Genomic DNA, 72,089 nt, shown 5'->3' on the forward strand with positions numbered 1-72,089 from the left:
CCTTCTATTCTGAGTGTGAGTCTTGCTGGATAAAGTATTCTTGGCTGCATGTTCTTCTCATATAGGACCCTGAATATATCCTGCCAGCCCTTTCTGGCTTGCCCGGTCTCTGTGGAAAGGTCTTCTGTTAACCTAATACTTCTCCCCATAAAGTTTAGGGATTTCTTATTTCTTGCTGCTTTAAGGATTTTTCCTTTATCTTTGGAATTTGCAAGTTTCCCTATTGAATGTCGAGGTGTTGAATTTTTATTTTATTTTTTTGATTTTAGGGGGAATCTTTCTATCTCCTGGATCTGAATGCCTGTTTCCCTCCCAATGTTAGGGAAGTTCTCATCTACGTTTTGTTCAAAGACACCTTCTGCTCCTCTATCCTTTTCTGGAACCCCAATTAAACGTAGATTTTTCCTTTTGAGGCTGTCATTTATTTCCCTTAACCTTTCCTCATGATCTTTTTATTGGTTTTCTCTTTTTTCCTCAACTTCCTTCCTTGGCATCAGCTTGTCTTCTATGTCATTCACTTGTTCTTCTACGTCATTAACCCTTGTTGTTAGGACCTCCAGTTTGGATTGCATCTCATTTAATTGATTTTTAATTTCGCCCTGATTAAATCTAAATTCTGCAGTCATGTAGTCTCTTGAATACTTTATGCTTTTATTTCCAGAGCCACTACTAGCTTTATAATTGTGGTTCTGAATTGGCTTTCTGATGTCGAATTGTAATACAAATTCTGTAATTTGGCGAGAAAATGAGTGAAAATATCAGTGAGGGTGACAAAACATGAGAGATACCTAACTCTGGGAAATGAACAAGGGGTTGTGGAAGGGATTTGGGCAGGGGTTTGAGTTGACTTGGTGATTGGCACTGAGGGGGGTATTTCAGATGAGCACTGGGTGTTATGCTATATGGTGGCAAATTGAACTCCAATAAAAAAATTTAAAAAAAATACAAATTCTGTAACTCTGTGGGAGAGAGTACTGTTTCTGATTCTTTTGTGGTGAGTTCTTCCTTCTAGTCATTTTGCTCAGTGCAGAGTGGCTAAAATCAAGTTATACTGGAAAATGGAATGGAAAAAAAATAAGGTATAACAAATAAAGAACAAAAAACCATACCAAAACAAACCAAACCAAACAGAAACAAACAAACAAAAAAACAAAAAACAAAACAAAACAAGGAGGGGTATCCCCTGTTCTGTATACTGGAAGTCCCCTGATTTCCCCTGTTGTTTCCAGCACTGCTTGGTCAAGAACTTGCTCTTCTGCTTTTGGCTTTAGGCTCAGAGGAGGCAAAGGTGCAACTGTCTTTGGTCCTCCTGAATCCAGGGTCATCCAACACCAGCTGCCTCCACCATGCCGCCTAAGTTCGATTCCAATGAGATCAACGTCATGTTCTTGAGGTGCACCGGTGGCGAGGTCGGTGCCATGTCTGCCCTGGCCCTGAAGATCGACTGCCGGGTCTGTCTCCAAAAAAGGTTGGTTATGACATCGTCAAGACAGCCAGTTATTGGAAGGGTCTAAGGATTACAGTGAAACTGATCATTCAGAACAGACAGGCCCAGATTGAAGTGATACCTTCTGCCTCTGTCCTGATTATCAAAGCCCTCAAGGAACCACCAAGAGACAGAAAGCAGCAGAAAAACATTAACCACAGTGGAAATATCACTTTTGATGAGTTTGTCAATATTGCCTGACAGACGTGACATCGATCTCTAGCCAGAGAACTCTCTGGAACCATTAAAGAGATCCTGGGCACTGCCCGGTCTGTGGGCTGCAATGTTGGTTGCCGTAACCCTCATGACATCATAGATGACATCAATAGTTATGCAGTGGAATGCCCAGCGAGGTGACTACAAAGAAAAATATTTTAACAAAGGATCATTTGACAAAAAATAAAAAATAAAAAACTTGCTCTTCCCCTGTCCTTCTAGCTGGTTCTAGGGGAGGGGCCTGTTGTGCTGACTCTCAGGTTTGTGCACTTGGGGAGCTGTCCTGCCCCCTGCCAGGTCATCTCAGTGGGAGCTGTTTATCCTGTGAGGTCCCTCTTCCCCGGCAGCCCTGCTCTGTCCGTGGCACAAGGTGACAGAAGGAACAATAGCAGTGGTGGTGGTCAGCTCCCCAGCCCTAGAGTCAGCTCCCGCAGTAACTACTGCAGCTCTCAGTCTGCAGGGGACTGGATGCTCTGGGGCGGGGCCCCTGACCTGCTCAGCTTGGGGCCCCCAGCGGCAGGTGTCCTCGCTGTCCTGCCTGGGCCTTCCCACCTCCGCCTGTCCCGGGTGGAGGCCGGATCCTGGGCTGTGTCCCCGGCGCCCTGGGCTCCCAGGCCTGCACTGCTGGAATCGGGCTCACGGCCGTGCAGCCCCGTATCTGCGGAGCCTCCGCCCGAGCCCCTCCGAGCTGCTCCCAGGCGACGGGCCATGCTGCAGCCCTTTAGAGAGCTCAGCCACAGGGTGCGGGGCTCTCCCCTGGGCAGGGGCTTTTTCGTACCCCCGGGAGCCTGAGGGCATCCCCGCCCTCCTGGGGTCATGCTCTGAATCCTTGTGGGCGCCTGTCCATCCGGGAAGTTTGGTGCAGCTCCTGCTCCTCCGACAGGGCTCTCCTGACCTGGGGGTGCTCGCTGCGGCCTCAGCCCAGCTCCTCAGGGCCCCTCCCCTTGGATGCTTTTAGTTTCTTTATTTCTTTTTTTCCGTTTTCCTACCTTTATAGAAGTGTGAACTCTCCTCACCGTAGCATTCCAGCTGTTGTCTATTTATTTATTTATTTATTTATTTATTTATTTATTTATTTTTTAATTTTTTTTATTTATTATGATAGTCACAGAGAGAGAGAGAGAGAGAGGCAGAGACACAGGCAGAGGGAGAAGCAGGCTCCATGCACCGGGAGCCCGATGTGGGATTCGATCCCGGGACTCCAGGATCGCGCCCTGGGCCAAAGGCAGGCGCTAAACCGCTGCGCCAACCAGGGATCCCCTGTTGTCTCTTTAAATCTCAGGCCGAATTCATAGATTTTCAGGATGATTTGAACGTTATCTAGGTAAGTTGGTGGGAACAGGTGACTTGGGGACACTACTCTTCCGCCATCTTTGGTAGTATATATAATTTCCATATTTCAACACAATCCTACTGAGTGGATTCCACAGCAAAATATGTGAAAAAAATGAGGTTTGTCCATAAAAGAAAAGAATCTGTATAGGGAGACATGAATGATGGAGACAATGAATGATGGTTTGAATATGTCCCTATAGTGTAGACTGTATTCTAATACAATATGGCCTGATGGGAGCCACACTAGTGCTCATCTGTGAACACACTTTGCTTCTCGGATTTGTCACTGATACACCAAATATGTTGGTACAAAACGAACAAGGAGTAATGGAAGAGGAGGTGGGTGGGGTAACGGGGTGACTGGGTGATGGCCAATGAGGGGGGCACTTGACAGAGGAGCACTGGGTGTCATACTATATGTTGGCAAATAGAAGTCCAAAAAAATACACAAAAATGACAAAAACAGGAGTTTAAACACAAATACATTTCTGTGAGAACATGTGGAACTCATGTCTCTAATGCCCAAGAGATGGAACCCATTCTGAGAGTCAGACCTGGCCATGCCAATGGGGAGGGAACTGGTGAGCCCTGGAAACCAGCTGGGCTCTCAGGGCTTTGGGCCTTGCTGAGGTGAGTGCCCTGTGACCAGGAGGGGGCGCTGAGGGACTGCCCTGTGGTCCGTACAGGGCTGCTCTGTGAGGATCCTTCACTCAGGGTGCCTGGGCCTGTGTGCTGGTCCCTTGCTCCCTGATGAGAGCTCAGCAGCTGTGTCCTCTCAGGCCTGGACCCTGAGCAGGGACTTGTGTGTGGTGCCAGCATATGCTTCCCCCCAGGGCTCTCCCAGGACTGAAGCCAACCCCATTCTCCTCAGTGTGTGGTGTGAGCAAAGCTCCAGGATCAGGGCCCAGGGAGGGGCTGGGCAGTGAGTGGGTGGAGCCTATGTGCATGGACAGCCCTTCTGGCAGAGGGGGGAGTAGAAGAGGAGGCGTGGGGCAGCCCAGCCCATGGAGGGGACCAGGGACTTTGTCACCCTGACTTGTGATCTTTAATGTTCATTCAACTCTGTCAGTGCACAGGTCAGGAGTGACCTCAGGGACACGGAGCCACTGTCAGCCTACGTCTGCTGGTCTAGCTTAGAGATTTGAGGAAATTCAGTCTGGCCTCTGATCCATCACCCGTGAATGTGTCTGCAGGTTCCCCATCCCTGCCTGTGCTGACCCAGCCGCCCTCCCTCTCTGCATCCCTGGGATCAACAGCCAGACTCACCTGCACACTGAGCAGTGGCTGCAGCGGTAGCCATATGCTGGTTCCAGCAGCCAGGAGGCCTCCTGAGTACCTGCTGATGGTCTACTGAGACTCACCAGGGCCCCAGTGTCCCCAGCCACTACTCTGGCTTCAAAGACACCTCGGCCAATGCAAGTCACTCAGATAGCTGCGAAATTCATACAACAAGGGTCCTCATGGGGACTCATGGGCACCCCTTCAGATTTTCCTGCCTGCATGAACAGACCCATGATATAATCATAAGGTTAAAAAAAGATACAAATGATTCTATAAAATGTTTCTAAATGTCTATTTAAATGAAAGACGAAGTCATTCTTTTTTTAAAAAAAGTTTTATTTATTTATTCATTAGACACATAGAGAGAGGCAGAGACAGAGTCAGAGGGTGAAGCAGGGCCCTTGCAGGGGGCCTGATGCAGGTCTTTGTCCCAGTACCCTGGAATAATGACCTGAGCCAAAGGTAGATGCTCAATCACTGAGCCACCAAGTGCAACTGCACTGAGATTTTCAATGCCACTTCCATCATTATTTTCCATGCAGTCCGCACAGATCTGTGAACAATATACTCGTAATTCCACCTGTGTCTTCACAGTGACATCATCATTGAGTCTTAGTCAATGCACATTGAGAAGATTTTCTTAAAAAGAACATTCAGGACTGTGGGCTGATGAGATCGGTGAAGGATCTCAAGATGGCTGGGCGAAAACTTGCTCTAAAAACCATTGGGTAGCTTTTGTGGAGATCATACCCTGAAACCAGAAGGCCATTGCCAACTCCCTGAAATCCTGGAATGAGATGCTTACCTCCAGGTTGGCTACTCTTCCTGAGAAACCACCTGCTACCGACTGGGTTTACTACAAGGCCAATGTGGCAAAGGCTGGCTTGGTAGGTGACTTTGAGAAGAAGTTTAATGCCCTGAAGTTTCCTGTACCAGAGGATAAATACACTGTCCAGGTGGATGCTGAGGATAAAGAAGATGTGAAAAGCTGTGCTGAGTTTTTATCCCTCTCAAAGGCCAGGATTGAAGAATATGAAAAAGAGCTGGAGATGATAAAGAACATCATTCCATTTGATCAGATGACCATTGAGGATCTGAATGAAGTCTTCCCAGAAACCAAATTAGACAAGAAGTATCCCTATTGATTTCACAAGCCAGTTGAAAATTTATAAACTTGAGTTGAGGAGAAAGCCCTGGTCCTCATATTATAAATGTTGGATATTAAAAATAATGATACGGAAAAAAAGAACATTCATCCAATTTATGTGTACAGTTGGTCTAGGGAGTGACCAATACGCAATCTCTTCCTCTGGATTCTTGCCAGAAATTCTCCAGCTGTCACATCTTCCTGCTAAAACACCCTGCAGGTCTGCCTCTTGTGCTCTGAGGTCAGTGGCACACAGACAACCTCAAATGGCAGGGCTCCTGCAGACCTGTGTCCATATGCGGGGAGGACAGACTCTAGGAAGGAGTTCTTGCCCAAGGGGTGGGGAGAACTAATGTTTAAAACAGGTGAAGGGATCCCTGGGTGGCGCAGCGGTTTAGCGCCTGCCTTTGGCCCAGGGCGCGATCTTGGAGACCCGGGATCAAATCCCACGTCAGGCTCCCAGTGCATGGAGTCTGCTTCTCCCTCTGCCTATGTCTCTGCCTCTCTCTCTCTCTCTCTCTCTGACAATCATAAATAAATTTAAAAAAATTAAAAAAAAAGGTGAAAACAGTGAAAGATGACAACGATGTTCAGTGTGTAACCTTTCCAGGAAAGCACACGAGGCCTTCCACACACAACCTGGAAAATCTAGCTCCCTGGGTCTTCAGTATTTCAGGAAATTGAGAGAAGGAGAGGGCTGCAACCAGGGTCATCATATAGGAGGAAGTTCTAAGCATCCTGTGCAGAGGAGGCCACTTGTACACGGCGACCCTTCATTCCACTGGATGTGACAGTGATGTCAGACAAATTGGTGTAGACACCACCTCAGTCCTGAGTGGCCCATGAAAATCCAAGGGATTTGTGGTAGAAACACAGAGATGGAGAGAGAGGCAGTGACATAGGCAGAGGGAGAAGCAGGCTCCCTGCACAGAGCCTGATGGGGGGCTTGATCCCAGGACTCCAGGATCATACCCTGAGCCAAAGACAGACACTTAACCCCTGAGTGACCCAGGAGTCCCTCACACCAAGAAATGAGAGTGTAGCCTAAAATCTATGCCACATTCAGGGGAGACCACATGTGGGGAGACTCGTCCAGATCATAGGAGGAGAGTGGTCAGAGCTCTCGAGACAGGACCTGTGTCCCATGGCCAACTGATCCCCATGTCATGCAGGGTGAGGTGGTGTCAGGATGCCAGAACACAGTTGAGACTTATTTCTGAGGGCTCAGGCTGGATCAGAGCTGGGAACACCACCTGGCACTGACTGTGACCTCTGCTCAGGGCTCACAGCTGGGACCTCCTGAATCGCACACTAGCCCCAAGCCCCTCCTCTGCCCACCCCCCCTGACATGCTCAGGCAGAGGGAACTGACCCAGAACCAGGGAGGGGTCAGAGAGCCGGGGTCTCATTTGCATGGAAGAGCCCCTCCCTCTCTCAGAGGATGAAGAGGAGAAGGGAGAGATGAGGGGAGGCTCTGCTCAGCTGAGGGGCCACTGAAGACAGGATCCGTGATGACCTCCACCATGGGCTGGTCCCCTCTCATCCTCACCCTCTTCGCTCACTGCGCAGGTGACTGGATGTGGGACAGGGCGAGGGGCCCTGGGAGGACATATGCAATCCAGACTCCAGCATCACCCTGTCTATTCTCTCCTTCTTGCAGGGTCCTGGGCCCAGTCTGTGCTGACTCAGCCGGCCTCAGTGTCTGGGTCCCTGGGCCAGAGGGTCACCATCTCCTGCACTGGAAGCAGCTCCAATGTTGTTTATGGCTATTATGTGGGCTGGTACCAGCAGCTCCCAGGAACAGGCCCCAGAACCCTCATCTATCGTAGTAGTAGCCGACCCTCGGGGGTCCCTGATCGATTCTCTGGCTCCAGGTCAGGCAGCACAGCAACCCTGACCATCTCTGGGCTCCAGGCTGAGGATGAAGCCGATTATTACTGCTCATCCTATGACAGCAGTCTCAGTGGTGGCACAGTACTCCAGGCGTGTGGGGAAGTGAGACAAAAACCCACTTACCCATCTGCAAAGTGAGTGAGCGCCCCAGCAGCTGCCTGCTTAGGATTCCCCTGGGTTTCTGCTCATTCTTCAGTTGATGCCCTGAACACAGGTGCATCTTGGGGACCTCCTGGAAATGGCACCTGCTTCATCATCTCTGACCTCAGAGTATCTCAGAGTAGCCCATTGTGCACAGAGGGTGTCAAAGGAATGAGAAAGTTTTGCCTTTGGGATCAGGGACTGGTTCTTTTAGGCTAGAGTACATTCACTTGTCATCTTCTGATTTCTCAGTAAAAGAAACACTCTTAGGCCACGAAGCTATCATGGTCCTTCATCCCCATCCCTGTTCTGCTGATGCACATGTCAGCTTTTTTTACAGCTGGCAACATTATTGCCTTATCTTCAACCAGGTGATGATTTCTTCTTATTATTTGATGATTGCAAGGAACACATAAATCAATGCCACACTCAGAAATATAAAAGGTAAAAAAAAAGCTTTCTAGAGAAAAATTCCCACGTGAATGTTTATGGAAACTTTATTCATAATTAGCACCCCTGAAAGCAATAAAAAATATACACACTGATTTTTTTACCAGCTTTTTATGAAATATCCAGACTTGAAGTAACGAAGATTTACTCCAACCTGATGTATAGTCGTAGAGTGTGATAGTAGTCAACATTTAAAGAAATAAGTTCTTAAGTTCAAAAACATGCATGAATATTAACTGCATATTTCTTCAGGATGAGATACCACCTCACACCAGTAAGAATGGGGAAAATTAACAAGGCAGGAAACAACAAATGTTGGAGAGGATGCGGAGAAAAGGGAACCCTCATACACTGTTGGTGGGAATGTGAACTGGTGCAGCCACTCTGGAAAACTGTGTGGAGGTTCCTCAAACAGTTAAAAATATACCTGCCCTACGACCCAGTAATTGCACTGTTGGGGATTTACCCCAAAGATACAAATGCAATGAAACGCCGGGACACCTGCACCCCAATGTTTATAGCAGCAATGGCCACGATAGCCAAACTGTGGAAGGAGCCTCGGTGTCCAACGAAAGATGAATGGATAAAGAAGATGTGGTTTATGTATACAATGGAATATTACTCAGCTATTAGAAGTGACAAATACCCACCATTTGCTTCAACGTGGATGGAACTGGAGGGTATTATGCTGAGTGAAGTAAGTCAGTCGGAGAAGGACAAACATTATATGTTCTCATTCATTTGGGGGAATATAAATAATAGTGAAAGGGAATATAAGGGAAGGGAGAAGATATGTGTGGGAAATATCAGAAAGGGAGACAGAACGTAAAGACTGCTAACTCTGGGAAATGAACTAGGGGTGGTAGAAGGGGAGGAGGGCGGGGGGTGGGAGTGAATGGGTGACGGGCACTGGGGGTTATTCTCTATGTTAGTAAATTGAACACCAATAAAAAATAAATTTAAAAAAATAAAGAAATAAGTTCTTAAGTTCAAAAACATGCATGAATATTAACTGCATATTTCTTCAGGATGAATAACACATAAAAGGCTAAATTCCACATCATGGGAATTTCATTGTAATTTGGAAGATGTGGGTATCTAGAGGTGGCAAGGAGGCCAGTGATTGACAGCAGGTTGAGGAAGGAGGAGGGGGAGTGTGTTAGGCGACTCCATTCGAGGTGATGTCACTCTCCTACATGGCACTGTGAAGGCAGCGGCACCCCAGTGCTGTGTTGTCACAGCTCAGTAAACTGTACCCCAGAGTGACAGCTCCTTCATGCAGGCAGAGAATGTCTTCTAGAAGTCTGGGGTCCATGACAGCTCACAGGGAATATCATCTCATCCACTTCTCCAAGGAGGTGTGACCCTTGTCCCCAAAGGGGGAGGACAGGAAGGTGGAGACCTCAGGGAGTGTGAACAGGAAATTTGAAAAGGGAGCAAGGAAACTGCACGTGAGCCCCTTAGGATGACAGAGTGTGTCCCCTGGGCTGAGGGCTCAGTCCTTGTCATGTGTCAGGGACGGGCCTGGAATTGAACCGTAACGTCCAAGGTCATAGGTGATGGTAGACATCGTTGTCCCTTCAGGAGCAGAAGGTCCTGTGTTGTGAGAGTCTCAACCTCTCCATAGCAAGTGTGGAGATCGGACCCGCCCTTATGGTTCTGGAGACGATTGCCCTAGGACACTGGATACAGCTATAACACTGGATAGTTTGAAAACTAATGGTTGATTATTTATAAACCTGCAAATTACAGCACACACCTGGGGCCACAGACAGAGGTCATCGTAGAGACAGAGCGAGCTTGTATCCTCCCCCCCCCCAGGAGAGTGGACAGAGGCTCAGCTGACAGAGGAGCTGGGGTGAGAGACAGAGACAGAGAGAGACAGAGACCAGGCCTCGAGGACCCACCTTGGAGTCCATGGGGGCAGCATCCCTGATGTCTTTGTCCATGTGCTCCCTGCCCTGGGGATGGTCCTGACCCCAAGCCTCACTCTAATCCTGGAGAAGCAGTGGAGCAGTGGGGACAGTAGGAGACAGTCTCCCAGAAGGAGCCACAGCAGGGGGTTCTGAGCCATTTGGAGTCATTAGGTGCAGCCTCAGGAGGGTGGGTGGGACCTGGGTGTGGCCTGTCCTCCATGCACAAGGTTTGGGGACCCACAGCACTGGAGGCAGAGGGCTCTGCTCTGCAATCCTCTTCCCTCATCTCAGCCAGTGTGGACCAGGACTGGGGCAGCAGGAGCCTGGAAGCCTGTCCCTCAGCTCCATGGGATGCTGTGCATCCCTTGCCTGAGTCTGGGCCCAGGTCCCACCTGCTGTCAGCCTCAGAAACCCTGAGCTCAGAGGGGTTACATTACAGGCACCAGGAGAGGACCTGGGAGTGGGGAGCAGTGACCAAGATGATACTTTCCTCCCTCTGGGGGCTGAAAGGTTGAGAAAGATCCCCAAGCTCTGCTGCCCTGTGTCTGGGATCCTGGGGCTGTGCATTTCAAGGCAGAGGTTGGGGTTCTCCACCCCATTTCTTCATGACCCCCATATCCCGGGCACTGCAGCCTGACCTTGGACATTCAGGTCATGTTCCTCCGTGACTCCTCATTCTGCTGGGCTGTAAAGATCTGCAAACCCCCAACACATGGTCACTGGCCTCAACCCTCCTGGAACATTTTTATGTGGGAGACGAGGAGGGGCATATGTCTTATCATTGACACCTGGCTCACCTCTGGGGACCTGGAGCAGAGGGGAAGACTAACATCACCACACACTGCAGGGATGATGCAGGGAAGGCCCCCTGAGCCAGCCTGGACTGAGGGACGCTGCCTCCTGGACATCTGTCCCCTGTCCCGTACCCAGGGAAGGGGTCCAGGGTACCAATCTAGGCTCCTGTCCCCCTACACGACACATACACCACAGGGCCTGCTCACCAGGGCTGCATACCTGCCTCAGGCTATGGGCACTGATCCTGACGCTCAAGGTCAGGGTCTCCCATTTCTGAGCTAGGAATTCAGTGTTTGTGCTCCTTCCCTAGATCTTCTACTCCTACATGCTCAGAGAAGCCTCTCCCTACCTGAGGCTCCCCTGCAGTGACAGCAGCACTCTGAAGGGCCTGGCATAGCAGAGACCCCAGTTCACACAGTCCTCTTTCCCGCTTCCCTCCCCGCCTTCTCCTGGGACCACAGCCACCAGCATCCCCTCCGGCTGTGCTCCTGCTTCAGGTGCTCTGCCCTGACACCTGGTTATCTTCAGTCCTGCCCTGTTCTGTCCCCCCTCCTATCGCCCGGGGCCACAGGTTCACCAGGTGGTGATGCTTTTGTTAAATCACCACCTCCCATCATGGTTTGAAGATCTTTATGCATTGTTTTAATATTTTAATATTTTCTTCGATGACTCTTTGTGCAGAACACCGCCACTCCTCTCTTGAGATTAATATGAAAGGCCGTCCCAAGAGGAGCTCCCTAAATGTTCCATGGGTTAGGATAGGCTCAGTCTTTTGCAGGATTTATGTTTTGTAGACATTCCCCCTCTCACAGGAGTGCTTATTTTGTGAGGACTCTTCCCTCCATGTGGGAAGCTCTCAAATCACAGACGCTGTATCCATGTTCTTTACAGCAGACCATGCAGGGTGCTCCACCCAGTCCTTCAGGTCACTGGTGAGTGCTGGGATCACAGCTCTGGATGTTACCTTCAGGACACTGAGGACCCTGAAAGGGACATGTAATCAGCAAAGGGCAATGTGCATCCCCTGGGCCCTGCAAGGGGACCCTCCCACCTGGGGGAGCCCCCCTGACCTCACAGCTGGGCAGAGGCCGAGCTGCACTCTGGGCCCCTGGTGAGACCCAACAGCCTGGTTCCCTAAGGGCCTGGCAGAGTCTCCTGGGCAGGGTCTTGAGCGTTTCCCACAGATGCTCCCTCCATCTTTCCTATGTCCACTCTGAGCAGTCCCTGCCTTCAGCATCCTCTGTCCCCTGTTTTCCTGAATTACTGACCAGATGGAGTCAGAGAGAGACTGGAAGGGGTGACAATTTGCATAAAGTGCACTGTCATTTGCCAGGAGACTGTAGGGAGAATTAGACAAGCTTAACAGAGTGCAGCTCCATTCTTGGGACAGGGGATTTGTCAACATTGCCTGGACTCCTCTCCTCCTCCATTTCTTGTCTTTCTTCCCAGGAAGGGACATCATCTGTCTTCTGGGGGACCTTCTTCGATATTAACATCCCCTGGAAACTACCACCAAAAATTCCCCACCTCCTGGGAGTTTGTGTATCTACAGTTTCCCTGTCCCAGCCAGGGATGGCCCAGCTGTTCCCCCACCTCCCTCTGCATCTCCAGGAACAACAGCCAGACTCACATGAACCATGAGCAGTGGCTTCATTGTTGGCGGCTGCTACATATACTGGTTCCAACAGAAGCCAGGGAGTCCCCTTCCCCCCATATCTCCTGAGTTTCTACTCAGACTCAGATAAGCACTAGGGCTCAAAATCGCCAGCCCTGTTCTGGATCTGAAGACACCTCAGCCAAAGCAGCGCCTCTGCTCATCTCTGGGCTGCAGGGTGAGGATAAGAATGACTCTTACTCTACAATCTGGCTCAGTGGTCCTGGTCACAAGGGCACACACAGAAGAGGATGAGGGGCAACACCTCAGCCTGCCTATGGCCTTGGACTTTGTCTCCCAATTTAAGATAACTTGAATACACACTAATTTTCCTGGAAGTAGATTTTGGGTCACAATATCCTTCCTCCTAGTTTTCTATTTACACATTTCTGAAGACACAGAAGAAATAAAAACTGAGAAGAAATAGATACAGAAATATTGTTAGTGATCCAAATTGAAAAATTAGCCTCAGTGTCCATTGAAAGATGAATGGCTAAAGAAGCTGTGGTCTATGTATACAATGGAATATTCCTCAGCCATTAGAAATGGCAAATACCCACCATTTGCTTCGATGTGGATGGAACTGAAGGGTATTATGGTGAGTGAAGGAAGTCAACTAGAGAAGGAGAAACATGATATGATCTCATTCATTTGGGAATGTAAAATAGTAAATGGGGTTATAGGGGACAGGAGAGAAAATGAGTGGGAAATACCAGACAGGGAGACAGAACATGAGAGACTCCTAACTCTGGGAAACGAAAAAGTGGTGTTGAAAAGGGAGGTGGGTGGGGGGTTGGGGGTGACTGGAGGACGGGCACTGAGGGGGGCAGTTCACAGGATGAGCACTGGGTGTTATTGTGGTATATGTTGGCAAATCGAACTCCAATAAAAAATACACAAATAAAAGAAAAATTAGATCCTGTTGTCATGGTGGTCCTTTTCTCTTCCCATAGAACGTCTACTTTTATTAATTTAATATTCAGAACAAATGACAATCCCAGCAGTTTGAAAGTCCTACTCAGGGTGGACTCTTCCCTTCCAGCTGTCAGAGCAGAAACCTCCTCTTCTCTACCAGGCCTCTGCTCTCAGAACAGGCCAAGGCTCATTGAATCCCAGGTATGAGACACTAGGCTGTGGGGATGCTGGGTGAGAGCCAGGCCCAAGAGGAATTCATGGCCCATAGCTGTGGACTTGACCCTCAGTTGTGACATCAGAGTTGTGGTTAGGAATGGGGGTTTTGGGGTCCTGAAATGTTGTAAAAACGCTGACTCTGCTCCAGGGACACTGGTTGAAGTAGTCCTGTGGATGTGACTTCCTACAGCTGACACCACTCAGGACCATGGTCATCCTCTGGGGTCCTGTTCCTGATCCCCCAGTGCCTGCTTGTGGCCTCCTCTCCTCTGGTACACAGTGGAGCTTTGCAATAGTCCTGGGTGGAGGAGTATGGCTTGGATGTCTAGGGAGGAGGAATCTGATCATTTGATGCAAAACCCTTTGCCTATGAGGCTGTTGTGAATGTAGAATTTACCTTTTGTGGAGTGAAGAGAAGCAAAATGGGAGTTAATATAGGACAAGCTCTCTGGCAGAAACCCTGAGTTGTGAGCTAGCACAGCCTTGACTGAGCTTCCAGGCTACAGCCTGACTTTCTTCCACAGACTTTGTCAGCTTGTCCTCCTTGACAAGATACTCACAGGGTCTCAGATAAGGGGGGAGTGAGACAAATCTCTGGACCCAAGGATCTTGTCTCTGAACCCCCATTCAGGAAGAAACTTATCTGGAGAGACTGAGCAGGGTGGGCTCTGCTGCACGATGATCTATGCTTCCACAGGAAACAGAAACATTCTAGTAAAGCGCATAGACCAAGAGAAATTGGAACATTCCAGGAGACACAGACATATAATGTAAAAGAGCCCAAGGCACCTCCCCTCTCAATATGGAGAAGATGAACAGGATGAAACACCGTGCTCCACCTGAACGTGCAGACTCCAAACATTCTTCCACACTCAGTTCTATCATCTCATTCTGTAGAGTGTGACCTTGTGTCACTACTGTTATATCCACAGGGGATACACTGACCATAACGCTGGTCACAGACACAGTCTCCTCTCTCAGAACCATCTCCATGGGAACTTGGACCAGATCCTGCTGGCTATGCCCGACAACACCCCCTCTCTTCTCTTCTCCCCTCTGTTCCTCTGTCCTTTGGCTTTGGTCTCTCCCTCTGGCTCCTCAGGTCTGAGCTATGTCTCCACCTCAGGATTTCAGAGAAAACCAGAAATGATCTTGCTGTAGTTTCTAGTCTGAGGGGTCCAACTCTTGGAGGAGAATGATAAGAAAATAGAGTTGCAAGAATCTCCTGACATTCTCGTTCCTGCTCTAAGATCTAGGCTCCATTTTTTTAACCCAGCACTCCTAGTCAGTATTAATATTTTTAGAGGTTTCTTTATTTTTATATATAGAGAAGGCATGCATTGGGGGGTTGTGGGCAGGCAGAGGAGGGAAGGAGGCTCAAGCAGACTCTGGGCTCAGTGCAGAGCTCTGTGCAGGGCTCGAGCTCACTATCCTGGGATTAGGACATCAGCAAAAACAAAAGTTGATGCTCAATGACCTGCACCTCCTAGATGCACTCCCTACTCCATTGTATTTAATATGAAAGTAAAATTATTACATTTCTTGAAAAGGATGTGTTTATCTACTTTTAGGTATTTGCACATGGATGTAATGATTTTTACCTACTTCAGAATTATCCGATGCCCTCACTCATGGGGAATCCTGGAGGAATCCATAGACAAAGGTTTGCTGCATATTTTAAGATAAGTCATTTTTTTTCTTGGGCTCCAGACTTTCATTCTGAAGAATTCTGTGGAAAGTAGATCCACCACAGAAACATTTTCTACCATAGAAACAGTCCCAGGCTGTATCGTTTCTTCACACACACAGACACAAAACTCACAGCAGTATGTTTTCTCACTCCTGGTGAACACCAGAGAAACTCAGGGGACTTTGGGTGTGGCTGAGTTGTGGGGTAAGAAGGAAGAGGCTGGGTCTCACCCCTGTCCTGCGCTCCATGACACCTGGAAACCCTAGAGAGGTAGGTGTAGTGTCTGCGGAGATAAGGAATGGACAGATTTCTTGTCACTCAACAGGTCCTAGACTCCTGATTCAGTGGATTGTTAAGCGTTTGCTCTCACAGCAGTCCTCTTGGCTAACAAACTTTTCAAGTCATCCCCTGTGGTTCAGGGTTTTAGCCCCTCCTTCAACCCAGGGTGGGACCCTGGAGTCCTGGGATCCAGTCAGGCTCCCTGTATGGAGCCTGCTTCTCCCTCTGCCTGTCTGTCTCTCTATCTTTCTCTCTCTCTCTCTCTTTCATACACACACACAGACACACACACACACACACAAACACACAGTTCTTTCATCTGCCTGAGTGAATAGCATCCTGGATGCTGCAGTTTCCAGGCTTCTGAATCCCTCCAGAGCCATCCTGTCCTCAGTCAGCCATTCTCAGAGCCTCAATCTCTGGGAGACAGAAGCTTCTTCAACAAGAAACACTGGTGACATCTAGTGTGACTGGGGTCCTGTCACCAGGACAGCCTGGATGTGCACTGAGCCTGTTCCTCTGGGGTGAGCCTGATGCTCAGTATACCCAGGGGGAGTGTCCGTCCCCATGAGCAGCTCAGTCTCTGAGCATCTCTTGGCACCATTCAGTGTCTGAGCCTGATCATTCCATTCATCCTGGGACCTCAGCCTCAGGGCTGCCCCCACGGAGCTCAAGGCCACTGGGATGTGGGATACCCCTCCCTGTGCTGTCTGCCTGGGCTGTCACTCCCTCAGTCACCCAACTGCCACATCCAACCAGGCCGCACTCTGATGCAAAGTCTTGTGACCCATCCCAGGGCCACAGGACCTGTGAGCTCAGGGGCATCATTCCCCTCAGCACCAACTCTCCTCCAATCACATGTGGGAAGTTTGACAAAAATCTGGGTCGAGGGGACCTTGGGGAGGAAAAACCCATGCCTGTAGTCATGGGGGGTTCACGAATAATGTTCTATCCTGAACATGCTGGACACAAGTTGCAGAGGCTCAAGCTGTGCCCAACCCAAAGGGTGGTCTGTCTCCAAATCCCTTTGTCCAAGAAGCTCTGTTTGTAATTTTGTCCCCATGTCCTCAGTGCTGTGCAGAACTCAGGGGAAGATAACTCTGGAAATCCGAGAAGCCTCATTAGAGGAAAGTTCCAGCATCCTGCATAGCAGGGGCTGTGTGCCCATGCAGATGTATCACTGCTCTGGACTGGATTCTGAACTCTAAGAGGATTTTGTGTAAGAGATAACACCTTCACCCTGACCAGGAATGGTCAAGGGAGTTGTGGACAAACTCTCTCTGAAGATTCCCAGTGGAGCAAATAGTGAGCCCTGAAGTAATGTGAGCTGGCATACGGGGACTGGCCTGGCCCTAATGCAGCCCTAATGCAAGGAACAGTAGGCAAAGATTTGGGGAAGCAGGAGATGTGGGCCCTGGTCACCTTGTCACAGAGTGGTGCCTCTGCGTCTGGACACCAGGGTGCATTCTGGTTCCATTTCTGAAGAGTCAGGGTGATCAGAGTTGGGACCTGCCACCTGGCACTGCTTGTGCCCTCTGCTCAGAGATCACAGCTGGGGCCTCCCCATCCCCTGGCCTTACACAGCCCCTCCCTTGCCCATGCCCCTGTCATCTCAGGCAGAGGGACCTGACCCAAGGTCAGGTGGGTGTCAAATGCCAAGGTCTCATCTTCATGGATGGGCCATCCCTCCCAGAGAAGATGAAGAGGGGAAGAGAGAGATGAGAAGAGGCTCTGCTCATCTGTGGGAACACTGAAGGCAGGATCAGTAATGACCTCCACGATGGCCTGGTCCCCTCTCCTCCTCACACTCCTCGCTCACTGCACAGGTGACTGGATGTGGGGACATTGGAAGGGCCCTGGGAGGACATGTGGGGACATGCTTCCTCCTCTTGTCTCCAGGCCCCAGCATCACCCTCTCTGTGTCTCTCCCTGTTGCAGCGTCCTGGGCCCAGGCTGTGCTGACTCCGCTGCCCTCAGTGTCTGCGGCCCTGGGACAGACGGTCACCATCTCTTGTACTGGAAATAGCACCCAAATCGGCAGTGGTTATGCTGTACAATGGTACCAGCAGCTCCCAGGAAAGTCCCCTGAAACTATCATCTATGGTGATAGCAATCGACCCTCGGGGGTCCCAGATCGATTCTCTGGCTTCAGCTCTGGCAATTCAGCCACACTGGCCATCACTGGGCTCCAGGATGAGGACGAGGCTGATTATTACTGCCAGTCCTTAGATGACAACCTCGATGGTCACACAGTGCTCTGGGCCAGGGAGGAAGTGAGACACAAACCTGCTCTCCCCCCAGAAATGAATTTTGCTTTGCAACACCCACTGTTTGGCCAATTCAGCTTCCCCTTTTGTTTGGTGTAAACTGCAGTCTGTGGTCAACGTGAGGGAACTTTGGCTCCAAAATGATCCTGATTCTCTTCACTTCAGCCCCTGCACCCTGTCCTTGGCTCAAACATATTCTATGGTTTTCTCATATTGAGGAAAAATTCCTTGTTGTCAGGAGCATGATGCTCTGTTCACAGTCTGTTGATGAAGAAAGAAAGACAAGAAAATGTAGATTAAATTAAATGTCCTTACAGCCTGCAGCCCACTGTTAGAGACCTGACATATATGCAGAGAGTGAGTTGCTCAAGGAACTCATGGCTGCCTTCGTGCCTTAATGTTTATCTTTAGTAAATATTGAGAATAACCTCACCTTAACAGCATCTAGATCATGAAGGTCCTGAAAGCCTTGCTTCCAAATTCCTTAGAGTTTTACACTATCCCCGACCTCCACTTATTAAAAAGCATATCATCAGTCCCTCCTCACAATCCCAGTGCAGCTTTCTGCCCACAGGTCCTGTTCCCGCTATAATAAAATCACTTGTTACCATCATTATATATCTTGAGAATTTGTTCTTGGCCATTGGGATCGGCAATCCTGTATCACTGTGACAAGTCAGGACAGAACAGGAGACACAGAGTCCACCTGCGTCTGACTGAGGATGGAGCACTGTCCTTACAGTGTGCATTCACACCACGTCCTGAACACCTTGTATGTGCCCCATGTGAGCCTAGGGATGTGGGACACTAGTGAACATGGCAGAGTCCCCATGATCAAGGAGCTGACAGTGTCTGGGGGAAGAGAGAGGACACAGAATACGTATAATAAGGAAAGCTTGTCCCTGGATACTGAGGTTGGGTGAGCTTGGTGGGGTGGAGTTGGAGCATTGGAGGAGTTCCCAGGGAACCCCAGAATGTGATGTCCCACAATGACACCCCAGTCCTGTCCGGATAGTGATGGAGCAGGGCGTGAGCATGTAGGGGGGACGTGGCAGGCGTATGGACTCTGTCCCAGTCAGACTAGGAGTTCTGAACAAGGGGATGATGATGAGGAAAATCAGAGTCCTCATGACATAGAGGAAGCCAGGACTGGGATGAGAGTTGGAAGGAGGGGAAGGAGGTGGGTTTCTTGGGATCAGTGTGGGGAGGAGCCTCCACCAGCTAGGACAGTGTGAGGATCCATATCTGACGCAGGATGACGTCTACATCATGTTTCCAGGGTATAGGATCAGCCCCTGATCCAGGGAAATGTTGATCAGGAGTCCTAGTGATGCACATCTCTGGTTACTCTTGACTGACCTTGATGAAACGTCACCAGTGCCTGTTGCTGTGGAGGTAAGTATTTCCTGTGCTCTTCAGGCCCCTCTGTTTTAATAAGAATCTAATTGACATTTGGCAGATTAACAAGAGAAAATCAAATTTCATAGCCTACATATTGGGTATCCACACAGACGTGGAGAATTCCAAAGACAGTCAGGCACCATGACACATATGTGAGTGAAGGAGAGGGGCAGGGGTCTGATAACCAAAGAGGAGAAAGTGCATTAGAGGGAAGGTGAGAGGAGTTGTTTGGAAAAGAGAGGTTGTCCTGCTGTGTAGATACATGACTTAGGTAAAGAGGGAGCCTGGTAATAGCTCTCTTCCTGGTACAAGCTGGCAGTTTGGGGGGATTAAAGAGCTTTTCCTAAATCTGCTGAGTTTCATTTGTTTAAAGTGAAACTAATGTTCATGCCAATGGGGTTCAATCTGGGGCAGCCTATCTTTAGCCAGTTCCCTCTCTTCTCTGAAATTTCCCAAGGATACATGTGTTAAAACTTGTGCTAGCAGATTGTTCATTTTGTTGACCCTCTCCTGACGATAGACCAGTTTATTTAAACTCATTTCAGAAGGGGTTGATGGAGGTGCATTCTCAAAGTCAGGCTTGTGGTTCAAGAAATCAGGTATTAAACAAGAAGCATTTGTAGGGGGAAAAAGGATGGTAAATGATCAAATGAAATTGTAGGCAGTTGCTGAGTTCTGAGGGCAACCAGTGGAGAAGATTTCTTGATGTCAAGCTCATGTCGTCTTCAGGTAGAGTGACAGAAGTCTGTGACAATCTGACAGACTTTCCTGGTTTGTAGTTCAAATGTGTCTGGTGATCTCTGTCTGTCCCATAGATCTACTGGCATGAAAACCACCTCTACATGAGCTGCTTTGGTGACTTCTCTGAAGGTTCTATCGTTGGTTTCACATTTACTTTTCAGGACTTCAGGATATAGGGCAGTTTGAATGCACTTCCAAAGGTGGGAGAAAAATCAACATGCTAGTTTTCAGATTTGTACCCAGAGATCCTAGGAAGCTAGAGAAAATCAGGATCAAGTTCAGGTTATAATGAAAAGGAATCGACTCAAGTATTTTCCCTTATCAAACGTGTAGAACAGAAGTAGAAAGCCATCCCTATGACAGCACATACCATCATATTATGTTTTAGGAAATGTTACACATATATGTTTATTTTCATTTTTTCTTTTATGATTTAATTATTCAGTAATCTCCACACCCAGGTGGGGCTCATGCTTACAAGCTCAAAATCTAGAGTCCCACCCTCTACTGACTGAGTCAGTCAGGCCCCTCTAGATGCATATTTTCAACACCGAGTGTCACTTGCTGCTGATCCTAGCCCAGGGCCTGCCTCTTGCCTCCAAAGGAGAAAGGTAATTAAATAGATGAATTTCATGACGAGCCTCCCTCCATAACAGAGATTTCTCCAATAACCAGTGTACGTTCCCCAGTGGAAACTGGCAGTGAGTCCAGATTTGAGAAACCAAACTGTCTGGAGGTACTGTATTTAACATAAAATCCTGTCTCTGGGTCAAATATGTAAGCTGTCCTGGGAGCTCACCTCAAGGACCTCACACTTTGTTTAGTGGTTGTTGTTTCTTTGTGTTTGTTTTTTCCTTCTCATTTTAGAGTCCAATGCACCATCCATTTGAGTACACAATTCCCAGGGCTTCTTCAATGAGTGGTATATAATCCTGTGAAATAAAAGTAGAGTTTATATATATATATTTTTTTCCCATACTTTGCCCCACTTTGCATCACAAATTAACTTTCCTGACTCTTGTTAGATCTTGTTTAACTACTCTCTTAATTTTGAATAAAAATAATGTAGAGGGCAGCCTAGGTGGCTCAGTGGTTTAGCACCTGCCTTCCGCTTGGGGCCTGATCCTGGAGACCTGGGATCGAGTCCCGCATCAGGCTCCCTGCACGGAGCCTGCTTCTCCCTCTGCCTGTGTCTCTGCCTCTCTCTGTGTGTGTGTGTGTCTCTCATGAATAAATAAATAAATACCCCATCCCATAAATAAAGTCTTTAAAAAAATAAAATAATGTGTAGCCTTTGCAAGGGAGAAAGAGAAATGTTTCATTTAAATTTAGGGATCCCTGGGTGGCGCAGCGGTTTGGCGCCTGCCTTTGGCCCAGGGCGTGATCCTGGAGACCTGGGATCGAATCCCACGTCGGGCTCCTGGTGCATGGAGCCTGCTTCTCCCTCTGCCTGTGTCTCTGCCTCATTCTCTCTCCCTCCCTCTCTCTCTCTCTCTCTCTCTCTGACTATCACAAATAAATAAAAATTAAAAAAAATTATTAAAAAAATAAAAATAAATAAAAATTAAAAAAATAAATAAAAAATATAAATTTAGTAGAAATATGAAATATCTCTGGGAGATAGTTCCCAGTTCAATTCACTAATGCAAAGAGGTGCCATTGTGATTAAATCAGGGAGATATATTTGCTCTAATGCCAAAATTCTCATCTGGGTAAACCTCTTTAAATAATAATAGAGACAATTCAGGACACCTGGATCCACAGCCAGGGTTTGGCGGATTGTCCAAAAGAATCTAGCTTCCTGTGTGTTCCAATTCAATCTTTGTTATTTCAGGATTTATTTCCTATTTTGTTTAAAACAATTCATCCTCATGGATTTCCTTGGGACAAATGAAATCTATGCATTATAGTCTATGTCTTTATTCTTATGGGAGTTTAGCAGGCAGGTTCTATATGTTTGGTCAGTTCTTCTTTCTGTCCTAATACATATGTAGAAATGGATTTCATCTAATGTAAAATCTTCTCATGCACACTTGCTATCACTATATCTCCCTTGCTGATCTTTACTTGGTTTAATAAAAAGTGGACTTTTATGTTCTAATTGTTGAATTTCTAGAGTTCCTTATATCTTCCGTGCACATTTGAGATTAAATGAAAAGACAGCATAATGACAGGATTAATCCTTCTATCTGCAAGGTGAACTGCTCACACTCATATGAGAGACAAGAACCAAAGCTGACAAACTGTAAGTTGGTGCAAAGACTCCCTTGTCGTAATGCTTTTTAATGGAAGGGACATTAAGGCTTGGACTCAAGGAAAGAAAGGATCATCAAGAAGTTACCATACACCTTGGGTAGAGAGCTAGACATGAAAGTGGAGAAGGAAATTCTCTTTAAAAATAGAGGGTAGGGGCAGTCGGGTGGCTTAGTGGTTTAGTGCCGCCTTTGGCCCAGGGTGTGGTCCTGGGGACCTGCGATTGAGTCCCTCGTCAGGCTCCCTCCATGGAGCCTGCTTCTCCCTCTGCTTGTGTCTCTGCCTTTCTCTGTCTGTGTCTCTCAGAATAAATAAATAAGATCTTAAAGAAACGATTGGAGTTATCAAGTCAAAAAGCATAGGGAGGAAACTTCCATGCATAATTCTAAGTGAAAGAAGCCAATCTGAAGAAGGTGAACAGTGAGCAGTGGGGGATGAGGGACAAGAGCCCTGGGCACCATATGGAGCCCAAGGTGGACATATCTCCCATTCCACCAGAGAGCGCTGGTTCTCCCCTGTTCCTCAGCTGCGAGCTCTTCTTGTCTCCCTGCCTCTTTCAGGTGCTCCTGCCTCAATCCTGGATGAACTGCCTCCACTCCTGCACTCTTCTTTGCTCAGCTGCCACTCAGACATGGCTCCAAATAGAGGCCTGCATGGTCTCAGGACAGGGAATGATTTGCATAGAAGACCCCATCCTGAGGATCAGGGGGAACCTTAGAAGGGTTAAATTCCTTATGCCTGGCAGTGGGGCTCAAGAAGCAGAGTTTGGGGCATCTGTACCAGGGTCTGGACGCCTATTCTCCTGATCCCAATCTTCAGTCAAATGGAAAAGATAGAAATGCAGATTTGAAATAGAATTAATCAAAATATACCAAACGTATTGTAGAACTGAAAAAGAAAAGAGAAGAATTTGAAAAAAGGAAACTCTAGAGCGACTCAAGTTACCGTTTCTCTGCTCCTTTGCTTGTGGAAACCAAAAATAGGCTACCTTTTTTTTGTTCTGTTCTCTTCCTCATGAATGATCTCCTGAGGCTGTCAGCAGGGGGCACTGTGTACCTGCTCAGAGCTGGCCAGGCCTGAAACCCACTGAAATGGATCCACCTGCCTGGGCCCTGCACTGGTGCTCCCTGCCAGAGGGAGAGATGACAGCAGCTGTCAACATGGGGAGGGGCTGCCCCCATGGACTCCAAGGTGGGTCCTTGAGGCCTGGTCTCTCTGTCTCTCTCTGTCTCTGTCTCTCACCCCAGCTCCTTCTCTGTCAGCTGAGCCTCTGTCCACACGCCTGGTGGGGAGGCCACAGGCTCGTTCTGTCTCTATCATGACCTCTGTGTGTGACCCCAGGTGAGTTCTACAATTTTTAGTTTAGCTATGGATTTGTCCCCTGGGAGGAGACAGCTGTCCCGACTAGCCCCTCCCCATGATAGACACCAGGGAGAGGAAGTAGGAGTGGGGAGCATTGCTGAGAATACAGAGATACTCCTCCTGGGGAGGCTGAAGAGATGAGAGAGACCCCTAGCTCTGCCTCCCTGTGCCTGGGGTCCTGGGATATCAGGTGGGGGGAGAAGTTCGTGTCCTTCTCCAGCCTCCCTCTTCATGATGTCTAGTGTATTAGGCACTGCAGCCTCACCTTGGACATTCAGTTCATGCTCCTCCATCACTCCTTCTCCCCTGGGGTGTGAAGGATTGCAAACATCTCCCCCAAACACATGCTTATGGTCTTGAGCTCTCCTACAACATTCCCATGGGAAGATGAGGAGGGGCAGGTCTCACCTCATCTGACACGCGGTTCACCCCTGGAAACCTAGAAAAGCGAGGAGGATTCATTCACCCTCATGATGCAGGGACACTGAAGGGATGGCCCCAGGGAGCCAGCCTGGACTGAGGGATGCTGCCTCCAGGACTCCTGTCACCCGTCCTGCCCCTGGGAGGGGTTCTGGGTCAGTTCCAGGCTCTGCACCCCCCTACACAGCCACACCTGCCCTGGGACGTGCTCATCTGGCCTGCAAAAAAGTCTTGGGCCGTGGGCACTGTTCCTGAAGGCCAGGCTCTCCCATTTCTGAGCTAGGAATTCAGTGTTTGTGCTCCTTCTCCAGATCTTCTACTCCTTCATGCAGAGAGAAGCCTCTCCCTACCTGAGGCTCCCCTGCAGTGACAGCAGCACCTCTGAAGGGCCTGGCATAGCAGAGACCCCAGCTCACACTATCCTCTTCCCCCTCTCTCCTCACCTTCTTACAGCTACAAAGGCCTGAGCAGCTCCTGGGAGTACAACCACCTGCAACCCCACCTGCTGTGTTCCTGCCTCAGTTGCTCAGCCCTGACAACTTTGTATCTTCAGTCCTGCCCTGTTCTGTCCGCCTTCCCATCACAGGGCCACATCGCCACCAGATGCTCGTGCTTCTGTGAAATCACTGCCTTCCATCCTAGTTTGAGGATCTTTCTGCCCGGCTTTGATTTTTTTTTCTTCTATGACTATGTGCAGAAAATGGTCACTGCGTTCTTGAGGTGAACTGAAAGGCCCTCCTCTGAGCAGCTCCCTAAACGTCCCAAGGGGTGGCATAGGCTCAGTCGTTTGCATGACTTGTTTTGTAGATATTCCCATACTCACAGGGGTGCTTATTTCAGGATGACTCTTCCCTCCATGTGGGACGCTTTCAGATCACAGACCCTGTATCCAATGTTCTTTATATCAGACCCCGCAGGGTGCTCCACACAGTCCAGGTCACTGCTGAGTGCTGGTGACAGAGCTCTGGATGTTAACCTCAGGACACTGAGGACCCTGAGAGGGACATTTAACCAGCAAGGGGCACTGTGCATCCCCTGGGCCCTGTAGGGGGACCCTCCACACACACACACCTGGGCAGTCGCTCTCCTGGCAGGGATATGTTCACCCTCCTGGAGCTCATTCTCTCTCTCTCTCTCAAGGATGGGGCTAGGCAGGTGTATGTTCCCAGCCTCTGACCAGGGCTTGATCTCTCTAGGGACCAGCTCCATCTGGGAGCCACCCAGGAGCCCATCCAGAGTCCCTTCATTCAAACAAAGATGCTCCCAGTGCTCTTGTCACTTAGGAATAGATGGGGGTTTTCAGGATCCGGGAACCAGGGGCAGACCGAATAGTAGTTTTTAAGATCTCACAATAAGGTGCTCAACTGAAAATGGGGCCAAAACAGTCAGGCTCATACCCATATCTCATGGCATAAAATGTGACTCTTGTGTGACTGAGGACACAACCATAGCCTGTATGTTAAGACCCACCTTGATCACAGACAAAATTTCCCCTCCCTCTGAGCCAACTGATAAATAGTCACAGCTTCTTCAGACTCCCTGACAACACCTCCACCTCCATACCCCTCTTCTCTCCTTTCCCTTGTGCTTCAGGCTCCAGTGTCTCTGGCTCTTCTGGTCTGAACTCTGGGTCCACATCAGGAATTCAGAGAAAAGTGACAATGCTCTTGGTGTCATTTCCGGTCTCCATGGTCCATCTCTAAGGAGAAGTAGCAGAACTTGGACCAATATGGAATCCCTTCACCATCTGACTCCTGATCTCATCCTCGATGTAGTTCACACACGCCACCAGCCTGGTCAATCTCTGTAATATGGCAATGACGTGATAGTATTTCCCACAAATGGATGTTCTTTCAGGCTTTGAGGGTTGGCACATAGGACCTACTTGTGTATTTAGTTTTTCACCTTCAGCATCACTGGGGCCCCACAGAAGGTCAGTGTTGACATAGTCGGCACAGGAGACAGTGGATTTACATTTTCACATACACTATTTTTCTTGTTTTGGAGAATATTTGTTTCAAAAATCATCAGGACACTCACTCAGCCACACACTTTCCCTCCATCCATGAAGTCACATTCATTAGCTCCTTTACAAATGTCCCCTCAAGGCCACCCCAGGGAGTCCCCAGTGGTCCTGTGGCACAGTGAGGTATGTCAGTGAAGTTGGAGGAGCAGGAAAAGGGGAATGTGTGGTCCCTGTTGTGCTGTGCTTCCTGGGACCTGGAGACCCCTCAGCTGTGAGACTTGTGTTTGCAGGGATGAAAATGGATAGACATCTCCTGCTGCAAAAGACTCAATCTTCCTTTTCACAGGATGTGTTATCAGAGTCCATCTGCACCAAGTTCCTTGTCCTTGTGTCAATTCCAACCTCCTGAGGGGAAGTGACGTTCCAGACACTGGCCTTCTTTAGCTCCGGGCTCCAGGACTCTGGGAAGTCTGACAGGAATCCTGCTCTGGGATGGGTGTGCATGGAGATCAACCCTCGATAGTAGAAAAGGCATAAGAGGGACAGGGGACACTTGTCCTCATGCTTAGCCTCTAAGGAAAAGTATAGTTAGCATGCATGGAGATTTTTCTCATTCTAGATGTGTGTGTCTGTGTGTGTGTGTGTGTGTGTGTGTGTGTGTACGTGTTTGGGACACCCTTCTCTCCTCCTCTTTCATAGAGATTTCTCTTCAGTTTCCAGGCCTCCCTCTCACTCCCAAGTCAGGGTCACCCTCAGCATTATAATATCCAAATAGCATAATCCCCATCAATAAGTAATACCAGTGACACTCAGTGTAACAGGGTTCCTGTCACCAGGAAAGCCATGAGATGCCCTGAACCCCTGCTTTCCTGGGAGGAGGCTGATGCACAGGAACCTACAAACACGTCTGTCCTTGTAAGCAGCTCAGCTCCAGAGGATCTCTGGGCTCTATGTTGTGTCTGAGGTTGGTCCAGCCAGGGTACTGCCTCGGAGGAAGGGATCCTCCTTTCCTTCTATCCTCAAGTCACTCACAGCAACCCTTTCTAGACCAAGTTCCAAAAAGACATAAAAAAGACATCCCCATTCAGGGTGGGACACAGAATGTCTTTGCACTGAAGTTCATGACTGGGACTGGCAGGTGTGGATCTGACTCCTGACATCTCAGGATTCCTGGGTTTTCACTTACTTATTCATAGAAGTTTCCAGAAATATCTCATCCCCTCATTAGTCATCAGTAGGATCATGGATTATTCATACAATTGGGGAGTTTTCTTCTGTTATGGCTGCACCAGGACTGGACTATGTATTGCTGGATTCTGTATTTGCACCTTTTAGAATGACTACCTGTCCATTCCCATCCATTACAAGATGCAGCCAGTGATTTTTCTTGTCTAATTGCATTATCTAATACTTGCAGAGGAGAGGAGGGGCAAGATGGCAGAAGAGTAGGGTCCCCAAATCACCTGTCCCCACCAAAGTACCTAGATAACCTTTAAATCATCCTGAAAATCTATGAATTGGGCCTGAGATTTAAAGAGAGAACAGCTGAAACGTTACAGTGAGAAGAGTTCATGCTTCTATCAAGATAGGAAGATGGGGAAAAAGAAATAAAGAAACAAAAGGCCTCCAAGGGGGAGGGGCCCCGCAAGGAGCCAGGCTGAGGCCAGGGCCAGTGTCTCCAGGACAGGAAAGCTCTGTCCCGGAGAAGCGGGAGCTGCACCAATCTTCCCGGGCAGAAAGGCGCCCGCAGGAAGTTAGAGCAGGACCCCAGGAGGGCAGGGAAGCCCTCAGGCTCCCTGGGACACTAACAGACACCTGCAGCATGCTCAGGAGAGTGCGCCGAGATCCCTAAGGGCTGCAGCGAGCACAGGGGACCCGGAGCAGCTCAGATGGGTTCCCGCAGCGGCTCTGCGTAGGGGTCTGCCTGGCCATGGGAGCAGCTCAGTGGTGGTGGTTCCCGCAGAGGAAGAGGCTCCATGCGGAGGGAGCTTCGCGGCTCTGGGAGCAGCTCTGAGGGGCTTGGGCACGGCTCCGCGGAGGGGACTGTGTGGCCGAGAGCACGAATCCAACAGAGCAGACCAGGAACACAGGGCGCCGGGACACAGCCCAGGATCTGGCCTCCCCCCGGGACAGGCAGAGGCCAGGAGGGCTCAGGACAGCAAGGACGCTCCTGCCCCAAGCTGAGCAGATCAGCGGCCACGCCCCCAGAGCCTCCAGGTCCTGCAGACAGAGTAGTTCCTGTGGGAGCTGAAGCCAGGTTTCCAGAGCTGCCACAGCCACTGGGGTTGTTCCTCCTGCGGCCTCTCAGGGTAAACAACCCCCACTGAGCCCTGCACCAGGCAGGGGGCAGAGCAGCTCCCCCAAGTGCTAACACCTGAAAATCAGCACAACAGGCCCCTCCCTCAGAAGACCAGCTAGACAGACAAGTTCCAGGGGAAGTCAAGAGACTTAAAGTATACAGAATCAGAAGATACTCCCCCGTGTTTTTTTTAGTCTTTTTGATTTCTGATTGCTTCCCCCACCCTTTTCTTGCCTTTCCTTCTTTTTCTTTCTCTTTTTCTTCTCTTTTTTCCTTTTTTTCTTCTTTTTTTTTCCTTTTTCTCTTTTCTTTACTTCTCTCTCTTTTTCTCCTTTTCCCAATACAACTTGTTTTTGGTCACTCTGCACTGAGCAAAATGACTAGAGGGAAAACCTCACCTCAAAACAAATAATCAGAAACAGTCCTCTCTCCTACAGAGTTACAAAATCTGGATTACAATTCAATGTCAGAAAGCCAATTCAGAAGCTCTATTATACAGCTACTGGTGGCTCTAGAAAAAAGCATAAAGGACTCAAGAGACTTCATGACTGCAGAATTTAGATCCAATCAGGCAGAAATTAAAAATCAATTGAATGAGATGCAATCTAAACTAGAAGTTCTAACGATGAGGGTTAACGAGGTGGAAGAATGAGTGAGTGACATAGAAGACAAGATGATGGCAAAGAGGGAAACTGAGGAAAAAAGAGACAGAAAATTAAAAGACCATGAAGACAGATTAAGGGAAATAAACGACAGCCTGAGGAAGAAAAACCTATGTTTAATTGGGGTTCCCAAGGGCGCCGAAAGGGACAGAGGGCAAAAATATGTATTTGAACAAATCCTAGCTGAAAACTTTCCTAATCTGGGAAGGAAAACAGGCATTCAGATCCAGGAAATAGAGAGACCCCCCCCCCCCCGCAAATCAATAAAAACCGTTCAACACCTCGACAGTTAATAGTGAAGCTTGCAAATTACAAAGATAAAGAGAAGATCCTTAAAGCAGCAAGAGACAAGAAAACTCTAACTTTTAAGGAGAAATATTAGATTACCACAGACCTCTCCACAGAGACCTGGCAGGCCAGAAAGGGCTTGCAGGATATATTCAGGGTCCTAAATGAGAAGAACATGCAGCCAAGAATACTCTATCCAGCAAAGCTCTCATTCAGAATAGAATGAGAGATAAAGGGCTTCCAACATAGGCAGGAACTGAAATAATATGTGACCTCTAAACCAGCTCAGCAAGAAATACTAAGGGGGATTCTGTAAAGGAAAGAGCAAGTCCAAGGGAACAATCCACAAAAACAGGGACTGAATAGGCATCATGATGACACTAAATTCATATCTTTCAATAGTAACTCTGAATGTGAATGGGCTTAAAGACCCCATCAAAAGGCGCAGGGTTTCAGACTGGATAAAAAAGCAGGACACATCTAGTTGCTCTCTACAAGAGACTCATTTTAGACAGAAGGACACCTACAGCCTGAAAATAAAAGGTTGGAGGACCATGTACCATTCAAATGGCCCTCAAAAGAAAGCAGGGGTAGCAGTCCTCATAACAAATAAACTAAATTTTATCCGAAAGCCTGTAGTAAGAGATGAAGAGAGACACTATATCATACTTAATGGATCTATCCAACAAGAGGCCCTAACAATAGTGAATATTGATGCTCCGAAAGTGGGAGCTGCCAACTATATCAATCAATTAACAACCAAAGTTAAGACATACTTAGATAATAATACACTTACAGTTGGTGAGTTGAATGTAGCACCTTCTACAATCAACAGATTTTCTAAGCACAACATCTCGAAAGAAACAAGAGCTTTAAGTGGTACACTGGACCAGATGGATTTCACAGATATTTACAGAACTTTACATCCAAACGCAACTGAATACACATTCTTCTAAAGTGCACATGGAACTTTCTCCAGAATAGACCACCGACTCGGTCACAAATCGGGTCTTAACCAATACCAAAAATTTGGAACCATCTCCTGCGTATTTTCAGACAATAATGCATTGAAACTGGAACTAAATCACAACAAGAAGTTTGGAAGGATTTCAAACACGTGGAGGTTAAGGACCATCCTGCTAAAAGATGAAAGGGTCAACCAGGAAATTAAGGAAGCATTAAAAACATTCATGGAAACTAATGAGAATGAAGATACTACTGTCAAATCTTTGGGATACATCAAAAGCAGTCTTGAGGGAGAAATACATCGCAATACAAGCATCCATTCAAAACCTGGAAAGAACTCAAATACAAAAGTTAACCTTACACATAAAGGAGCTAGAGAAAAAACAGCAAATAGATCCTACACAAGCAGAAGAAGAGAGTTAATAAAGATTCGAGCAGAACTCAACGAAATCGAGACCAGAAGAAATGTGGAACAGATCAACAGAACCAGGAGTTGTTTCTTTGAAAGAATTAATAAGATAGATAAACCTTTAGCCAACCTTATTAAAAATAAGAGAGAGAAGACTCAAATTAATAAAATCATGAATGAGAAAGGAGAGATCACTACCAACACCAAGGAAATACAAATGATTTTAAAAACATATTATGAACAGCTATACGTCAATAAATTAGGCAATCTAGAAGAAATGGAGGAAATGTTATTCTGTATGTTGGTAAATTGAACACCAATAAAAATAAATATATTATTAGAAAAACAATCTTAAGACCTGTGCTAATAAATATATTCTCATAAATGTATAAGAGTGCAGAATGCCAGATTGTGAGTTTTGCAGGGATCAGGTATGGATAAAAGTTAGTTTCTTTTCTTTTTTTAAAGATTTTGTTTATTTAATCATGAGAGACACACACAAACACACACCGAGAGAGACAGAGAGAGGCAGAGACACAGGGAGAGGGAGAAGCAGGCTCCACGCAGGGACCAGACTAGGGACTCCATCCTGGGTCTCCAGGATCATGCCCCAGGCTGCAGGCAATGTTAAACAGCTGAGCCACCTGGGGCTGCCCAAATAGTTTCTTTGTTCAGGAGTGAAGCAGAGGTCACTGTCCCACAGGGGGAGGGCGCTGAGGACCTGCTCTCAGAGCCAGTGTAAACCACAAAGGGTTTGGGCTCCTCCTTTGAGGTCAGGAGTGCAGGGTCTGGATTACTTTGAATCAGCACTGGAGGGTTCACCACTGATTTGTGTTCTCTGATGTGGTCAGGATCTCTCCTGGCCTGGTAGAGACTCTCAGGGCCCCATTCTCTTTGTCCTGTTAAAATTCTCAGCTACTGATTGTGTTTTGTGTTGTTTGTTTTGTATTTCTTTTTAAATCTTAGCTAGATCTGCAAGATGTGTGCTAGGAAAGGAGAGATACTAGGACAGAGATCCCAGACTAAAATGACTTCTCTTGTGTCAGGAAAGCTATATCTCATTGGTTTTGTTTTTTTAGGATTTTTTATTTATTTATTCATAGATACAGAGAGAGAGAGAGAGGCAGAGACATAGGCAGAGGGAGAAGCAGGCATCATACAGAGAGCCTGACGTGGGACTCGATCCAGGGTCTCCAGGATCACGGCCTGGGTTGCAGGCGGCGCTAAACCACTGCACCACCGGGGCTGCCCATCTCATTCTTTTTGTTGTTGTTGTTGTTTACATCCTGGGCATGCTCTAGCTTTACCTGCTCACACTTCGTCCCACTGATGGGACTCCTGGGTACCATAGACCCTCATGAACGGAATGCATCAGCATGGTCCTTCAGTGATGAGCAGCACAGCCCAAAGACAGCTCTCCCTGGGGACAGCCTGCATCACCCTAGAGCCAGTGGGGGACAGGGTTTCTTTTTTCTTGTTGTTGTTTGTTTGTTTTATATGTTGTTTGTTTTTAACTCTTTGAGGAACCTCCACACAATTTTCCAGAGTGGCTGCACCAGTTCACATTCCCACCAACAGTGTAACAACATTTGTTGTTTCCAACATTTGTGGTTTCCTGCCTTGTTAATGTTTCCCATTCTGACTGGTGTGAGGTGGTATCTCATTGTGGTTTTGATTTGTATTTCCCTGATGGCAAGTGATGCAGAGCATTTTCTCATGTGCATGTTGGCCATGTCTATGTCTTCCTCTGTGAGATTTCTCTTCATGTCTTTTGCCCATTTCATGATTGGATTGTTTGTTTCTTTGGTGTTGAGTTTAAGAAGTTCTTTATAGATCTTGGAAACTAGCCCTTTATCTGATACGTCATTTGCAAAAAACTTCTCCCATTCTGTAGGTTGTCTTTTAGTTTTGTTGACTGTATCCTTTGCTGTGCAAAAGCTTCTTATCTTGATGAAGTCCCAATAGTTCATTTTTGCTTTTGTTTCTTTTGCCTTCGTGGATGTATCTTGCAAGAAGTTACTGTGGCTGAGTTCAAAAAGGGTGTTTCCTGCGTTCTCTTCTAGGACTTTGATGGAATCTTGGGGACAGGGTTTCTGTCTGCATCTTCCAACTTTGGGAGGGGCTCCTGGGCCCTGGGATCTCCACACCCAGTTTCCAAACCTTGTGCTCACCAGCGGCTCCAGACCTTCCCAGTAGGAAAGGATTTCTCTGACCTGGGAAGCCTTAGGGATGCCTGAGACAGGTTCTAGTGGTGGCTTAGGGCTCCCTTCAAGGTGAGGGAGGCTGGCTGATTACTGTGACTCCCCAGTTAATTCAAGATGAACTATATTTCATGCCCTGTGGGAGAGAACAGTGATGTGACAGGATGCACCACAGGGGACACTGTGATCTCTAGAGCACCCCGTTCAGCCTGCATCAGTATGTCCTCTCAGAGGTACCAGACTGCCCAGAGGAAGCTCCTGCCTGACTCATGTAGAATCACACAGGACCAACAGGGGGCCCTGCTCTATCACCTTCCTGCCTAAGAAGACTCCTGGGAACTTGGGTGATTCTGTATCCAATCTATCAATCCCTCCATTCTGCTGTGGCTACAGATCACCTCCGCCCAGATCTGCCCCACAGAAAGGTCAAAAGGACCCTGGGGAAGGCCTGGAGCAATGTGTCCAGGTGGCCACCGTCAGGGTCCCTTGCTCGAACTATGACTTTCAGTTGTGCTCTTGATGAAATAGGCATTAAGTGCCTGAGTCCTTTGTATGCTATCATTTCAGTTCTTATTTCTTATTGGACTTTCTCATTTATGTCACTACTTTATAATTATCTATGGAAATAGATACTGTTTGTGTTTTTAGCTTTCCCCATTCCTTCTTCTTTCTTTGTATGAATATCATTCCTCATCTCAAAATTTGATAGATGTGAAATTACCTACTGTTTTTTAAAGTGTCAGGGATGCCTTAGTTTAACTGGAAGATCATGAATATGATTGTTTTTCTCTGATATGAGTTTAGGATCTCAAACATGAAGAGAAAGGAAAAAAGAACATGCATGGTTTATCAAACCAACAATTTACAAGTAGTTGCAAAATGAATGGCAGGCATTTTGGTATCTAACACTTGGGCAAACATGAGCCCTGAGCCTCGTCTTCCCCTGTTCCTGGAGACTCCTTTTGCTCCTGCAAGTCCTCCTTCTCCAGGTTCCTTCCCCAGCCTTCCAGGACCTTCTGATTCTCAGCAGAACACAATGGGAAATTGAGTTCAAAATGGTCCATGAGACTCACTAGTTCGCAGAGTGTTGGGTTGATTTCTGATAAAGAGACATCCTTGGTCAGCTCGCCCTGGACTACTGCAGACATGGTCCCTGATTAACGAAGAGAAGAGGGATCCCTGGGTGGCGCAGCGGTTTGGCGCCTGCCTTTGGCTCAGGGCGTGATCCTGGAGACCCGGGATCGAGTCCCACATCGGGCTCCTGGTGCATGGAGCCTGCTTCTCCCTCTGCCTGTGTCTCTGCCTCTCTCTCTCTCTCTCTGTGACTATCATAAATAAATAAAAATTAAAAAAATAATAATAATAATTTAAAAAAAAAAACGAAGAGAAGAGCACCATCATTACATCTGTCACATAGACTCTGAGATTCCCAGTGTCCTCATGGCTGGAGGAGTGACTGCTAAGATCTCCAAAGAGACAAGGAGCAATGTCCCTGGAGAGGGAAGAAAATGTCCCAGAGAGGGATTAGAGTTGAGGTGATTTAGAGGCTGGGCCAGGAGTTGGAGAATGTATCCATCTCCTCATACAGCTGTCAGGATTCTCAGCGAGGAACTTTGGGATGGACATCACCAGAGTCATAGGTCATTGATTTGGAGAAAGATGTCTTCCTGCCAGTCTGTGTCCCAGGTCACCCTGCAGACATTTGTGTGTGTGAAGTCCCAGCATGGGTCCCTTTCAAGATCTCCCAGGTGACTTTTAGGTGACTGTGGGGCAGGAAGAGAGAGGAAGCTGATTTGCATAAAACACTTGCTTATTCTCATAGGTCTGGAGTCATGAAAAGGTCCTGGAACACCCTTCGCCAGCCAAAGAGCCTGTGGAGCCCACCTCTAGTGAGGATCCCAACCATGGCCTGGACGGTGTTTCTTCTCGGGCTCCTTACTTATGGCTCAGGTCACGGAAATGGACTCTGCATCTGTTCGGGGCACAGAGAAGCAGGGATTCACGTGATCCTTGTCTCCCAAAATAGCACCTTTCTCTCTTTTTGGTTTTAGGAGCTGATTCTCAGATTGTGGTGACCCAGGAACCATCACTGTCAGTGTCTCCAGGAGGGACACTCACACTCACTTGTGGCCTCAGCTCTGGGTCAGTCACTACAAGTAACTACCCCAGCTGGTACCAGCAGACCCCAGGCCAGGCTCCTAGCACGGTTATCTACAACACAAACAGCCGCCCCTCTGGTGTCCCTGATCGCTTCTCTGGATCCGTCTCTGGGAACAAAGCCGCCCTCATCATCACAGGAGCCCAGCCTGAGGACGAGGCTGACGACTACTCTGTTGCAGAACATGTCAGTGGGAGCAGCTTCACTTACCCACAACATCTCAGATAAGGAGGAAGTGAGACAAAAACCCCTGGGTCCTTTTATCTGGTCCTCTCATTGAGAAGCATCTGTGGAGCTTACAGTCAAGTGTATGACAGTGATGCTAAGCACAGTGACAGAGACAGATGAGTGGGTGGGCCACAGTCCTGGGGCCATAGCTCCCAAGCAGGGACACAGGCCCTAAGGTAGTGAATCCCTTTACTGGTGACCTCAGTAGAGCATAATCCTCGGGGATGCTGGCCTGAAATGGTGCCTCCCTGTAACTCTTTCCTTTCTTAAAGGCAATATCCATGGACCCTCTAAACTGTTAGATAAAATGTTTATTAATCCTAAAATCTTAACACCACTAATACTTTCTTGCTCATAAAATGTGTAGAATAGATGAAATCCATACAGACGATAGCACACACCAGCATACTATGTTTTAGGAAATATTACACTTATATTTATATTTTCTTTTTTCTAAGATTTTAGTTTTCAGGAACCTCTACGTAAAGCATCGGGCTCAGTCCTACAACCAAGATCAAGAATCCCACCCTCCAGTGAATGAGCTAGCAAGGAGCCCCTATAGATGCATATTAATTTTTTTTTAAATTTATTTTTTATTGGTGTTCAATTTACTAACATTCAGAATAACCCCCAGTGCCCATCACCCATTCACTCCCACGCCCCGCCCTCCTCCCCTTCCACCACCCCTAGTTCCTTTCCCAGAGTTAGCAGTCTTTACGTTTTGTCTCCCTTTCTGATATTTCCCACACATTTCTTCCCCCTTCCCTTATATTCCCTTTCACTATTATTTATATTCCCCAAATGAATGAGAACATATAATGTTTGTCCTTCTCTGACTGGCTTACTTCACTCAGCATAATACCCTCCAGTTCCATCCACGTTGAAGCAAATGGTGGGTATTAATTTTTTCAAAAATTTTATTTATTCATTCATGAGTGCTACACAGAGAGAGGCAGAGACATAGGCAGAGGGTGAAGCAAACCCCCTGTAGGGAGCCTGATGTGGGCCTCCATCTTGGGACTCTAGGATCATGCCCTGAGCCAAAGGCAGACGGCAAACTATGAACCACCTAGGCATCCCTAAATGTGTAATTTCAACACAGAAAATATTTTATGTATTTATCTGAAAGAGAGAGATGGCATGAGATAAGGGGGAGGTGAGGGAGAGGGACAAAGGATTCCTTGCCCAGCATGTAGCCCTATGCTGGAATGGATATCAGGACCCCAGCATCATGTCTTGAGCTGAAAGCAGGTTATTAACCACCTGAGCCACCCAGGCATAAAATTTTTTTTAAAAAAATTATTTCTTTAAACAAAATTTGTCAACATATAACACCAGTGCCCATCCCATCAATGCCCTCCTTAGTGCCTCTCACCCAGTCACCCTGTCCCCTACTCTCCTCCCCTTCTGAAACCCTTTCTTTGTTTCCCAGAGTCAGGACTCTCTTATGGTTTGTCTTCCTCCCAAACTTCCCACCACCCAGTTTTGCTCCTTTCCCTTATAGTCCTTTTCACTCTTTCTTATATTCCACATATGAGTGTAACCATTTGATGATAGTCTTTCTCCAATTGACTTATTTCACTCAACAAAATACCTTCCAGTTCCATCAGGTCAACAGAAATTGTAGGTAATTCATCCTTTATGATGGCAGAGTAATATTGCATTGTATATATCCCCTTTGTCCATTCATCTGTCAAAGGATATGGTGGCTCCTTCCACAGTTTGGCTATTGTGGACATTGCTGCTATGAACACTGGGGTGCAGGCGTCCCATCATTCCACTACATCTGGATCTCTGGGGCAAATACCCAGTAGTGTAATTACTGGGACTAGTGTAGCTCTATTTTTACCTTCTTGAGAATCCTCTGGACTGTTTCCCAGAGTGGCTGTAACAGCTTGAATTCCCACCAACAGTGCAAGAGAGTTCTCCTTTCTCCAATTCTTTCCAACATTTGTTGCTTCCTGTCTTGTTAATGTTAGCCATTCTCACTGGTGTAAAGTGGTATCTCATTGTGATTTGGATTTGTGTTTCCTTGACGACAAGTGACTTGCAGCATTTTCTCATGTACTTTTTGTGCCACATGCAGGTCTTTGGAAAAAAGTCTGTTTATGGCTTCTGTCCATTTCATGATGGATTATTTTTTCTTGGGTGTTGACTTTAAGTTCTTTAAAGATCTTGGATATTAGCCCTTTATCTTATATGTCATTGGCAAATATCTTCCCACATTCTGTAGGCTGTCTTTTAGTTTTGTTGACTGTTAATGTTGCTGCACTGAAGCTTTTTATCTTGATGAAGTCCCAATAATTCATTTTTTATTTTGTTTCCCTTGCTTTCTTATATGTATCTTGCAAGAAGTTGCTGTGGCCGCGTTCAGAAAGGGTGTTGCCTGTGCTCGCCTCTAGGATTTTGATGGAATCTTGTCTCACTTTTAGATCTTTCATCCATTTTGAGTTTATCTTTGTGTGTGGTGCAAGAGATTGGTCTAGTTTCATTCTTCTGCATGTGGATGTCCAATTTTCCCAGCACCATTTATTGAAGAGACTGTTTTTGTTCCAGTGGATAGTCTTTCCTGCTTTGTCAAATATTAGTTGACCATAGAGTTGAGGGGCCATTTCTGGATTCTCTATTCTTTTCCATTGATCTATGTGTCTGTTTTTGTGCCAGTACAAAACTGTCTTGATGACCACAGCCTTGAATTACAACCTGAAATCTGGCATTGTGATGCCCCCAGCTATGGTTTTCTTTTTTAAAATTCCCCTGGCTATTTGGGGTCTTTTCTGATTCCACAAAAATCTTAAGATTTTTTTTTTCCAACTCTCTGAAGAGAATGACTCCTTAATTTCTCTTTCTTCAATCTCATTGTTAGTGTATAGAAATGCCACTGATTTCTGGGCATTGATTTTGTATCCTCCACCTTGCCAAATTGCTGTATGAGTTTCACAACCTTGGGGTGGAATCATTTGGGTTTATACGTACAGTATTATGTCATCTGCAAAGAGGGAGTGCTTGACATACTCTTTGCCAATTTGAGTGCGTTTTATTTCTTTTTGTTGCCTGATTGCTGAGGCTAGGACTTCTAGTACTATCTTAAAGAACAGTGGTGAGAGCGGACATCCCTGTCTTGTTCCTGATCTTAGGGGAAAGGCTCTCAGTATTTCCCCATTGAGAATGATATTTGCTGTGGGCTTTTCGTAGATGGCTTTCAAGATGTTGGGGAATGTTCCCTCCATCCCTACACTATGAAGAGTTTGGATCAGGAATGGATGCTGTATTTTGTCAAATGCTTTCTCTGCATCTAATGAGAGGATCATATGATACTTGTTTTTTCTCTTGTTGATGTGATGTATCACGTTTATTGTTGTATGATTGTTGAACCAACCTTGAATTCCCCGATTAAATCCCACTTGGTCATGGTGAATAATCTTAATGTACTATTGGATCCTATTGGCTAATATCTTGTTGAGAATTTTTGCATCTGTGTTCATCAGGGATATTGATGTATACTTCTCCTTTTTAGTGGGGTTTGTTTGGTTTTGGGATTAAGGTGATGCTGGCCTAATAGAATGAGTTTGGCAGTATCCCATCCCTCTCTATTCTTTGGAACATTTTTAGTAGAAACGGCATTATTTCTTCTTTAAACGTTTGATAGATTCCCTTGGGTAGCCATCTGGCTCTGGACTCTTGTGTCTTGGAAGGTTTTTGATGACTGCTTCAATTCCCCCCCTGGATATTGGCCTGTTCAGGTTTTCTGTTTCTTTCTATTATAGTTGTGCATTTTTATAATAAAATATTTGCATTTTTCCAGAAATGTGTCCATTTCTTCTAGATTGCCTAATTTATTGGTGTATAGCTTCTCATAATATGTTTTGAAAATCATTTGTATTTCCTTGGTATTGGTTGTGATCTCTCATTTTTCATTTATGATTTTATTAATTCGAGTCATTTCTCTCTTCTTTTAAATAAGAATGTCTAATGGTTTATGTTTCTTATTACTTCTTTCAAAGAACCAACACCTTGTTTTGTTGATCTCTTCTACAGTTCTTCTGGGTCTACTTCATTGAGTTTTGCTTTCTTCTTCTGCTTGGTGTATGTTTTATTTGCTGTTCTTCTCCAGTTTCTTTAGGTGTGAGGTTATCTTGTGTATTAGGGTTTTTTTTCAAAAATTTTGAGGGATGTTTCTATTGCAATGTATTTCCCTCTTAGGACTGCTATGCCATTTCCCAAAGATTTAGAATGGTTGTATCTTTATTTTAGTTAGTTTCTCTTTGGAAGCTCCCTGTATCTTATGTCTTTTGAGGAAAAGTTCCTAATAACATTGTGTAATTTCTCTAAGGAAATTTGTTTATTTAAGCATTTTTGGACTTTTTTCTTCTTCTTAATAAAGTGTACCTGTTATTTATTATTAACCCATATTTATCATTCTTTATTTTTGTCCACATTTCATTACTTATTTCCATATTTGCATATGATACATTTTCATTTAAAAGTTTTCAAGAGGTTTATCTTATTCTGAAATTGATAAACCTGACTATGAAGCACTATTTTGATTTAAATACAGGTCATGATTGTGTGGACACCAGGAAGCTCTGGGCCATTGCGACTGGCAAGTTAGAAGGACTGATGCCCACTTTCTTGACACATGAGAAGGGCCTGAACCTGCTTCAGTGGGACTTGGAGCAGGACTCCACCCATTTGAGGCTCTTCTCTGCTGTGACTCTGTAACCCCCTGGTGAAACTGGATGGTGGCATTTCTCAACCCTCATGGAAACCTACATCATCTCTTCCTTCTTCCTGTGACTAAAGGCATCACCAGTCCAGAATCATGTAGGGAACAGTCATGGGGAATGTGACCCCATATGTCATGAGTGACTCCATTCCCAAGAGCAAAAGGAAAGAAGGAGTAAGACTCTGTCTGCAGATCTCATCGTTGTGCCCAGGAGGCTGCACTGTCATTTCCTTCATGGTTCAATGCCCCATTGTGACCTACAATGCACATGAGAACACCGTCTGCTACCCCAGTGTAGCTCAGAGAGCAGATCCTGCCTTCACTTACAGGACGTGGTGCTCACCATGTCACCCCTCCACGGTGTGGGATTCCAGAATACCCACCTGTTTCTAGTCTGCACACATGAGCTCCAGGAACTACAAAGTCAGCATGATTAAGGTCCTTGTTCAGGTGACCAAATGTCAGAGAGGGCAACTGAGGATAGGACCCTTGTGATGGGAAGAATAACTGGGGGGTGTCCTGAGAGGAGTGTGGGGGAGTTCCCTCAAACTGGAAGATTAAGGTGAGTGGCAGATGACAAGTTGTTAAGATCACAGGGGCTTCTCTGACCTGACAGGAGCCTGAGGATCAATCTTCTCCCAGGTTTTTTGTATCTATCTAGCTTCCTCATGCCCTCATCCATTCACTCTAACACATTCCACATGTTCCTCAGATAGCTCTCCTTTGGAGGGGCAGGGGCCCTATGCTGGAGAACCCGCAATGATCTAGGCAGAGGAGGTCCATTTCCTTTGCCTTAGATAGTCCTCTCTCACCCTGCACTTTTTGCTTAACCTTCTCTCCTCTCCTGGACATCTTGTAACTTTTGACTTCCTATCCCTCTGTTATTGATTTGGTTCTCCAAATATGAATCATCTCCATTTTCAGAGTACATGGTTAAAATCTCCCCTTCATCTGGGATTCCTTGAAAAACGCCTCTCTCATTCTTCAACAGGCCCAGAGAGGGCCTTTCCCTGAAACACCATTTTCTATGACAGAGTTTCATAATTCTGTCTCTGATTTCTTCTTCTTACACTTGCCTTTGTCTAAGACCAGAAGCAGAGACGGGCAAATATGTGGAGTAGATGTATGGGGATAGGCCCCTACCTTATATAGAGAAGATGCATCTTTGCAAGGGAACATTAATTTTGTTGAAGGTCCATGAATCTTTCCTAGAATCCTCATTCAGATCCTTCCTCACTTGGAGAGTTCAGAGGTGGGGCAGACCCACATATCTCAGGGGAGGACTGCTGGTCTTTGACAACCTCCTCCCCTAAGGACTCACTTAGATGGTCCCCGTCCTCCTCAACACAAATTACCCTTATTTTCAAAATCTGACCTTTTTGTTATTCATATGTCATATCCCATCTATATCTATGTATTTTAGATATTTATATACATTTCAGATATTACAGCATATTTTAAAATTATGTACTTTATGAATATCTGGGTCTTAGAGATTCAATACTGAATAACTTCTATAACTTCTTTATTTGTATCTGAAGAAGTTTCAGTAGTGGAACATATGAATCAATTAAACAAGGTACCATTATATGGGAAATAATTTATTACCAGAAACTTATAGTTACTCACTGCATGATTCCAGCATGAATAGACAATAAGGATGTCTAATTGGAATGAAATATACTTTTTTAAAAATCAACCTTCAAATAATCCAGCAGTTGTAGTTGTGTGTCAAAACTTGAGGGTTATTCCCTAGATATCATTGTTCTCAGAGAAGGGGAATTATGGTCCAGTGAGGAGATGGGGGAGATGTTAGAGCTTGGAGGAGGGAGTGGAAGCTGGGGAACCAGCAGAGAAAAGCTCCTTGTAGGGAGGAGGGTGTCCTCTACCAGGGGCCACATCCTGAGGAAGCAAAGAGCTGGAAGCATATCTCTCCTCTCCCTCCTGCCAAAATCACTGTGTCAGGAACAAAGAGGGAAGCTCCTTCTTCACCCCATCTCTTACTCCTTTGACTGCATCAACCGGAGAATTCTTGGTCCTTGTGAAATACATGTTTCACAAATGATTACATAGGTTCTAGAAAACATAAATCAGATGTATGTCAAACTGGAAAAGAAGAAAAAGCTTTAGAGTTTTCTATTTTCCCCATAAGGGGTCGAGGCAACAGCCATTTTATTTAGTCATCTATTTTTTCCTGTGCATACAGTCAATCATGTGAGATTGCTTATTTTAAGGTCACGGATGCAGAGCATCCTTCTCATATTCTTTCCTGTTTCATTACTTGCTCCTACTCTTCCAAAATAGGGAACAAACTCTATCATCAATCCTCAATGAGATCTATCTAGTATCTCCCACAGGAGTTCAAGTGGTAATGCCCTATCACAACCAGGTAGTGTTGTCTATATCCAAAATGAAGAAGCCCAAAAAAGATACTAATAAACAATCCTATTTAGGATAGCATCAAAAAGAATAAAACATTTAGGAGGGAATATAACGAGTAGGAAAAAATTGTAAACTGAAAACTACAAAAGATTGCCAAAAATTAAGCAGATTTCAGTAGTGAGAAGACACGGTGGCAATGGATTGGATGACTTAATATAGTGAAGCTTCAACCACCGTCATCGAAATACATCTACACACTTGGTGTCATCCTGCCATTTGGACACTCTCCTGGTTCAATCCTTCACTGTCTACTGTTCATCCCCTCTGGTTCCCTGTTAGGCAAGATGTTAGACAATAGCTGTTTATTGGACTCAGATCTTAGACACATAACTCCAGTGACTTCCATGGAACTCTGTACAATATTTCTAGGTTAGAGTCCAATGTAATTAGAGTGCAGGACCATGATGGTTTCAGTGCAGGGTAGGTTGAAGAACACCTCAGAAGTGAGGAGAGGTCCATTTATAGTAAGGCTCTCTTAATAGGAATCTTCATGCTGAGTAAATAACAGAATGAGCCTAGAAATACAAAGTATATCAGAGGGACAAACAAATTAGAATTTCTGGCTAACATTCAGGGGAAAAAATGATCTCAGACAAATCAGTAGGGGTGGAAGACATATTTCCCCTGATGGCATTATATTGTCATAGCAAATATAGGCTGAAAAGCCTTAGCAGTGAGGGATGCAGACTTGACAGGAAATCTATATAGTAACAAGAAAACAACAACAACAGCGTTCAAATGAAAGAAGAATTCACATAGAATCATTAGAAGGTGTGAACCATCTTGGTACCCTGAGAACCTTATGACCTTTACTTGTTTCAAGAGGATGATAGAGTTGTAAGGACCTGAGGCACCTGGAAGAAGCAAACTCAATGACAGATAATTCTGAAGTATCTGGTAATATGAGCACAATGCAATTTATCATGTATTTAACTGTCTGGAGACCATTAGTTTTTTGAAAATAACTGTCAGGGCCAAAATTGACAAGGGCAACTCCTCATTCTCCTTTCCTGGGCAGTGACATTAAAATGATTGAGTTGCACAGTCTGGACACCATTCCAAGAGTGTTGGGTGGAGTCAGAGGAGATGGTGGGCTAAGCATGTTAGCGCAGCAGGGGGCGCTGTCGCATGGGTCCTGTGAGACCAGACTTCTGGGCCAGGTGTCTAAGAAAATACACAAATACACAAATTCTTGCAAACTGGGCAGACAGTGTCCTCAGTGAAGTATTGTGCTCCCAGGAGTCCCTGGAGTCTCATGAGTTCTCAGTTCTGACTCAATTTCTCCAGGCACATTTCATCCTCAATCCCCATGGAGTCATTTTCAGAGCTGATGTTCAGGCAGAGGGAGACAATCAAATACCTGGTCAAATTTGCATTTAAAAAAATCATCAGTATTGCTACCTGTGTCTAAGGTGAGAGACCTTTGATGAGGGGCAAATGGGAATGCCACCAGTGAGTCCTCAGGGATCAGAGTGGTGGGGCTTCTCTGTCCTGTCCTGATTCTTCCCTTTACCTCCTCCCTCATCAACAAAGGGTTCCTTTCAGTGATGAGGGAAAAGATGCAGAGGGTGGTCATTTGTAGACCCTTGCTCTCATTATTTGCACAGGATGGTCATCTCCCCAGTCATCCAGTTGCCTTATGGTTCAAGCTCTTCTTCAGGGGGCTAAACTGGAATATGCTATGCTGTCGTCTGTGGTAACAGATAATTTTTTCTCTTAGAAAAAAATATTCATATTTGCATCTAATTTCTAATCTCTCTATATATACATAATATATATTTGAAATATATTGTTTTTTTTTTTTTTTTATTTTTTTAATTTATTTTTTTATTGGTGTTCAATTTACTAACATACAGAATAACACCCAGTGCCCGTCACCCATTCACTCCCACCCCCCGCCCTCCTCCCCTTCTACCACCCCTAGTTTGTTTCCCAGAGTTAGCAGTCTTTATGTTCTGTCTCCCTTTCTGATATTTCCCACACATTTCTTCTCCCTTCCCTTATATTCCCTTTCACTATTATTTATATTCCCCAAATGAATGAGAACATATAATGTTTGTCCTTCTCTGACTGACTTACTTCACTCAGCATAATACCCTCCAGTTCCATCCACGTTGAAGCAAATGGTGGGTATTTGTCATTTCTAATAGCTGAGTAATATTCCATTGTATACATAAACCACATCTTCTTTATCCATTCATCTTTCGTTGGACACCGAGGCTCCTTCCACAGTTTGGCTATCGTGGCCATTGCTGCTAGAAACATCGGGGTGCAGGTGTCCCGGCGTTTCATTGCATTTGTATCTTTGGGGTAAATCCCCAACAGTGCAATTGCTGGGTCGTAGGGCAGGTATATTTTTAACTGTTTGAGGAACCTCCACACAGTTTTCCAGAGTGGCTGCACCAGTTCACATTCCCACCAACAGTGTAAGAGGGTTCCCTTTTCTCCGCATCCTCTCCAACATTTGTTGTTTCCTGCCTTGTTAATTTTCCCCATTCTCACTGGTGTGAGGTGGTATCTCATTGTAGTTTTCATTTGTATTTCCCTGATGGCAAGTGATGCAGAGCATTTTCTCATATGCATGTTGGCCATGTCTATGTCTTCCTCTGTGAGATTTCTGTTCATGTCTTTTGCCCATTTCATGATTGGATTGTTTGTTTCTTTGGTGTTGAGTTTAATAAGTTCTTTATAGATCTTGGAAACTAGCCCTTTATCTGATATGTCATTTGCAAATATCTTCTCCCATTCTGTAGGTTGTCTTTGAGTTTTGTTGACTGTATCCTTTGCTGTGCAAAAGCTTCTTATCTTGATGAAGTCCCAATAGTTCATTTTTGCTTTTGTTTCTTTTGCCTTCGTGGATGTATCTTGCAAGAAGTTACTATGGCCGAGTTCAAAAAGGGTGTTGCCTGTGTTCTTCTCTAGGATTTTGATGGAATCTTGTCTCACATTTAGATCTTTCATCCATTTTGAGTTTATCTTTGTGTATGGTGAAAGAGAGTGGTCTAGTTTCATTTTTCTGCATGTGGATGTCCAATTTTCCCAGCACCATTTATTGAAGAGACTGTCTTTCTTCCAATGGATAGTCTTTCCTCCTTTATCGAATATTAGTTGCCCATAAAGTTCAGGGTCCACTTCTGGATTCTCTATTCTGTTCCACTGATCTATGTGTCTGTTTTTGTGCCAGTACCACACTGTCTTGATGACCACAGCTTTGTAGTACAACCTGAAATCTGGCATTGTGATGCCCCCAGATATGGTTTTCTTTTTTAAAATTCCCCTGGCTATTCGGGGTCTTTTCTGATTCCACACAAATCTTAAAATAATTTGTTCTAACTCTCTGAAGAAAGTCCATGGTATTTTGATAGGGATTGCATTAAACGTGTATATTGCCCTGGGTAACATTGACATTTTCACAATATTAATTCTGCCAATCCATGAGCATGGAATATTTTTCCATCTCTTTGTGTCTTCCTCAATTTCTTTCAGAAGTGTTCTATAGTTTTGAGGGTATAGATCCTTTACATCTTTGGTTAGGTTTATTCCTAGGTATCTTATGCTTTTGGGTGCAATTGTAAATGGGATTGACTCCTTAATTTCTCTTTCTTCAGTCTCATTGTTAGTGTATAGAAATGCCACTGACTTCTGGGCATTGATTTTGTATCCTGCCACGCTACCGAATTGCTGTATGAGTTCTAGCAATCTTGGGGTGGAGACTTTTGGGTTTTCTATGTACAGTATCATGTCATCGGCGAAGAGGGAGAGTTTGACTTCTTCTTTGCCAATTTGAATGCCTTTAATGTCTTTTTGTTGTCTGATTGCTGAGGCTAGGACTTCCAGTACTATGTTGAATAGCAGTGGTGAGAGTGGACATCCCTGTCTTGTTCCTGATCTTAGGGGAAAGGCTCCCAGTGCTTCCCCATTGAGAATGATATTTGCTGTGGGCTTTTCGTAGATGGCTTTTAAGATGTCGAGGAATGTTCCCTCTATCCCTACACTCTGAAGAGTTTTGATCAGGAATGGATGCTGTATTTTGTCAAATGCTTTCTCTGCATCCAATGAGAGGATCATATGGTTCTTGGTTTTTCTCTTGCTGATATGATGAATCACATTGATTGTTTTACGGGTGTTGAACCAGCCTTGTGTCCCAGGGATAAATCCTACTTGGTCATGGTGAATAATTTTCTTAATGTACTGTTGGATCCTATTGGCCAGTATCTTGTTGAGAATTTTTGCATCCATGTTCATCAGGGATATTGGTCTGTAATTCTCCTTTTTGGCGGGGTCTTTGTCTGGCTTTGGAATTAAGGTGATGCTGGCTTCATAGAACGAATTTGGAAGTACTCCATCTCTTTCTATCTTTCCAAACAGCTTTAGGAGAATAGGTATGATTTCTTCTTTAAACGTTTGATAAAATTCTCCTGGGAAGCCATCTGGCCCTGGACTCTTGTGTCTTGGGAGGTTTTTGATGACTGCTTCAATTTCCTCCCTGGTTATTGGCCTGTTCAGGTTTTCTATTTCTTCCTGTTCCAGTTTTGGTAGTTTGTGGCTTTCCAGGAATGCGTCCATTTCTTCTAGATTGCTTAATTTATTGGCGTATAGCTGTTCATAGTATGTTTTTAAAATCGTTTGTATTTCCTTGGTGTTGGTAGTGATCTCTCCTTTCTCATTCATGATTTTATTAATTTGAGTCTTCTCTCTCTTCTTTTTAATAAGGCTGGCTAATGGTTTATCTATCTTATTAATTCTTTCAAAGAACCAACTCCTGGTTCTGTTGATCTGTTCCACAGTTCTTCTGGTCTCGATTTCGTTGAGTTCTGCTCGAATCTTTATTAACTCCCTTCTTCTCTTGGGTGTAGGATCTATTTGCTGTTTTTTCTCTAGCTCCTTTATGTGTAAGGTTAGCTTTTGTATTTGAGTTCTTTCCAGTTTTTGAATGGATGCTTGTATTGCGATGTATTTCCCCCTTAGGACTGCTTTTGCTGCATCCCAAAGATTTTGAACGGTTGTATCTTCATTCTCATTAGTTTCCATGAATCTTTTTAATTCTTCCTTAATTTCCTGGTTGACCCTTTTATCTTTTAGCAGGATGGTCCTTAACCTCCATGTGTTTGAGGTCCTTCCAAACTTCTTGTTGTGATTTAGTTCTAATTTCAAGGCATTATGGTCCGAGAATATGCAGGGGACAATCCCAATCTTTTGGTATCGGTTCAGACCCGATTTGTGACCCAATATGTGGTCTATTCTGGAGAAAGTTCCATGTGCGCTTGAGAAGAATGTGTATTCGGTTGAGTTTGGATGTAAAGTTCTGTAGATATCTGTGAAATCCATCTGGTCCAGTGTATCATTTAAAGCTCTCGTTTCTTTGGAGATGTTTTGCTTAGAAGACCTATCGAGTATAGAAAGAGCTAGATTGAAGTCACCAAGTATAAGTGTATTATTATCTAAGTATTTCTTCACTTTGGTTAATAATTGATTTATATATTTGGCAGCTCCCACATTCGGAGCATATATATTGAGGATTGTTAAGTCCTCTTGTTGAATAGATCCTTTAAGTATGATATAGTGTCCCTCTTCATCTCTCACTACAGTCTTTGGGGTAAATTTTAGTTTATCTGATATAAGGATGGCTACCCCTGCTTTCTTTTGAGGACCATTCGAATGGTAAATGGTTCTCCAACCTTTTATTTTCAGGCTGTAGGTGTCCTTCTGTCTAAAATGAGTCTCTTGTAGACAGCAAATAGATGGGTCCTGCTTTTTTATCCAGTCTGAAACCCTGCGCCTTTTGATGGGGTCATTAAGCCCGTTCACATTCAGAGTTACTATTGAGAGATATGAGTTTAGTGTCATCATGATATCTATTCAGTCTTTGTTTTTGTGGACTGTTCCACTGAACTTCTTCTTAAAGGGGAATTTTAAGAGTCCCCCTTAAAATTTCTTGCAGAGCTGGTTTGGAGGTCACATATTCTTTTAGTTGCTGCCTGTCTTGGAAGCTCTTTATCTCTCCTTCCATTTTGAATGAGAGCCTTGCTGGATAAAGTATTCTTGGTTGCATGTTCTTCTCCTTTAGGACCCTGAATATATCCTGCCAGCCCTTTCTGGCCTGCCAGGTCTCTGTGGAGAGGTCTGCTGTTACCCTAATACTCCTCCCCATAAAAGTCAGGGATTTCTTGTCTCTTGCTGCTTTAAGGATCTTCTCCTTATCTTTGGAATTTGCAAGCTTCACAATTAAATGTCGAGGTGTTGAACGGTTTTTATTGATTTTAGGGGGGGATCTCTCTATTTCTTGGATCTGAATGCCTGTTTCCCTTCCCAGATTAGGAAAGTTTTCAGCTAGAATTTGTTCAAATACATATTCTGGCCCTCTGTCCCTTTCGGCGCCCTCGGGAACCCCAATTAAACGTAGGTTTTTCTTCCTCAGGCTGTCGTTTATTTCCCTTAATCTATCTTCATGGTCTTTTAATTGTTTGTCTCTTTTTTCCTCAGTTTCCCTCTTTGCTATCAACTTGTCTTCTATGTCACTCACTCGTTCTTCCACCTCGTTAACCCTCGTCGTTAGGACTTCTAGTTTGGATTGCATCTCATTCAATTGATTTTTAATTTCTGCCTGATTAGCTCTAAATTCTGCAGTCATGAAGTCTCTTGAGTCCTTTATACTTTTTTCTAGAGCCACCAGTAGCTGTATAATAGTGCTTCTGAATTGGCTTTCTGACATTGAATTGTAATCCAGATTTTGTAACTCTGTGGGAGAGAGGGCTGTTTCTGATTCTTTCTTTTGAGGTGAGGTTTTCCTTCTAGTCATTTTGCTCAGTGCAGAGTGGCCAAAAGCAAATTGTATTGGGAAAAAGAGAAAAAGAGAGGAGAGAAAGAAGGAAAGAAAAGAGAAAGAGAAAAAAAAAGGGAAGAAAAGAAAAAAAAACGAGAAAAAAAAAAAGAAGAAAAAGAGAAAGAAAAAGAAAGGAGAAAAAAAGGGGGTGGGGGAAGGAAACAAATCAAAAAGCAAAACAAAACAAAAACAAAAACAAAACAAAACAAAAAAAAAAAAAAAAAAAAAAGAACCACAGGGGAGTATCTTCTGATTCTGTGTTCTTTTTTTTTTTTTTATTTTTTTTTATTTTTTTTTATTTTTTATTTTATTTTTTTTTTATTGGTGTTCAATTTACTAACATACAGAATAACCCCCAGTGCCCGTCACCCATTCACTCCCACCCCCCGCCCTCCTCCCCTTCCACCACCCCTAGTTCGTTTCCCAGAGTTAGCAGTCTTTACGTTCTGTCTCCCTTTCTGATATTTCCCACACATTTCTTCCCCCTTCCCTTATATTCCCTTTCACTATTATTTATATTCCCCAAATGAATGAGAACATATGATGTTTGTCCTTCTCCGACTGGCTTACTTCACTCAGCATGATACCCTCCAGTTCCATCCACGTTGAAGCAAATGGTGGGTATTTGTCATTTCTAATAGCTGAGTAATATTCCATTGTATACATAAACCACATCTTCTTTATCCATTCATCTTTCGTTGGACACCGAGGCTCCTTCCACAGCTTGGCTATCGTGGCCATTGCTGCTATAAACATCGGGGTGCAGTGTCCCGGCGTTTCATTGCATTTGTATCTTTGGGGTAAATCCCCAACAGTGCAATTGCTGGGTCGTAGGGCAGGTCTATTTTTAACTGTTTGAGGAACCTCCACACAGTTTTCCAGAGTGGCTGCACCAGTTCACATTCCCACCAACAGTGTATGAGGGTTCCCTTTTCTCCGCATCCTCTCCAACGTTTGTTGTTTCCTGCCTTGTTAATTTTCCCCATTCTCACTGGTGTGAGGTGGTATCTCATTGTGGTTTTGATTTGTATTTCCCTGATGGCAAGTGATGCTGAGCATTTTCTCATGTGCATGTTGGCCATGTCTATGTCTTCCTCTGTGAGATTTCTGTTCATGTCTTTTGCCCATTTCATGATTGGATTGTTTGTTTCTTTGGTGTTGAGTTTGATAAGTTCTTTATAGATCTTGGAAACTAGCCCTTTATCTGATATGTCATTTGCAAATATCTTCTCCCATTCTGTAGGTTGTCTTTGAGTTTTGTTGACTGTATCCTTTGCTGTGCAAAAGCTTCTTATCTTGATGAAGTCCCAATAGTTCATTTTTGCTTTTGTTTCTTTTGCCTTCGTGGATGTATCTTGCAAGAAGTTACTATGGCCGAGTTCAAAAAGGGTGTTGCCTGTGTTCTTCTCTAGGATTTTGATGGAATCTTGTCTCACATTTAGATCTTTCATCCATTTTGAGTTTATCTTTGTGTATGGTGAAAGAGAGTGGTCTAGTTTCATTCTTCTGCATGTGGATGTCCAATTTTCCCAGCACCATTTATTGAAGAGACTGTCTTTCTTCCAATGGATAGTCTTTCCTCCTTTATCGAATATTAGGACAGCTATTACTTGTCTTATGATTCGAATACTTTTTCAGCAATGCCACAGCTGCTGCTCATTGATGAAAGTGGCAGTTTTCGTGATTCATAAATTAACATTTCCAGAGGGGGAAAAGCTGCTTCATAATGAAGCTGTCATAAATCATGCACAGTGTCCTGAGATTTGGAACAGAGCTGATGGCAGTCCTCCCACCGAGGCACATGTATGCGCTGGACTGTCTAGGGTCAGCATTCATTTGTCTGCTGCAGTGAAAGCTCTGACCCTCCACACACAGGGATGTCTGCCTTCAGCATCGCTTCCTGTGTTCTCTCTTTTCTTTGTTGAGAATTCTTTTCCCACATCAGCTCCACAATGCCACCCATTACACTCAGCCTCTCTCCTCTCTCCTCTCTCAAAACAGAAGGATCTGAAATAAGACATCTGGATTTATTTATTTATTTTTTTTCCATTTTTTTTTTATTGGTGTTCAATTTACTAACATACAGAATAACACCCAGTGCCCGTCACCCATTCACTCCCACCCCCCGCCCTCCTCCCCTTCTACCACCCCTAGTTCGTTTCCCAGAGTTAGCAGTCTTTATGATTCTGTGTTCTTTAAGTCCCTTGGCTTCTCCTGGAAGTTGTCAGTCTAGCTGGTGTTCTGGGGGAGGGGCCTGTTGTGCTGATTTTCAGGTGTTAGCAGTTGGGGGAGCCGCTGTGCCCCTGCCTGGTGCAGGGCTCGGTGGGGGTTGTTTACCCCGTGAGGCCGCAGGAGGAACAGCCCCAGTGGCGGGGCAGCTCTGGAAACCTGGATTCAGCTCCGGCAGGAACTCCGTCTGCAGGGCCTGGAGGCTCCGGGCGGGGCCGCTGATCTGCTCAGCTGGGGCAGGAGCGTCCTCGCTGTCCTGGGCCCTCCCGGCCTCTGCCTGTCCCGGGGGAGGCGGGATCCTGGGCTGTGTCCCGGCGCCCTGTGCTCCGGAGCCTGCGCTGGTGGATTCGCGCTCCCGGGCCGCGCAGCCCCCTCCGCGGAGCCGCCGCCCGAGCCCCTCCGAGCTGCTCCTGGAACCGCGCAGCCCCCTCCGCACGGAGCCTCTTCCTCTGCCCGAGCCCCTCCGAGCTGATCCCGGGGCCGCGCAGCCCCCTCCGCGGAGCCGCTGCCCGAGCCCCTTCAGCTGCTCCGGGTCCCGCCGGGTCCCGCCGTGCGCGCTGCAGCCCTTAGGGAGCTCGGCGCACTCTCCTGGGCGCGCAGTTGCTCTGTTAGTGTCCCCGGGAGCCCGAGGGCATCCCCGCCCTCCTGGGTCCTGCTCCAACTCCCCGCGAGCCCCTTTCCGCCCGGGAAGGTCGGTGCAGCTCCTGCGTCTCCGGGACGGGGCTCTCCTGTCCTGGGGACACTCGCCCCGGCCTCAGCCTGGCTCCTCGCGGGGCCCCTCCCCCTTGGAGGCCTTTGTGTCTTTATTTCTTTTTCCCCGTCTTCCTACCTTGATAGATGCGCGAACTCTTCTCACTGTTGCATTCCAGCTGGTCTCTCTTTAAATCTCAGGCCGAATTCATAGATTTTCAGGATAATTTGAAGGTTTTCTAGGTAGTTTGGTGGAGACTGGTGATTTGGAGACCCTACTCCTCCGCCATCTTGCTCCTCCCTCCTATTTGAAATATATTGTATAAATATGTAAGCATTAAACATATGATAAATATATAATGTATTATATTTCAAGACTATTATTCGAATGAGAGAGAGAGAATGTGTGGGGAAGGGCAGAGGGGAGGAGTGAGAAATTTTAGCAGATTCCATTGTAGAGGTGACAAGCAGATGTGGGGAATTGAGACCGGACGAACCTCCTGAGTTCTGTTCTCCATCCATTGGGCCTGAACAAAATTGCTTGTTGTTTGGAAGTTCGTTTGTAGCATGTATGGATTCAGACTGTGTGTTCTCTAGGCCTTGAGATGGGATCGTCATAAGGACTTTTACTACCATCCCTGGTGTCACCCCATACCATAGTTATTTCCTCTTCACCAAGTCATTAGAAACGCTGGCACATTTGGCCAACCTCATAGGCAAAGATTATAGCAGCAGAACAAAGACACTTGGGGTTTCAGAAATACAGAAGCCGATGGAGAGCAGCTGGTGCCCTGACTGGTATGGTTCCACTTCTAGTATGATCTGGATGACTGGAAAATGTGATGTGAAATGTCTCTTAGAGAAGATGTGTCCCATTTCCCCTGAATAATGACAAAAATAAAACCTAACAGACAAAATCAATAAACCAGAGACAGAATGTATTTCAGATAAATTGCCAAACTTCTGGAGAGTTGAGCAGTCATAAATATACAGATACAAATATATATAAGAAGGAAAGAAAGAAAGGATATAAAGAGAGAGAAAGAAAGAAAAAGGAAGAAAGAAAAAGGAAGGAAGGAAGGAAGGAAGGAAGGAAGGAAGGAAGGAAGGAAGGAAGGAAAAACACTATACAATGTATTTCTCAAACAAAGCACAAGAAAAAACACGTGGCTAAAAAGTAAGTTAAAGACATTACCAGATATTTCACAGAAGGAGATAGGGAGATTTCATATAAACATGTGATATTCTATTCCATACTATATATCATTAGGGAAAAGCAAAAGCAAATATGAATGAGCTACCATTGCACAATTATAAGAATAGCCAAAATCCAGTAGACTGACATCAGATAGATTATGAACAGAAAAAGAATCATTTAAAATAGCACCAAATGGGGCAGCCCCAGTGGTTCAGCCATTTCGTAGTGCCTTCAGTCCAGGGTGTGATCCTGGCGACCAGGGATGGAGTCCCGTGTCAGGCACCCTGCATGGAGCCTGCTTCTCCCTCTGGCTGTGTCTCTGCCTCTCTCTCTCTCTCTCTCTGTGTGTATGTGTGTGTGTGTCTCTCATGAATAAAAATAAAATCTTCAAAAAAATAAATAAAATAAATAAATAAAATAAAATAGCACCGAATATGCATTGTCGCCACCCATACTCTCAATGATATGTCATGTTAGTATGACACATCTTCCCAATGATGCACTAAGAACATCAATTCACTTCTGTGCTATTTTTCCCCAAATCCATAAAATTAATGTAATCATGAAAAAAAAATCAGATAAACCCATGTTCTGGGACATTCTACAATATACCACACCAGCTGTCTCCAAATTCACAAAATCAAGAACAGAGAAAGCCTGAAAACTGATACATTGGAGAATTTTAGTATGTCCTTATGAACATTCTACAATATACCACACCAGCTGTCTCCAAATTCCCAAAATCAAGAACAGAGAAAGCCTGAAACTCATACATTGGAGGATTTTAGTATGTCCTTATGAATAAATTCAATGTTATTACTTGGATTGATTTTAGGCAAAACAGTGTTAAAATAAGTAAATAAATAAATAAATAAACAAACAAACAAATTTTGAAATCCAGATTGAGTCTGCAATTTTTTCAGGATTATCACACCACTGGTAAATACTTGTTTTTATAAACATATCATAACAACACAAAATGTTACCATTAGAAAAAGCTGGGTGAAACATAGAGATCTCTATCCCATATTTGTATTTATTTCCTTAAATATAAACTTATTACAGAATAAAATTTCTATACACAAACAAATAAAAGAAAAAAGGAATAAAAATTTCTTCTCTCCACTCCTCTGCATTTAAGAACAGAAAGACAGATATTTGTGCTCTACTGGTTTCCAGCCGGCCTGTAAAACTTATCACATTGAGTTTTTGGTTATGGAATGTATTTGTTTTTCTTTACACTGTAAAGAGTAATGTAAAAATAACAATCAGGTTCTTTGTCTTTTATTTACACAGCTTGAGAGTCAAGATAAATCTCCTCCCTTCCAGCAGTTCAGCAGGTTCCCCACCATTCTAGCCCTGGAAGAAAGAATTCAGAATGGGCACCATGAGATTCCCCAGCACTGGACAGCAGGAAGTGCTCCCATTCATGCAGGTCTTCTCTCTTACAACTGAAATGTCCTGACACACTACAACAAACAAGTATAGGAAGACTTTTGAAGGTAGAAAGAGGAAGAAGGAAAACTTCAAACAAATTGAGGAAAATGCCAAAGTGAGTACCCTGGTTCCTTTTCTTGTGTTAGGTCCCCTACATGTAAGACAAGATCCTGTAGGTTCCTCCAACCAAGAAACATTCAAAGGCTGAGATCCAGAAAATCAAACCAGAAAACACTAAATCTCAAAAAGAAAAGAAAAGAAAAGAAAGAAAACACTAAAACTCCAAAAGCAGCAACTCCTTTGGTCAGAGGATATGTAGATAAGTTGGCCTGAGTGGAGGAAATATTTGGACAAACCTGCCCATGACTTGCACACACTAATGAATCCCCAAAGGGTATCCTCATGCAGGGTTCAATTATTGCTCAGCAGAGACATGGTGTCCATATCCTCCTGGCAGAAGCAGGCAGTGTCCCAATACCCATCCGCCATGGTGTCAGCTACTGAGGAGATAGCTGAGCCTCCATCGCATGGGAACATCATCAATTCTGGGCAAGGCAGTCCTAGTTGACTAGTTTGCACTTCAGGTTTTCTCACCCATGATTTTGGCAGATACTGGGGAGATCATATGAACTCCCTCGCTCAGCAGGGAGAATGAATGCAGTGGTACATGGCAAAGCTGGTTTGTTGCCATAACCCATTGCTAGTGGCGGTCTGAACACTGGGGAACTGAGCCTGGGCTCTCCCTGGGCCTCAAAACACTGAAGTATGATGCAGGAGGCAAGGGAGCTGGACCTGTATTTGATCCTCCACTCCCTGGTGTCAGTGAGGGCAAGGAATGCAGTGGGGAGCAGAGGATCCACTCCCTGAAGGAAAGCAGCTCCATTCAGTCCTGTGCATCCCACCATGGTGTTGACAGGGCCCAGGAACGAGCTTGTCCCACACCCCCACCTGATAAGAGCTGGGAAGTGGCAATCACTGCCCCACCTTCTCCAGCAGAGAGTAAGCAGCAGAGTGGTAAACATTTTCATTTGAGCCACCTGGAAGCTGACATGAACACCCTTCCCCTTTTGCTGCACCTCATCGGGAGGATCGCTTGTTTGAAGAAAAATAACTGAGGATCAAGCATATCATTATATAATAGCCATAATACCCAGGATCCAATAAAAAAGTATGACATGTCAAGTACCAGGAAGATAAAATCCTGAATAAGAAAGGAGAATCAACTGACACCAGCACTGAGATCACTCACATGCTGTAATTATTGGACAGGTAGTTTTAGGCAACTCTCATAAAACCCATGTGGTGTAAAATTACAAGCACTCTACAACAAATGGAAAAAATAGAAATGCAGAAATTAAAGAGAAATCATCAAAACAAACCAAATGGAAATTTTAGAACTGAAAAAGATAACAGAAGTCATTGACAGAAAGGAAACTCTCCAGAGGGACTCAAGAGTAGGTAACACTTCTTTTTTTTTTTTTAACACTTCTTATTTGTTTGTTTTCTTGCTTATTTGTTGAAACCAATAATGGGCTCCATTCCTCCTGCACAGTTCCCTCCTCCTTGACTGATCCGCTGAGGCTGTCACCAGGGGGCTCGGTGCACCTGCTCAGAGCTGGCCAGGCCTGAAACCCACTGAAAAGGTTCCACCTGCCTGGGCCCTGCACTGGTGCTTACTGCCAGAGGGAGAGATGACAGCAGCTGTCTCCTCCCAGGGGACAAACCCATAGCTCTCACCCACTCCAGAAATCCACCTTGGATGGAAGCCACTAGCTGGGCTGAGGGTCCAGAATCAGATAGAATTGTGGGCTCCTATTTACACAACATACCCCCAAGCGCACCCTTCATCCCGGAGCTGAGGAGGAGATAAACAAAACATCCCAAAAGAAATAAAAGTTAAACTGAGATATGACTTCACACCAGTCATAACAGCTAATAGACACAACATAGGAAACAGCAGGTGTGGGCAATGGTGTGGAGAAAGGGGAAACGTCTTGCACTATTGATGGGTGTGCAAATTTATGTAGATCCTTTGGAACACAATTTGAAGGATATTCAAAGCGTTAAAAATAGAAATACTCTGTGATTCAGCAATTACCCTCCTGGTATTTACCCAAAGAATACAAAAATAATAGCTCAAAGGGATACATGCTCCCTGATGTTCATAGTGGCATTTTGAGCAATACCAGAGTGAGCCCAACTGATAAATGGTTAAAGAAGTTATATATATACATATATATGATGGAATATTAGTGAACCATAAAAAGAATCACATTTTATCATTTGCAAAGATGTGGATGGAGCTAGGGAGTATAATGCTAAGTGAAGTAAGTCAATCAGAGAAAGACAAATACTATATAATTTCACTCATGAAGAATTTAAGAAATGAAACAATGCATCATAGGGGAAAAAGAGAGGAAAACAAGAACGAACCCTTAACTCTAGAGAACTAACTAATGCTTACCAAATGGAAGGTGGGTGGAGGGATGGGTTACAAAGGTGGTGCAGGGGTTTAGGAGTGCACTTGTGATGAGCACAGGCTCTTTTATTTAAGTCTTGAACTACTAAATTGTACTCCTATTACACATTGTGTTAATAATTGAAATGTAAAGAAAAACTTAAATAAAAAAGAGACATCCCAGAGACCAGAGCCAGTTTTAAGGCCAGGGAATCTGTGGAAATTCCACAGCATGATCTTGACTCCTCTCCTTCTTCTCCCCTTCCTCAGCCACTTCCCATGTTCATGGGGATCTCAGAGGCATCCTTAGAAGGGATCCATCCACCTTTCTTCTTCATTCCTAACATGTGCCTCTTTTCATTTCAGGGACCAATTCTTAGATCGTGGTGACTCAGGAGACTTCATGGCAGTGTCCCCAGGAGGGACAGTCACTTTCAGAAATGCCTCCAGCACAGGACTCTATCCATACTGGATCTAGGCAAAGATTGGCCAAGTCTGGAGCATTTATTTATATTAAAAACAATAAATACTGATTTCTCAGGCTCCCTTCTTGGGAACAAGTCTGACTTGACCAACTACTAGTGCCCAGCCTGAGGACGAGGATGAGTACCCCTGGGGGCTACACTATAGTGGTGCTGGGCCCAGTGAGAAACCAAGATGAGGAAGGGACACATACACTTTGTTTCATCAAGTGTGGATACAAATATCATGTGATTACTGACATCTCATGGCCAAATACATGAGCCCAGAGCACTATAAATGCAGACTGGTCATGGGGAGATGGGCATTGGGAAGGGTCTGGTCTGATTTCCATCCCTGGGTGAATGCTAACATTGAAAAGTATATGAGTGACTCAGGAGGCATTAGTTCACAAAAACCCAAAATCAGATATTTTGTATTACAAAATGTCTGTTGGATCAGGACTATAGATTGAGGCTAAATACATTTCCTTTACAGAAAAAAATGAAAAATCGAGAAGTGTTCATTTAGTATTTTCTTGATGCTTACTTTATCAGGTTGCATTTCAGTGCAATGAAACTGTGTTGCATACTTAAAAATAATAATAGCAACTTTTTTTTTTAAAGGGAGGCCTGCTTAGTTCAGGGGTTGAACTCCTGCCTTCAGCCCTGGCCTTGATCCTGGAGTACTGGATTCGAGTCCCATTTTGGGCTCCATGCATGGAGCCTGTTTCTCCCTCTGCCTGTGTCCCTGACTCTCTGTGTGTGTGTCTTTCTTGAATGAAGAAATAAAAACTTTAAAATAAATAAATAAATAAATAAATAAATAAATAAATAAATAAATAAAATAGTGATACTTATAAACTTTTTGGGAAAGGATTCTTCTTTCCTAACATTCTCATTTAAATTCTATCTTACCAAAGAACATATGTTGAAATTGTAGAGCTCAGGACTTCGAATGTGACATTATATGGAAAACAGGTACTGCAGATGTAATTAGTACAGATGCAGTGATTAAGGGGGTGGGGTGGCCTCCTAATTCAATTGATTCCTGTGCTTGTACCATGACAGTCAGATGGAGACAAGCAGGGATCCGTGGGAAGGTGGAGACAAAGAATGTGGTTCTGCAGCTGCAGAGAGGGAACCCGAAAATTTGTCCTCAAATTTCTTACAGTTATGGAGAGGCAAGAAGGACTCCTCTGCAGGTTTCAGACAGATCATGGCCACTCCCTACAAAGGGGGGAGGTGTGTATGAACAGCAGAAATGCATAGACATGGCCAACAAGCACATGAGGAAATGCTCCGCATCACTTGCCATCAGGGAAATGCAAATCAAAAATAATAGTGAAAGGGAATAGAAGGGAAGGGAGAAGAAATGGGTAGGAAATATCAGAAAGGGAGACAGAACATAAAGACTCCTAACTCTGGGATACGAACTAGGGGTGGTGGAAGGGGAGGAGGGTGGGGGGTGGGGGGGAATGGGTGACGGGCCCTGAGGGGGACACTTGACCGGATGAGCACTGGATGTTACTCTGTATGTTGGCAAATTGAACACCAATAAAAAAATAAATTTATTATAAAAAAAACACAATGAGATACCACCTCACACCAGTGAGAATGGGGAAAATTAACAAGACAGGAAACTACAAATGTTGGAGAGGATGTGGAGAAATGGGAACCCTCTTGCACTGTTGGTGGGAATGTGAACTGGTGCAGCCACTCTGGAAAACTGTGTGGAGATTCCTCAAAGAGTTAAAAATATATCTGCCCTACGACCCAGCAATTGCACTGCTGGGGATTTACCCCAAAGATACAGATGCAGTGAAACGCGGGGACAACTGCACCCCGATGATTATAGCAGCAATGTCCACAGTAGCCAAACTGTGGAAGGAGCCTCAGTGTCCATCGAAAGATGAATGGATAAAGAAGATGTGGTCTATGTATACAATGGAATATTCCTCAGCCATTAGAAACGACAGATACCGACAATTTGCTTCAACGTGGATAGAACTGGAAGGTATTGTGCTGAGTGAAATAAGTCAATCAGAGAAGGACAAACATTAAATGGTCTCATTCATTTGGGGAATATAAATAATAGTGAAAGGGAATAAAGGGAAAGGAGAGAAAATGTGTGAAAATATCAGTGAGGGTGACACGACATGAGAGACACCTAACTCTGGGAAATGAAGAAGAGGTAGTGGAAGGGAGGTGGGCAGGGGGTGGGGGTGAATGGGTGATGGGCACTGAGGGGGGCATTTGGCGGGATGAGAACTGGGTGTTATGCTATATGTTGGCAAATTGAACTCCAATTAAAAATTTAAAAATTTTCAAAAATATAGTAATAGATGCTTTTGAACACTAACTTCCATAAAGATATCTCGGAATACTTGTTAAATATTAATCTATGAATGTGTCCTGTGCACCTACCAGCCCTTTAAACCAGCTCCACTGTCCTCTGATCAGTGATGCTTGACATGATACACGCTTAACTTTCACCTTTTGTGATAACTTCTCTGGTGACACATTAATTGACTATTTGTGCACATGGTTGTTCTTTAGATAAGGAAGCATCACTTCACAGAATGAGACCAGAGTAATCGTGTGCTGTGTATACAAATCATGGTATCTAGAGATAAGACATGGGGGTGTGGACACGGCCCTGGTGAGCTGGTGAAAGCCCCTGGGCTCCCAGGGCTTTGATCCCAGATGGGGTGGGTGTGTGACCAATAGGGGAAGCTGTGGACCTGTAGGTGTGGGCCCTACATAACTGTTCAGGGAGGAACCTTCACTTAAGGAAGCCTGGGTCTCTGTGCTGAGCCCTTTGCTCACTGATGGGGACTCAACAGCTGTGTCCTCTCAGGCCTGGAAGAGTCCCCTGAGCAGGGACTGCGTGTGAACTCAGCAGGTTCTTCCTCCAGGGCTCTCCCCAGGGGGGAAGCTAACTCCCAACCTCCACAATGGGGTGTGAGCTGAGCTCCAGCACCAGGGCTCAGGGAGGGGCTGGGAAATCACTAGATGGACTTCATTTGCATGGACACCCTCTGGTAGAAAATAATGGGGGTAAAAGGAGGCATCTGCAGAAGCCCACCTCGTGTGGGGACCGTCACCATGTCCTGGACTCCTGTCTCCTGATGTACTTCTCTCAGTGCACAGGTACAGACAGGCCTCACATACCAGGTCCCAGTTCCTAGGCTCCATCAGCCCCTCTGGCTCAGCTACTGGGAAGTTTTCTCTGGTCTTTGCTCCATTACCCATCAGTGTCTGTGTTTGCAGATCCCTGTCCCAACCTTTGCGGACCCAGCGCCCTCCCTCTCTGCATCTCCTGGAACAACAGACTCATCTGCACCCAGAGCAGTGGCCCCAGTGTTGGCACCTACTACAAACACTGGTTCCAGCAGAAGCCACGGAGCCCTCCCCAGTACCTCCTGTACTACTTCTCAGACTCAGATGAGCACCAGGGCTCTGGGGACCGCAGCCACTTCCCCTGATCCAAGGATGCCTCAGGAAAGGCAGGGCTCCCTCATTTCTGGGCTACAGCCTGAGGACTAGACTGACCTTCACTGTCTAATCAGAAATAATAATGCTTCTCACAGTGACAGTGGCAAATCAGGACATGGGACAAAATCCTTCATCTCTTCAGATTCTTCTTTCATGAAAATTTATACTTGTAAAATAAGTTGTATATATATATTGCGTACTTACAAGTGCCACCTGGTTCATAATGGGTTTATTCTCAATTATCTCATCAGTGTCTCTATGTCCTTAGAAAAAACATAAAACAAAAATAAAACAAAACACTTATATGTTGTAACATTCATGTTACCTGGGTTTCCAAATGTCATAAAACTGGAATCTCTGCTGGTAAATGTTTTTCTCCTGAAATGAGGACAAAGAGCCTTTCTTTGACTTTATCCCCCTCAGAGGTCTTAGACTATCTAAGCAGAGGGTGCCGTCCTCCCCAGCATGGATTCAGCACCTCCAGGGCTCAGAGCAGAGCCTTCACTTCCCTCCCAGGCTCCAGTGCTCAGAAGTGGTCAAGGTTCACTGTGTCTTAGGCCTGAGCACTAGGATCTGGGATGTTGTGTGAGGACACAGGCCCTGGGAAATTCCATTCTCAGAGCTGGATGGGATCATTTGCTCAGCACCTGAGGCTTCCATTGTGCAATTGAAGAGAAGGGTTCAGTCAAAGAGGGAATTTGGGACCATGAACCGTTTTATGGAATATGAGATTTGGGGGATGTTGCACCATTACTGGGAAAATGCTCAGCCTGCCTCAGTGAAGTTGGGTGATGTGGGTGCGTGAATGAGCATCTGCTATAGCTGCCAACAGGTTAATGGAGACTCTTGTGAGTGGGTGTCCTTAGCCCAAAAGTACTGACTCTGTCTCCCTCTTTCCTTAGTCCCATTGTAGCTTTTCCATAATCCAGGGATGTGAGGGCTGTGGACGTCAAGAGTAAGAACGCTCCCATGTGTACATGTGTTCCTCCCCTAGGGAACCTCTTGATGAGCCCATATCCAAGGTCCCCTTGTCTTGCACAAGAACAGTAGAAACACAGGGGTTACCCTGGCATTGGTACCACAGCTCCCAGGCAGAGATCCTACATTGTGACCCAGAACAGCATTGAATGATCAGCCAGGGGTGCAAGTCTGATTTTCCAGGTATGGGTGTGTTGACAAAAACACCTTCGACCACCTTGGGCTGCCGCCTGAGGAGAGATTGGTCATCATTGCTGTTGAGCAGCATACTACCATTATCACACAGAGAACTTCTGTTTCCTGGGGACGTGTGTTAACATCTATCCTCCACGTCTTATTCCATCACTCCCCTGTCCCTGCCTGTGACCAACAGAGGCTCAGAATCAAGCTACAAATGCTTTGTATCTTGCAAGAAAGAGAATGATTGATAGTTCAGACTTTTTTAAGTGTAAAATGTTAATGAAAATACCTCCTTTTGAACATATTCATCTCCCAATGAAAAAATAGTTATGTGGATTTCAGAACCGATATGACCCCACTGTTGCTGGGCTGCAATGAGAAGAAGGCCAGTTGTGTGATGCAGAAGAATCATGTGGCCTCTGCCCAGGCCCTGCCTATCCCCTGGTGTATTCCTAAGAATTTAGTAGAATTCCCTGTGTCCTGGAATCTTGGTAATATTGATTTTCTCTCTTTCTTTTCATATTGGAGCTTTGCAAGCTCCAGAATTCATGGGTGCTGGGTCATGTTTTCCCAGTGAGCAGATGCGAAAAGACCCCTTACAAAAATGTACACAGAGAACTACTGCACATGTGTAAAGATTTCCCACATGATGTTTCACTGGAGGATTACACACTGAAGCAGTGAGGTAGCACCAGACTCCCATAAGCATGACGAAAATTCAATACCACATCAACATCAGATGGTGCCCAGGATGTGGGGCAGCAGGAACTCTCCTTCACTGCTGGGGGTGGATACCAAATGCCCCAGCCACTTTGGAACATGCCTGGGCAGTTTCTTGCAGAGCTAAACAAAATCTTAGAGATATAATACAAAATCCATGCTCTTAGGTAATTCTATAAATGAATTACTTGTGTTCACCCAAAATATGTCCCTAAATATTTATTCCTATTTTATTGATGATTGCCAAGCCAACAAATATGTCCTGCAAATGGTGAATGGGTAAAGATATTCTAGTATGTCCATACATGGAATGTTATTCAACAATTCAAAGACATAAATTTTCAGGGCAGAGGAAGACATTGGGGAGATTTCCATGTATATTTCTAAGTAAAAGAAGCCAATCTGAAGAGACTAGATCAGTGAGCATGGAGGAATGGGGGAAAGGACCCCTGGACACCAGATCAGCCCAAGGTCCACATGTCTCTTGCAACCATCAGAGAGCAGTGGTGCTCCCTTGTACATCCCCTGGGAGTGTCTGTCTCTGGGCATTTTGCAGGTGCTCCTGTGTCACTTCTGGGTGAAGCCCTACCCCCGACTCCTATATTCTCTTATGCTAAGCTGGAGCCCTAACTAAAGTCAAAGGAGGAGCTTGTATAACCTTAGGAAAGAGGAAAGTTTGCATGAGAAACCTCCCCCAAAATGTGAGTATCAGGAGAGCACAGAGAATGGGTTGGTAGGCCCAGGCTTGGACGTGAGGCTCAGGATCAAGGTCTGTGTGTCTCTGCCCTGTTCCTCACATCCCTCCCTCACTGCATAGGTAATTTCCAGATACCTTGGGCGACAATATAAAACCATCTGGAGATCCACTGGGTCAAATAACAAAGTCTCCGTTTCTAGGATTTTGCTCTAAGTCCTTCTTACGGGATACACTGGATCGAGACAGATGAGATAAACGGACAGATTTATATCACCCAACAAAACCTGGACTTCGGATTGTTGCAAGGTCTCCTCTCAAATTATTCGTCACCACCAGAAACAAATTCCCCTCCAGGAAATGATCTTTCAGACACATGCCTTTTATTTCTAGGATCAGCTCCAGGGAGAACCATCCATCAGAAGTCACAAGTAGAAAAGAGGGCAAAGTGTCCTCCTCTCTCTCTTCTCTGTACAATATCCTTGGCTCTGCAGTTTCTCAATTTCTCTGTGCTTCCAGAGTTCAGACTAAGCCTGTGCTCACCCACCATTCTCAAGGTCACAATCTCTGGAATGCAGATTCCCAGTCACCAGGAAACACCAGCAACATCCTGTATAACTGGGTTCCTGTCAGCGGGGCAGCCAGGACATGCCCTGAACACCTGATCTCCTGGGACAAGGCTGATTCTCAGGAATCCCAAAGGCATCTCTGTCCCTATGGGCAGATCATCCCCTGATCATCCCTGGGCTCCAGTCAGCACCTGAGGCAATCAGTACATTAATTCTGGGAGCCCAGCATCAGTACTATTCCCACGGTTCTCAGAGTCCATGGTGACGTGGAACACACACTCCCAGTACTCACAGGACTGGACTCTCACACACTGAGTCACTCCCCTGACACCTCCAAAGAGGCTGGACTTCTATGGAGAAAACTTCTTTCCCAGCTCTGGACCACATGGTCTCATCTCCATGTGTCCACCACTCACATGTGGGACCTTTGACAGAAACTTTGGGTGGAGCTGCCCTTGGGTATTAGAAATCCCTTCTTGTAGTCACGGGTGGCTGAATGACCAAGAAATCTGTCCTGAACATGCTGGGTACCAGGCAGAGGGACTACAGCTGTGTCCACCCCAGAGTCAAGTCTGACCTCAGATTGCTCTGCCCTGGAAGCTCTGTGTGTCTTTGGTGATTCGATGGCTGACATGGCTCTGAACTTTGTAGGCATAGGCTCTCCTTGAGCTTCCTTAGCCATCACTTTGGACTTTCCTGATTATAGAATAAAACTCATAATACTAAACCTACGACCAAAAATAGAAAGTCGATTTCATAAAAAGTCTGTTGACTCCCTTTCAACCAAGAACAGAAGGCCGTCTTTTACAGTTGTTTTTGCATCCAATTTCTTGGCCAGAGTTTCTATCCATATTCCCTCTCACTAAGCACAGATCTGGGACAGGTGTATAGTGTTTCCACCTGCAGCCTCACAATGACTTTGTCACTGAGTTTAAATAAATCTTACTGTGAGGAACATTGTGTAAAAAGGCCACATCCATTTTAAATGCACAGTTGACTAACTGGTGACTCACACATCACTCTGTCCCTTGGTCTCTGTCAGAGCAACTTCAGCAGTCACTCCTGTCTTACAAGAACTTCCAGCATCTTTATCCCTCTGCTCTGATGTCAGCGACACTCGCAACCTCATGAGGCTGGGCTCCTGCAGTCTTGTGACCATGTGCTGGGAAGAGAGTCCCTAGGAGGGAATCCCTGCCAACAGTGTGTGGGAAACTATTGTGACAACCAAGTGTAAGTAGGGACAGGTGACGAAGATTCTCAGTATATTATCTACTAGGAATGAATTCAAGAGCTTCTACCCAAAACGTGGCCAGATTTCTCCCTGTCTCTTCATTGATGTACAAACCTCCGAGGAAGGAATCCTCTAGAACTCAGGGAGGAGTCACATAACAGGAGAGAACACAGCATCTTGCACAGAAGGTTCCAAATGTGCATAGGGACCCGTCAATGCTCTGGACTTGATCCTGATCCAAGAAGAGTTTGTATAGAGATACCACCTCAGTTCTGAGGGAAAAACACCCAAGAAGCTATGGACACATATCCATGAGAAATCTAAATGAAGCAGAAAGTTTTTCCTCTGGAAATGGGAGGTTACATAAGGGGACTCCTGTCCTGGCCCTAAAGCAGTGGACAGAGCAGTGGGGAGGCACACTTTGTTTTAGATGGGCTCTGATCACCAAATCACACAATAGTGTATCTGGGATTGGACACCAGGGGGTGATGGGGTCCATTTCTGAAGAGTCAAGGATAATTATTTTTTTTTTTTTTTTTTTTTTAGTCAAGGATAATTATAGCTGGGACCTGCCACCAGTCACTGCCTGTGTCCTCTGCTGAGGGCTCACACCTGGGACCTCCCTAACTCAGGTTTCTAACACAGCCCCTAACACAGCCCCTCCCCTCCCCTGCCCACATCCTTCACATCCCCAGGCAGAGGGACTTGACCCAGGGCCGCTGAGGGACCAGACAACTGGGGACTTATTTGCACGGGAGAGCACCTCCCTCTCCCAGAGGATGAAGAGGGGAAGGGAGAGATGAGGGGAGGCTCTGCTCAGCTGTGGGACCACAGAAGGCAGGATCAGTGAAGACCTCCACCATGGCCTGGTCTCCTCTCCTCCTCACCCTCCTCGCTCACTTCACAGGTGAATGGATGTGGAGACCGTGAAGGGGGCCTGGGAGGATGTGTGCCATCTTGCATCCTTCTCTTGTCTCTAGACCCCAGCATCACCCTCTCTGTGTCTCTCCCCCTTTCAGGGTCCTGGGCCCAGTCTGTGCTGACTCAACCGGCCTCCGTGTCTGGGGCCTTGGGCCAGAGGGTCACCATCTCCTGCACTGGAAGCAGCTCCAATTTTGGTTATAGCAGCTATGTGGGCTTGTACCAGCAGCTCCCAGGAACAGGCCCCAGAACCATCATCTATAATACCAATACTCGACCCTCTGGGGTTCCTGATCGATTCTCTGGCTCCAAATCAGGCAGCACAGCCACCTGACCATTGCTGGACTTCAAGCTGAGGACGAGGCTGATTATTACTGCTCATCCTATGACAGCAGTCTCAAAGCTCCTACGGTGCTCCAGGCCTATGGGGAAGTGAGACATAAACCTACTTACCCATCTACAAAGTGAGTGAGCGCCCCAGCAGCTGCCTGCTTAGGCTCCCCCTGGGTTTCTGCTGATTCTTCAGTTGATGCTCCAGGTCCAGTTGCATCTTGGGGTGCCTCCTGGGAATGGAGACTCCTTCATCGTCTCTCACCTCAGAGTCACTCAGATTAGTCCCATTTGTACACAACGAGTCTTTAAAAATACCGAAAATTTTGTGCTCATGAGCTGGGACAGTTTCTTCTAGACTAGTGAACATTCACTTATCATCTTCTGATTTTTCAGTAAATGAAACTCTCATAAGTCATGAAGCTGTCATGGTCCTTCAGCCCCGTCCCTGTTCTGCTGTTGCACATGTCAGCGCTCTGTGCAGCTGGGATCATTGTTCCCTTAGCTTCAACCAAATGACTAGTTCTCATTATTTGATGTTGTATCGAACACATAAATCAATGCCATACTCAAAATTATATAAAGTAAAAAAAATCTTTGTAGAGAAAAATCCCGATGTGCTTGTTTATGGAAACTTTTTTCATATTACCTCAGGTGAAAGGAATAAAAATCTACACACTAATTTTTATACCAGCTTTTTAAAATTATCAGACTTGAGTTAAGAAAAGCGTCCTCCAACTTTATGAATAGTCATAAAGAGTGATATTAATCAACATTTAAAGAAAATAAGTTTTGAAGTTCAAAAATATGCATGAGTATTAACTGCACATTTCTTTATTTTATTTTTTTATTCATGAGAGAGAGCGAGAGAGAGAGAGAGAGAGAGGCAGAGACACAGGCAGAGGGAGAAGCAGGCTCTGTGCAGGGAGCTCAACAAGGGACTCGATCCCAGGAGTCCAGGATCACGCCCTGGGCCGAAGGCAGGTGCTAAACCGCTGAACCACCTGGGGATCTCCTAATGGCACATTTCATAGGGAAGAAGAACATACCACAGGCTACATTCCACATCACTGGAATTCATTGTATTTTGGAAGAGACAGGAATCTGGAGGTAGTAAGGAGGCCAGGGATTGACAGCAGGTGGAGGAAGGAGGAGGGTGAGTGTGTGAGGTGACTGTATTCATGATAATGTCACTCTCCTCTACAGCACTGTGACAGCAGCCACACCACACTGCTGTGCTGTCACAGCTCAGCAAACTGTACCCCAGAGTGACAGCACCTTCGTGCAGGCAGAGAATGTCATCTAGGTTTCTGGGGGCTGTGATGGGGCACAGGGTGACATCATCCCATCCACTGATCCAAGGAGGTGTGACCCTGTGTGGGAGTGGGGAGCTGTGACCAGAATGCAGTGCTCCTCCCCTGGGGGATGAAGGGATGAGAGAGACCCCCAGCTCTGCCTCCCTGTGGCTGGGGATCTGGGGGTGTGCAGGTGGGTGCAAAGTTTGGGGTTCATCTCCATCCCCACTTCTTCATGACACCTGATGTCCAGGCACTGCAGCCTGACCTTGGACATTCAGCTTGTGCTCCTCTGTGACTCCTCCTCCCCCTGGGGTTTGAAAGTCTGCAAACATCCCTCCCAACACACACTCACTGTCCTCAATCCTCCCTGAAAATTCCCTTGCAGGACATGAAGAGGGGCAGGTCTCACCTCATTGAACACACGACTCACCCCTGAGGCCTCGCAGCAGACAGGAGGACTCACTACGCCACATGCTCCTGGGACGCTGCAAGGAAATCCCCGGGAGTCAGCCTGGTTTGAGGGATCAGGTCTGCAGGACTCCTGTCCCCCATCTTGCACTGGGGGAGGGGACCCAGGAACCGGACTCAGGTTCCTGCCCCCCTACACGACCACACCCACCCCGAGGTCTGCTCACCAGGACTGCACAACCTCTCTATGTCTCTCGTCCTTGCAGGGTCATGGGCCCAGTCTGTACTGACTCAGCCGCCATTAGTGCTTGGGGCCCTGGCCAGAGGGTCACCTTCTCCTGCCTTGGAAGAGTCCCAGTATTGGTGATTATGGTGTGAAATGGTACAAGCAGCTCAAAAGGACAGACCCCAGACTTCTCATCTATGGCAATAGCAATTGATCCTCGGGTCCCCAATCAATTTTCTGGCTCTGGTTTTGGCATCACTGGCTCCTTGACCACCTATGGGCTCCAGACTGAAAAATAGGCTGATTACTAGCGCTTCTCCGGTGATCCAGGCCTGTGGGGCTGTTAGAGGAAAACCTGCTATTCCCAGAGCAGTGGGGATCCCTATGCTGCCCAGACTTCCTGGCCAAGTCAGCTGTTTCCTTTCTCTTTGGCTGAAATCCAGAACTGAGGCTCACTGCAGAGAATTTTGCATACAGTTCTGTCCCCATTGGCTTAAAATCTATCTACCAACCCTGTCCTTGGCAGCAACATATGGGGAATTTTATAAAAATGAATTGAAATTCCTGGTGCCAGGGACTGTGTAGACAGTAGAGTCCAGGATGTAAAGGAAGAACCAGGGGCACAGAATTCAACTGCATCTGAGTCAAGACACGTCAGGAATGTCCAATATGTGTCCTGAGACCAAAAGCTCCCATGAATAGGCCCCCAAAATTCCCATCTACTATGATAGTTAGACCCTTGGAGCACCTGGTCAACAGCAACTCTGGCTCTCTGGCCATCTGTTGGCTGAGGACAGAGGATGAAGGGGCCCCCCCTTAAAGCTCCTGTGACAGCATCTCAGGGTTCATGCAGATCCCCTGGCTTGTCATAACTGAGATCAGAACACTTTTCTCATCTGGCAGAATGGGTCTCCAGGTATTGGTGAGGTTCAGCCTGTGGCTTCTGTTTCTGAGGCTCTTGCTACTGCCACCATCGGCCCACGTCTTTCCAAGGACACCATGTGGGAATGAGGGCTCCTCCTTCCCTCCCTTCCCCCAGAACTCATAGCAGCCCCTTCCTAGACAAGGGGTCTCAGAAGACACAGAAGGGCTATGGCTCCCATCTGGTTGGGACACAGAATCTCTTTGACCTCAATTCAGAGACAAGGGAGTGGTAAGCCCACTGTGTTCATCTCTCACCTGACATCTGAGGAATCTGGGGTTCCTATTCTTGGTCATTTACCTATTTGTTCAAGTTTCAACGCTATGCTATCCTCCCATTAGTCTTCAGGGGAATGCCTATTTTTTGTATTTCTGTTTCTTATGCTCCTGCTGCTGACGCCATGGACCAAGGTCCATCCAGGGGAACCACATGCAAAAGAGGCTCCTCCTATCCCTTCTGTCCTCAAAGCTACTCAGAGCAGCCCATTTGTAGACAAAGAGGCTTCATGAAAATAAAAATTTCTTGTCTTCATCAGCTGGGGAACACTTACGTCTATGCTGATTTATATTCATTTTTTTCTTTGTGATTTGAATTAAATGAAAGAAATTATTTTGCACTTGAAAATATCATGGGACCTCAACTGTACCCATGAAGTGCTTGAAGACTAAGTCAGCCCTTATTTTAATCTGATATTATTATCTACATGAGTATAACTGGCACTGACCAGTTTCTAATCTTGGGTGTTTTCTAAATAGATACCAGTGTAAAATTAAATAAATACATCCAAAACATTTGCCACAGGGAAACCTCCATGTGAATAATTACAGCAGATTCATTCACAATCATTAAAAACTGCAAGTGCCTAGAAATCCACATGTGGATATTAATTCCAAGTTTGTATCTAATCACCCAAAGCCGGGACCGACTAAGATGTTACCCAGGAAGGGGCCCACGTATAAAACATGATATGTTCATTGTAGGATCACAGTTTAACCACATTTTAAAAGATGCAAATCTTCCAAGAGAAGGCAGACATCTGCCATCCCTGGGGTCTACGGAGGAAAAGGGGTTGAACGTGTGGACAGTCATCTTCTTATGGCAGGCCCGTCAGACCACTACATTTATCCTTCTGCAATTTTTTTATTTTCAAGCATAAGCCCGGACAGTGAGTCTTCTTTAGTAAGAATGGTGCCACCCACAGTGACAATGATATTTTAGCGGAATTCATATGTTTTCCCTTCCCTCTGAATCTTGGGTCTGTACACAATGTCCCCTCACTTACCACAGCTGCCTTTCCTGACTGGCATGTTTCCAAACCAAATCCACGGGACTCCCCGCATTGGAAACTGAGACTAGCAGCTCTGAAGAGGGCAGGAATGTCTACAGAAAGCAGCCTTGGGCTCTGGCTTCAAGGCAGGAACCCTTCCAGGTAGAGTGGACACATTCCTGCCATCAGGAGGCAGTATGGGTTTGGGAGGCTCAAGGTCCTGAGGGATGCTGGCTATGTCCCCACAGGCCTGTGAGGGTCAGGATCCTGCTCAGATCTGTCAGGTGTGTGATCTGATGACATCTGTGATCAGTTATGTCTGCTGCCCTGGCTGGAGCACAGGGACAGTGAGTACAAACCACTGCCCTGCCTGCAGGGTGTCCACGGTCACAACTGTCACCTGTGGGGTTCCACATCAGGGCCTGTCTGGAGAGGCACAGAGAAGGGGGTCTCCTCTGTGACCAGAAATGTCTCCTCTCCTTGAGGAGGGCAATTCTCCACATGAAGAGCTAGTTGTATGGAGTGAGTCCTTGGAAGAACTGAGCCTTCATGGGGTAGAACTGGGTCTTCTGTTTCCCTTCTCGCCCCAGAGCTAAGGATGGGGACTGGACCAAGGGAGGCGCATCGTAAGTGTCTGTTGAGTCTGAGCTGAAGGACTCTTCCATGCAAGATGAGATCTGGGACAGGGTGTTGGGCAGACTCCAGGGTAGTGGATTCAGGGGCTTCATTCCGTGGTGGAACACAGAGGGGCAGGAGTCCTGGGGGGACACCTGAGAAATCAGAAGTGGGGCCTGAGGACTTTCAAGCACTTGCAAGTGAGCTCCATAAACAGGTTTTGGTGCAGGCACCTGGGGAGGCCATGTCTGCATGTGAGAGATAAAGTCTGGGTGCAGCGATGAGGGAGAAGCACAGGCCGCGAATCTGAGAGAACTGACTTCTCAGTTTGCACCTTCACTCTTGTTAAATACCAACCTTGGAGGAAGCAGATGGGTAGGAAGGTGCCAGTCCATCTCAACACTGTGCGGAGGGTATAAGACCTGGGATCCAAGGCTCGGGTGGGTCCTGAAGGCCCAAGAGCTGGTGTCTCCACCATGGACGGAATCCTGTCTCCCTCCTCCATGTAGTCACAGGCCAAGTGAGAAGAGTGGTCACTGTCTCCCAAGAACCAGCCTCTTCCAGGCCTTACCCCTGTACCATTGCTTCCAGCAGTTTATCACCTGCCTCTTAACTGGAGCCCTAATAAGAAATTATTTCCTTTTAAGTTATTGTTTATTTATTTGTGAGAGAGATGAAGAGAAAGGAGGTGGCATAGCAGAATCCTTGCTCAGTGGGGAGCCAAACACAGGACTCCA

The 72,089-nt window shown here is 45.8% G+C and overlaps 2 pseudogenes and 2 gene segments (V, D, J or C); all 4 read left to right on the plus strand.

Moving 5' to 3' along the window:
* Nucleotides 1–1,346: 1,346 nt before the first annotated feature.
* LOC140619012 (large ribosomal subunit protein uL11-like) lies at nt 1,347–1,843 on the plus strand (annotated as a pseudogene).
* A 15,350-nt stretch (nt 1,844–17,193) lies between these two features.
* Nucleotides 17,194–24,478, plus strand: LOC140619013 (immunoglobulin lambda variable 1-40-like). The segment is given in 3 exon segments: nt 17,194–17,239; nt 17,352–17,686; nt 24,311–24,478. Coding segments are annotated over 3 exon segments (549 nt in total).
* A 10,009-nt stretch (nt 24,479–34,487) lies between these two features.
* LOC140619014 (immunoglobulin lambda variable 8-61-like) lies at nt 34,488–35,034 on the plus strand. The segment is given in 2 exon segments: nt 34,488–34,598; nt 34,700–35,034. Coding segments are annotated over 2 exon segments (381 nt in total).
* A 31,079-nt stretch (nt 35,035–66,113) lies between these two features.
* LOC140619015 (immunoglobulin lambda variable 1-40-like) lies at nt 66,114–67,922 on the plus strand (annotated as a pseudogene).
* The last annotated feature ends 4,167 nt before the right edge of the window (nt 67,923–72,089 follow it).

The sequence above is a fragment of the Canis lupus genome, chromosome 27 (genome assembly GCF_048164855.1).
Source record: "Canis lupus baileyi chromosome 27, mCanLup2.hap1, whole genome shotgun sequence".
Lineage (NCBI taxonomy): Eukaryota > Metazoa > Chordata > Mammalia > Carnivora > Canidae > Canis > Canis lupus.